At 46.1% G+C, this 72,089-nt stretch overlaps 1 protein-coding gene and 1 long non-coding RNA gene across 5 annotated transcripts in view; one reads left to right on the top strand and one right to left on the bottom strand.

Annotated features, from left to right (window-relative positions):
- The first annotated feature begins 7,782 nt into the window (after window positions 1–7,782).
- Window positions 7,783–13,723, top strand: LOC123119271 (protein IQ-DOMAIN 5). Of its 4 annotated transcripts, none has more exons than XM_044538998.1 (7): window positions 7,783–7,995; window positions 8,985–9,125; window positions 10,159–10,359; window positions 11,282–11,509; window positions 12,157–12,270; window positions 12,465–12,969; window positions 13,241–13,723. In XM_044538998.1, the coding sequence occupies exons 2-7, from the start codon at window positions 9,030–9,032 to the stop codon at window positions 13,387–13,389; spliced, it is 1,293 nt and encodes a 430-aa protein (XP_044394933.1). In that variant the 5' UTR covers window positions 7,783–7,995; window positions 8,985–9,029; the 3' UTR covers window positions 13,390–13,723. The 4 variants fall into 4 exon arrangements, with proteins under 4 accessions (XP_044394933.1, XP_044394934.1, XP_044394935.1 ...); XM_044538999.1 differs by having other exon boundaries at window positions 13,244–13,723; XM_044539000.1 differs by having other exon boundaries at window positions 8,985–9,113.
- A 54,366-nt stretch (window positions 13,724–68,089) lies between these two features.
- LOC123124201 (uncharacterized) overlaps window positions 68,090–72,089 on the bottom strand; it is an 8,572-nt gene continuing 4,572 nt past the window's right edge. Inside the window, exon 3 of the long non-coding RNA XR_006461015.1 lies at window positions 68,090–68,387. This is a non-coding gene — a long non-coding RNA (uncharacterized lncRNA). The remainder of the gene's footprint in view (window positions 68,388–72,089) is intronic.

Consider the following 72,089-nt stretch of genomic DNA (forward strand, 5'->3'; position numbering starts at 1 on the left):
TCTTTTTTTTTCTTTTCTCTGACTGTGTTCTGTTTTCTATTCTTTTTTTATTTGTTTATTTTCTGATTTATTTCATTTAAAAGTATTTAGGTGTTTTATAAAAATGTGTTTTCTCCACCATAATTACTAGTGTAATATTTGGCACCCACTGAACATTTTTGTTTGAGTTTTTGAAAACTTTTATTTTTCACTTTAATTATATTTGAAGTTTGAACTAGGAGTTTGAAAAGGAAGGTGATTCAAATGTGATCAAGCCCTGTTTAGCAACATGATTAGCTTAATCACAGGGAGTTACTGTAGCATGATTCCCAGGGTGTTACAATACATGATCATACCTAGATATTCTCATAACTATGCTCAATTCTATCAATTGCTCAAGAGTAATTTGTTCACCCACCGTAATACCTATGCTCTTGAGAGAAGCCACTAGTGAAACCTATGGCCCCCAGGTCTATTTTCCATCATATTAATCTCCCGTCAACAAGTTATTTCTAGCGTCATCTTTATTTTGCTTTCTTTACTTTGCATCTTTATCATAAAAATACCAAAAATATTATCTTATCATATCTATCAGATCTCACTCTCGTAAGTGACCGTGAAGGGATTGACAACCCCTTTATTGCGTTGGTTGCGAGGATTTATTTGTTTGTGTCGGTGCGAGGGACTCGTGCGTGGCCTCCTACTGGATTGATACCTTGGTTCTCAAAAACTGAGGGAAATACTTACACTACTTTGCTGCATCACCCTTTCCTCTTCAAGGGAAAACCAACGCAGTGCTCAAGAGGTAGCAAGAAGGATTTCTGGCGCCGTTGCCGGGGAGTCTACGCAAAAGTCAACATACCAAGTACCCATCACAAACCCTTATCTCCCGCATTACATTATTTGCCATTTGCCTCTCGTTTTCCTCTCCCCACTTCACCCTTGCCGTTTTATTCGCCCTCTCTTTTCCGTTCGCCTCTTTTACGCTTGCTTGTCATTATGGCTAGTCCTCTATCTTCTCCATTGTCTCCCGAGAATGAAGTTCTTAATTTTAAGCAAAGGGAGGGAGAAAATCTAAAAGACGCTTGGTATAGAATTTGCAATGCTCAAAATAGATCTATCAGGAAGCAATCTACTTTCGTTCTTCTCCGCAATTTTTATGTAGGCGCTACTCCTTGGTACAGATATATCCTTGATACCATTACCGGAGGGAATTTCTTGGGTAGCCATACTTTTGATTCTTATAATGCTATGATAGATTTGTTTGGCTCACCACCTCTTTTGGTTAATGGAACTATGTTAACTTTGGAGCATGTAATGCAAAGACTTGAAATTATTGAAAATAAAGTTGCTACCATAGAGTTAATTGAAAATTTGGATAAAAAGATCCACAACCAAATTACCCAATATGGATCTAAGGTAGGAGTCACTTTGAAAAATATTAAGGAGAAGGAACCCATAGTCAATGAAAGAATAAATCAGGATTCCACTAGAATTGATAAACTAGAGGGTATCATTACCAACTTGGGAACCGCTTTTTCTTCCGTAAAGAATACTCCAAGTCCTCCAGCTAAAATTTCCAAGCTTATGTATGTTCCTAAAAATAAGGGTGAACCTCTATCAAGGAAACTGCGGATCTCAAATCTATAAGTATTCATCCCAATCTTTTTGCTATCATTAAGGAACCATTTGCTACAAATGAATTTTTTGATTTTGTACCTAAAGGTTTTTTAATCAATAAAAAGAAATAAACCCCTAAGGGTGATAGATTCCTCATTAAAGAATTGCCTACCAAAGATGGCAATACCTAGATCTATCCTTGCTTTTATGCCTAGCTAGGGGCGTTAAACGATAGCGCTTGTTGGGAGGCAACCCAATTTTATTTTTAGTTTTTTTGCCTTTTGCTTCTATTTAGGAATAAATCTTTGATCTAGCCTCTGGTTAGATGTGTTTTTATGTGTTAATTAGTGTTTGTGCCAAGTTAAACCTATAGGATCTTCTTGGATGATAGTTATTTGATCTTGCTGAAAATTGCAGAAACTTTCTGTTCACGAAAATAATTGTTAAAAATCACGAGAACGTGATAAAATATTAATTCCAATGCTGCTGATCAATAAAAAAATTGTCTAGGTCGTCCTATTTTAGCTGAATTTTTGGAGTTCCAGAAGTTTGCGTTAGTTACAGATTACTACAGACTGTTCTGTTTTTGACAGATTCTGTTTTTTGTGTGTTGTTTGCTTATTTTGATGAATCTATGGCTAGTAAAATAGTTTATAAACCATAGAGAAGTTGGAATACATTAGGTTTAACACCAATATAAATAAAGAATGAGTTCATTACAGTACCTTGAAGTGGTGTTTTGTTTTCTTTCGCTAACGGAGCTCACGAGATTTTCTATTAAGTTTTGTGTTGTGAAGTTTTCAAGTTTTGGGTGAAAGATTTGATGGATTATGGAACAAGGAGTGGCAAGAGCCTAAGCTTGGGGATGCCCGTGGCATCCCAAGATAATCTAAGGACACCAAAAATCCAAAGCTTGGGGATGCCCCGGAAGGCATCCCCTCTTTCGTCTACTTCCATCGGTAACTTTACTTGGAGCTATATTTTTATTCACCACATGATATGTGTTTTGCTTGGAGCGTCTTGTATTATTTGAGTCTTTTCTTTTTAGTTTACCACAATAATCTTTGCTGTACACACCTTTTGAGAGAGACACACTTGATTCGGAAATTATTAGAATACTCTATGTGCTTCACTTATATCTTTTGAATTATATAGTTTTTGCTCTAGTGCTTCACTTATATCTTTTAGAGCACGGTGGTGATTTTGTTTTATCGAAACTATTGTTCTCTCAAGCTTCACTTAGATTATTTTGAGAGTCCTACAAAACAGCATGGTAGTTTGCTTTGACAATGATAGGCATTCAAGATTAGTAAAAAAAGGAAATGTTTTCTTATGAGTGTGTTGAATATTATGAGAAGTTTGATACTAGATAATTTTGAGATATGAAGATGGTGATATTAGAGTCATGCTAGTTGAGTAGTTTTGAATTTGAGAAATACTTGTGTTAAAGTTTGTGATTCCTGTAGCATGCATGTATGGTGAACCGTTATGTGATGAAGTCGGAGCATGATTTATTTATTGATTGTCTTCCTTATGAGCGGCGGTCGGGGACGAGCGATGGTCTTTTCCTACCAATCTATCCCCCTAGGAGCATGCGCGTAATACTTTGCTTTGATAAATTGTAGATTTTTGCAATAAGTATATGAGTTCTTTATGACTAATGTTGAGTCCATGGATTATACGCACTTTTTCTCTTTCCACCATTGCTAGCCTCTCTAATACCGTGCACGTTTCGCCGGTATCATACACCCACCACATACCTTCCTCAAAACAGCCACCATACCTACCTATCATGGCATTTCCATAGCCATTCCGAGATATATTGCCATGCAACTTACCACCGTTCCGTTTATTATGACACGCTCCATCATTGTCATATTGCTTCGCATGATCATGTAGTTGACATCATATTTGTGGCAAAGCCACCGTTCATAATTCTTTCATACATGTCACTCTTGATTCATTGCATATCCCGGTACACCGCCGGAGGCATTCACATAGAGTCATATTTTGTTCTAAGTATTGAGTTGTAATTGTTGAGTTGTAAGTAAATAAAAGTGTGATGAGCATCATCTTTTAGAGCATTGTCCCAAGTGAGGAAAGGATGATGGAGACTATGATTCCCCCACAAGTCGGGATGAGACTCCGGACGAAAAAAAAGAGGCCATAAAAAAAGAGAAGAAAAGGCCCAAATAAAAAAATGAGAGAAAAAGAGAGAAGGGACAATGTTACTATCCTTTTACCACACTTGTGCTTCAAAGTAGCACCATGATCTTCATGATAGAGAGTCTCCTATGATATCACTTTCATATACTAGTGGGAAATTTTTCATTATAGAACTTGGCTTGTATATTCCAATGATGGGCTTCCTCAAAATGCCCTAGGTCTTCGTGAGCAAGCGAGATGGATGCACACCCACTTAGTTCCTTTTGTTGAGCTTTCATATACTTATAGCTCTAGTGCATCCGTTGCATGGAAATCCCTACTCACTCACATTGATATCTATTAATGGGCATCTCCATAGCCCGTTGATACGCCTAGTTGATGTGAGACTATCTTCTCCCTTTTTGTCTTCTCCACAACCACCATTCTATTCCACATATAGTGCTATGTCCATGGCTCACGCTTATGTATTGCGTGAAGATTGAAAAAGTTTGAGAACACTAAAAGTATGAAACAATTGCTTGGCTTGTCATCGGGGTTGTGCATGATTTAAATATTTTGTGTGGTGAAGATAGAGCATACCCAGACTATATGATTTTGTAGGGATAACTTTCTTTAGCCATGTTATTTTGAGAAGACATAATTGCTTAGTTAGTATGCTTGAAGTATTATTATTTTTATGTCAATATTAAACTTTTGTCTTGAATCTTTCGGATCTAAATATTCATACCACAATTAAGAGAATTACATTGAAATTATGCCAAGTAGCATTCCACATCAAAAATTATGTTTTTATCATTTACCTACTCGAGGAAGAGCAGGAATTAAGCTTGGGGATGCTTGATACGTCTCCAACATATATATAATTTTTGATTGTTCCATGCTATATTATATTCTGTTTTGGACATTAATGGGCTTTATTATACACTTTTATATTATTTTTGGGACTAACCTATTAACCGGAGGCCCAGCCCAGAATTGTTGTTTTTGCCTATTTCAGAGTTTCGCAGAAAAAGAATATCAAACGGAGTCCAAACGGAATGAAACCTTCGGGAACGTGATTTTCGGAACGAACGTGATCCAGAGGACTTGGACCCTACATCAAGACATCAACCAGGAGGGCACGAGGTAGGGGGCGCGCCCTCCACCCTCGTGGGCCCCATGTTGCTCCACCGACGTACTTCTTCCTCCTATATATACCTACGTACCCCCAAACTACCAGATACGGAGCCAAAAACCTAATTCCACCGCCGCAACCTTCTGTACCCGTGAGATCCTATCTTGGGGCCTTTTCCGGAGCTCCGCCGGAGGGGGCATCGATCACGGAGGGCTTCTACATCAACACCATAGCCTCTCCGATGATGTGTGAGTAGTTTACTTCAGACCTTCGGGTCCATAGTTATTAGCTAGATGGCTTCTTCTCTCTTTTTGGATCTCAATACAATGTTCTCCCCCTCTCTTGTGGAGATCTATTCGATGTAATCTTCTTTTGCGGTGTGTTTGTTGAGACCGATGAATTGTGGGTTTATGATCAAGTTTATCTATGAACAATATTTGAATCTCCTCTGAATTCTTTTATGTATGATTGATTATCTTTGCAAGTCTCTTCGAATTATCAGTTTGGTTTGGCCTACTAGATTGATCTTTCTTGCAATGGGAGAAGTGCTTAGCTTTGGGTTCAACCTTGCGGTGTCCTTTCCCAGTGACAGTAGGGGCAGCAAGGCACGTATTGTATTGTTGCCATCGAGGATAACAAGATGGGGTTTATATCATATTGCATGAGTTTATCCCTCTACATCATGTCATCTTGCTTAAAGCGTTACTCTGTTCTTATGAACTTAATACTCTAGATGCATGCTGGATAGCGGTCGATGTGTGGAGTAATAGTAGTAGATGCAGGCAGGAGTCGGTCTACTTGTCTCGGACGTGATGTCTATATACATGATCATACCTAGATATTCTCATAACTATGCTCAATTCTGTCAATTGGTCAACAGTAATTTGTTCACCCACCGTAATACGTATGCTCTTGAGAGAAGCCACTAGTGAAACCTATGGCCCCCGGGTCTATTTTCCATCATATTAATCTCCCGTAAACAAGTTATTTCTAGCGTCGTCTTTATTTTGCTTTCTTTACTTTGCATCTTTATCATAAAAATACCAAAAATATTATCTTATCATATCTATCAGATCTCACTCTCGTAAGTGACGGTGAAGGGATTAACAACCCCTTTATTGCGTTGGTTGCGAGGATTTATTTGTTTGTGTAGGTGCGAGGGACTCGTGCGTGGCCTCCTACTGGATTGATACCTTGGTTCTCAAAAACTGAGGGAAATACTTACGCTACTTTGCTGCATCACCCTTTCCTCTTCAAGGGAAAACCAACGCAGTGCTCTAAGAGGTAGCATGAGTTTATGTGTTTTGATGTACCGAAGGTTGTTCGGAGTCCCGGATTTGATCACGGACATGACAAGGAGTCTCGAAATGGTCGAGACGTAAAGATCGATATATTGGAAGCCTATGTTTGGACATCGGAATGGTTCCGGATGAAATCGGGCATTTACCGGAGTATCGGGAGGTTACCGGAACCCCCGGGAGGTATATGGGCCTTATTGGGCCATAGTGGGAGAGAGAAGAAGGGAGCATAGGAGGGGGCGCCCCCCCCCCCAGCCCAATCCGAATTGGGTGCCCCCCTTTCCTTCCTCCTTGCTCCCCCTTCCTCCCACTCCTAGTCCAACTAGGGAAGGGGGGAATCCTACTCCCGGTGGGAGTAGGACTCCCCTTGGGGTGCGCCTAGGAGGCCGGCCCTCTCCCCCTCCTCCACTCCTTTATATACGGGGGAGGGGGGCACCCCATAGACACAAGTTAATCATTGATCTCTTAGCCGCGTGCGGTGCCCCCCTCCACCATAATCCACCTCGGTCATATCGTTGCAGTGCTTAGGTGAAGCCCTGGCCGGTAGCTTCATCATCACGCCGTCGTGCTGACGAAGCTCTCCCTCGACACTCTGTTGGATCATGAGTTCGTGGGACGTCACCGAGCCGAACGTGTGCAGATCGCAGAGGTGTCGTAACTTCGGTGCTAGGATCGGTCGATCGTGAAGACGTACGACTACATCAACCGCGTTGTCATAACGCTTCCGCTTACGGTCTACGAGGGTACGTAGACAACACTCTCCCCTCTCGTTGCTATGCATCACCATGATCTTGCGTGTGCGTAGGATTTTTTTGAAATTACTACATTCCCCAACAATAATAGCATGAAACAATAGAAAATAATAGATACATTTGAGGCGTATCAATGCCTTTTCTAGTAGTCTCCTGGTTTTGTTTGGACATGTCCAGCACATCGAGGTCCTATTTCTAATAGTGTGAGCACCAATTTCAGTATGTCCTAATTTGAATGTCATGGGATGAATTGTGATGTTCTAGTAACTTAGATGTCGACCCTATTCGTTAAGTGATTGAATGTTTTGATGAAGTATGCTTCTTTTTTATTTAGGTGGCAATGGAAAACTGCCGATATAGTCATCTATCTGTCCATTGGTATATCAAATCTATGACTTAGTGCCTTTTTCATGCACATTCCGTGTTCTGATATGGAGTTGGCCTCCTATCTTATTTTGGTCACGCTCCAGCACTCGGTGTGGCTACTCCTGTCACCATGTGTTTATCTTTAACATGCTTTGTAAAAGGAATCCCTTGATATGCTTAGAGTATATAAGCATGATAATATTAGTCTTTTTCGTCAACCTACATTGATTCGGCCGTTTGACTTTATTTACAAACCGGGCGAGAGCCTGTTTTCAAAGAGTATTTTCTTCCATCTCTTGTTTGGTTTGGTTTGTATGCAAATGCAAACAAAGGTAGTACCTCCCACGCAAAAATGAAGAATCACAAGGACCTACGCAAAAATGAAGAATCACAAGGACCTACGCAAAAAAGGAATGCACATACTGCCAACCGCCAAGTGGCAACCGCAACAACTTTGGACTGTACCCATCCAAAAGAAATTCTCGGGAACAATAATCCAAACCAAAGGAAGCGAATAGAATAGGAAACGCACAGCAGACAAGATAGCAAGAAAAAAAAAGGTTCGGAAAAGGGGAAGTTGGCACAGAGAAATCCTACCCCGAGCGGAGAGAGCGGAGGGCGACCGGAGGACTGCTCGCTCGCTCGCTCGTCGGTGGTGGTTCCGCCCTCTCTCCTTCCCTCCCTCCTCCGCGCTGCCCAGGTCGAGCTCCTCTTCTCCCTCCCTCCCTCCCTCCTCTCGATAATGGATGCTGTCTCTAGGTCTCTGCTGCTTGGCGTGCATAGGATTTTGTAGGACCTTTTGGGGAGCCAGTTCGATTTTTGCTGGGACGGTTGCTGCTGCGGTTCTGGCAACGCCGCCCTGTGACCCAATCCGTGTGCTTTGCTCGCATTTCGGCCGGGATTTTTTGGTGTCTTTGGGGTTGGGCTGCTGTAGAATTCAACTCCCCCCCTGCTAGGGTTCCTTCCGTGGGATTTCTGCTCACATTCTGCGCAGTGAGCGCCTAGAGTTGCTCCCGTGGGAATTTGCTCGCATTCTGTAGGCGTTCTTCACGGGAGGCCCCCGGGTGCGGTTTTCTGTGTTTAGTGCTGAAGTTTTACAGTAACTCTAGGTGTCGGCCGCAACTTTATCCTCCTTTTTCCTGTTCGTCGTGTCGGCTGCTGATTCCTGTGCACTTTCTACAGTTTTACTTGCTTGCGTAGTGCCATGGGGTTATGCTGTTTTCCAATCTACTCGTAAGCTATTGGGTATGGCAAAATGTGGAATTTTGGACCTAATCGATGCTTATGTTCAGCAAAGTTGCTTTCTTCAGCACGAGCCTGCGAGGAGTGTCACCGAAACTGTTCTTGCTGCATGACTTTTACTTCATCTGTTTATATGTTCAGGGGGGAATGCGTGGAATTCTGTAGCGATTAAATAGTTCAAATGTGCATTACATTACTACTAGATGCCCCTGTTTGCTGGGTGACAGATCAGTTTGTTTGTTAGTTTAGCTGTAAATAGCCAACAAATTTGACAAGTCAGTGTTGTTGTTACTTCTTTTTCTTTTCTTTCATAATGACATTTTCAACACTAGTGTTGCCTTAAGTTGCTCTAATTATTCATATGGGTGATGTACTTTCTCCACAACTGTCGCTGTATTGCTCAATTAGGTGGGACTTATCATTTGACAATGATGTTATGATGTGCAGGTGTTAGCTGATCACTACTTCACTAGGAGGGAAAAAGGAGCTACCATGGGCATTTCATCCAAGTGGATCAAATCACTTGTTGGGATAAAAAAGCATGGAAAAGCTCAAAATGGCGAAAGCAGCAGAGAAGTAAGTCAAAGGGTATTCACAGTTTTCTTTCGAGCCAGCTTCCCCTCTTTCCATTACTCGACCTCAACGCACTAGTAGGAAATTTGCTGCTCATCCTCGATCTCGAAAGATGAACTAAATGGCACAAACATACTAGCACTTGATCCCAACTTCTTATAAATTGACAACCACAGCTAGGTAAATCACCAACTCCTGCAAAAGACACCAAAGCAAAGCGACAGCCTCATTATCCAGCATCCCAGTAAGAAAATGGGGGTATTCGTTATGGTTGGATATTGTGATAGTGAATGGTTTGGGTCTATTTGCTCATGTTGTTTCCTGCTTGTCTTCCATTTGGATTTTTCTTGTCCTGTCCAAACATGTGGAATCTTTCAAGAATGATGGAAAGTAGATGGTTTACCAAAACTCACTGAAAGTGGTGTTATTGTTGACATGTCTTTATCATCTGATGTCCTTTAAGGCCTAACGGGTTATTCCTCCACTATTCCTTTTCATTGTCAGAACTCAGAAGTGTCATATGCAGGAGAAATTTGAAACAAGTAGATTACAGCATTGCTTAGAAGTTATGCATTGTGTAACTAATGTTAGCACTCATTTTGTTGTCCAAAGACGTTGCTGAAGTCCTTTTGTTGTTAGTTGCTGCTGTCAAGGACCATAATGCTTCCATCGTCCTCACATCCACCATTTGGTGGACAACTGAAATGTTAACACATGGTACAACAAGCTCTGGGCCAACCAACTAATAAGTTCCATAATATAATTTAAATTTGACTGTTCTAGTTTGTGTCCTTTTTTAGTTCATGAGTATTGTTAACCTCAATTCACTGCCACTGATTTTTTTCCCCCTTTCTAGTAAAGTTTTGATGGAAGCCTTTTGGTTTACTTTGATTGTAAACTGACTGTATAGGTGCAATGCCACATCTAAGCATGTGGTGCTTATTAACAGAATTGCATTATCATCTACTTTCACGACATCCTCCTAACTTTGGTTATTGTCTTTAAATTATGGAAATATTGCTTCAAGACTATGCTTTGTATACTGTAGAGGAGCTCTGCTGCTCAGGTGCTACACAAACGGAAACATTCCGTGGATACTGAAGGCGCCCTTGCAGTTGCAGAACACAGAGTGCAAACTGAACCATTGGCTAGTGACACCAATACACAGACAATTTCATCTGAGACTGAACTAAATACAAAGGAGCATCAGGCTGCAACAATTATTCAATCAGCCTTTCGAGCATTCTTGGTATTATATTCTCTCTTTGATTACCTTGTTATTACTGACAATTTAAAACAAAATCAAGCAAAATATTGCATTTTGTAACGTGGATAAATCTACTGTCCCAACTCTGGATTCTGCTTTATGCCTCCAACATGGAAAATGCCACAAAATGTTGAGTGCTAATTTAAAAATCATAATGGATGAAAATAAATGGAAAATGGGATTCATGTGAACTCTATCCCTTTTGTTATGTATGATAAAGTCCTGGTATATTCTTCTTAAAGAAGACCAAAACTACTACTGGGTGCTGGTCAATCATGTAATGCCACAACTCACTGGATACACCTAAGAAGTTCTTGGATTTTACTGTGGTCTTGAACTGAAATTATCCAGATGTACTGTTATTTGCTAGGTGTAAATGATTGTTGTTTACTGACTCGCCTATGGGGCATATCTAGTTGGAGCAACTATTAGAATAGGAAAACTAGAACTGCTGCAGATTCATGAAGTGGTCATCAGAAATTCTTCTAAGGATAGCGAGGACAAAGAACCAATTGCCAACTCGTAATCCCTTTGTGGGAGAAAGAAACTGATGAGTATAGATTAAAATTGAATTAAAGGATAGATATTGTTCATTAGAAACTCATCATTTGGGGCTTTGCCTTTTCCATTAGGGACTAAACTTTGTAGGTTGTTTGATCACTCTTGTCCCTATACTCACTATATTTTGTTTATTTTCTGATGATCCAGGCCTAAGTGCCCAACGCCTATAATAGTAACTCATAATGCATTTTATAAGAGCTGGACCAATCAGATATAAACCTAAGTGAAGAATATGCAAAATAAGCAGTAACTTGAAAACAATTTTGCTAATATTTCTCACTTCTAGGCAGTCTTTTGATGATATGTGGTGTGAAGCACTTTGATTTTCTGCTTGCACTATCAGGCTAGGCGAGCTTTACGGGCATTAAAAGGATTAGTTAGACTCCAGGCTCTCGTTAGGGGCCATGCTGTACGAAAGCAAGCAGCAGAAACACTTCAGTGTATGCAATCACTAGTAAAGGCTCAAGCTCGTGTCAGAGCAAGACAGGTTCGTATTGGTTTGGAAGGTCAGGTACCCCAGAAGAAGGCTCCTGAACAAAATGCTCAGGAGGATCAAGCTCGAGAAATTGAGGTATGAAACTGCCCAGAAGTCGGTGGTGTTATGTAGGCTATTCAATTCATGATTTCCTTACAGTATATATGCAAATGCAAGCCAAACATATTCTTTCGAACAGGGGTTCGTGAATGCTGTAACCTTTGAGTTCCCTAAGTTATCTTCCACCCTTCTCTTGCATCTGAGTAATCCATGTATGTTAAGAACTAAGAAGTATGCCTGGTGGGGTAAACGAAACTACTTTTTTCACACAAACCGGCAGCTTTATATAGCTCTGTTCGCTGGATTTCTGTTAATTTACCTAGCAGAGTTATTTGCCAAGATTTGTATATTATTGGAGTTGTCAAATAATCTGTTGGCTTTTCTTGTTCTTTACAATCTTCCATACAGCAAAGTAAATTATCTTTTGTAGTTCAGGAAATTGAGAAGCTTTAGCTGTGACTGAAAATACAATCACAGCAGAACTTTGTTTACAGATGTAGAGTTAGAATATCCAGATCACAAATGCAAGAATTCAAGTTTTCCTGTGGGAAAACTGTTCAGGTTTCTCTGTAGAGCTCATTAATAACAGAAAGTACGAACTGTCCACCAGCTGGCATAAATGACTGAAATGTCTGTTTTTAATCACATATTCGCTTGTATCGTTACTGAACTATGGGATGCAGGAACGCTGGTGTGGCGGTATTGGCTCGGCGGAAGAAATGCAAGCTAAAGTACTGAAAAAGCAAGAAGCTGCCGCTAAGCGGGAAAGAGCAATGGCATATGCTTTAACGCACCAGGTAACTTTAAAGTGATAATATTCTACCATAAATGATAAATGTATGAGCAGCCGTAGAAGCCTTGGTGCTCAAGTGGTTCAGCAGGTGCTGGCTGGGTTTTAGGGAACTTTGTATTTTTTTCAGTAAAGCAGAAGAACAAATGATGTAATAGTAAGTTGGCAATGCAGGCTGCTAATTGCGCTTTCCTTTGGCAGCGGCAAGCAGGTTCGAGGAAACAGAAAGCTGCAGATGTCCAAGGGCCAGAGGCGGATGAGAACCAGTGGGGGCGGAACTGGGTGGAGAGGTGGGTGGCTGTACGCCCGTGGGAGAACAGGTTACTGGACAGTAATGCCAAAGAGAATGTACCAATTGGTGATGATAAGGAGGCTGAGGAAAATGGGGACAGGGATGTAAACAAGCCAAAAGGAAAAGTTGCAGTTTCGGGCATTCAGTTAAATGGTTCAAGCCAGACGAAAGATGCAAAACACAAGAAGTCACATTCTGATGCAAGTGGTTCTTCATCAGGGCAATCTGCGGCTGCGCCACCCGCCGCTTCTTTGGGATCATCTAAGCTGAAACCGAAGCCATCGGATCAAACCTCCGAGGAAGTCAGCCCTCAACCTACAGATCCGGCTCCACGGTCCACAAGTAATCCGAAGGAAAGGCCAGCAGCACAAGTCAATGCACCAACCAAGAAGCGGCTATCCCTTCCTAACAACGGTAAATATATGCATTCTTTTGCCAGTTAACCTCCCGAGTCGCGAACGCTATTACTTCAGATATTTAAGCTATCCAAAACTGTATCTGTCACAAGCTATGTGTCTTTTCAAGAGCTCATTTGTCACTAGCCAAGCATTTCATTTGTAGTTGGCATGCATTCTGCAAAGTATTAACAGTTCATGCCGCAGCAGTATCTGATATCCATTTGCTACTTAGCTAAGTATTTCAGTTCATGCAGCTGCAGTTTCTGATGTCCATTACATGTATGCAGCAGCTGCCGGTGGCGCGGCAAGAAAAGGCCAGGCGAACAGCAGCGAGAAAGCTCAGCCCGTCGGTTCCAAGAACAAGGCGAAAGGAGCATCCAAGTCTGAATCGAAGCAGCGACCGAGCCCTGGTAGCACAAGCGCGAAGCGGGTTTAGGCAGAGGCCTGATGATCAACCAACTCAGTTCCATTTCATCCAGAAACTTAGTCATGGCAATGATGTCGCTGCATCATCTGTGTACATAAAACCAAGAAATAAACAACCCTGCATCTAGATCGCCGCCACGCTCCATGCCCCGTCGGTAGGCGTTGCTGTAACCATTACCTCATGCTTCCGTAGCATTCTGTGTGTATGTTTTCTTCTTCGACCCACTCTTCCGAAAGAACCGAAGAGGCAAGCACCATGTTATCTGCAAGTTGTGTCTATCTATCCTTCAGTGTAAGAAAAACCATGCTTTAATGTTCCAACATTGCATGTTCTGCAGCATCAATGGTGGTGGTTGGGACCAGCCATGCATATACCCCATGTATGTCTCTCACTGCTTTCTTCCTGCTTCCTTCACCCAGATTCTTCTGGAGGAATTGTATAAGCACAACGTGTTCCATCTTGCATGCTTGACCATTTTTTGTAGTATGATGAAAGTGGTGGCCTTTTGCAAAGCCAAAGCAGGATGGTGTGATTATGATGGGTCTCCAGTCCAGGTGCAATCATGCATGCAGATGCAGTGGCTCCAAAGCAGCCCCCTTTGGAGGTCTCTTTAGGACCCAACTGAAAGCCACCTGCCTGCCTTTGACTAATGGGATGTCTGAGCTGTGTGATAATCTGATGTGCTGTTTGCTCCTGGTTTTGTCTGAAAGCATGTGTTCAGGGGATTAGGATAATGCTGTATGTGGCGGTCTGGTGATGACGATTATCTTGTTGAGATACGACGCGATTAGAATGTGATGTGTCAGAATTGATTGATTTGTTTCTTGTTGGTTCGTTGGAAGGTCAGTGTACAAAGATGGCAATCGGAAATTGATCCAACGACCTGTTGTCTTTGTTCAGCAGACAGGTGGGCCCGGATCATACTGATGGCGCATGGAGCGACCAGATTTGGCTCTCTTTCTCCCTCTCACCATTGCATACCTTGTGTGCGTGTGCTTTGCTACTACATTTGTAATGTTGAATAACATATAGGGAATCTTTTTTCTTTTATGACAACAATAGGGAATCTGATGTGTTCTTTTGCATGGGCCGTAGAGCGTCTACAACCACATATGACAAATATGGCCCATCAAAAGCCCACAGACGCGCGTGCACGCTTTAAATTTCACTTGTTACAACATCCGGACATCTCATACTAGATTCTTATATCCATACAAAGACATGCAAAAGAAAGTAGAACCTACGCAATACGTCGATCCTAGCTACTTCTCGTCGGAGATCACGGCGGTCTTCGTGCCCGGCTCCGCCGGCATGGCTGGCAGCTGCAGCTCCGGCTGCTCCGCTCTGGCCTCCTCCTCCTCTATCTCCGCGTCGAGCTCGGCGAAGAGCGCGTCGGACTCCGCCTGCTCTCGCCGGAGGAACGCCCGGTTGGCCTCCACATAGGCCTCATCCTGGATGGACTCCAGGATGGCCTGCTGCTCCGCCATCTCGTCGGACTGAGCGACGGCGAACTCCGCCACCGCCTGCTCCATGTTGAAGGCCGACACCTGCTGGTACGGCTCCTCCGACTCCTCCACCTTCATTGGAGCCATCTCCTCCTCCTCCTCCTCCTCTTCCCCGACTACTCCTCTTCTTGCAGCTCCCGCGAGTCCGGAGGCAGCCCGGCAGCGATGCGGGCTGCGCGCACGGCTTGCCTCATCCAGATCTCCTGCTGGATCTCGTAGCGGCGCTCCGGCATCAGCATGGCGTAGTAGGTGATCTTGCTCTGGACCATGGCGAAGTGCCGGAGCGTGGCCGAAGCGTCGGACCGTGGGCAGAGCGCTGGAGCGGGAGAGGGAGGAGATGGATGGGCTCAGACTGGCGGCACAGGGAGGGGGATGGGCTAGGGTTGCGGGACGTCGACCGGCTTAAATAGCCGGATTTGGTCTTGTGCGGCGAGCCGGAGCGGCGCCATGCGGCGTTCACACCGCGGCGACGGACATGGCGTCTGTCGGACCGCCGAGTTTCCGGGCGTTTCCGCGTGGGACCCCGCCGTCAGACCGACATGGCGGGCGTGCCGGACGCCCCATATCCACTCCATATTTGGGCTGGATATGGAGTGTCCCGGTTAGCCCGGACGTTTGAGCTCCGTTTGAGACGTCCATCTGGGTTAAAAAAAATGATCGGTCAGTGACCAGGCTGCCCGGCCGGACGTATGAGACGGGTTTAAGAGGTCCGGCTGTAGATGCTTTAGACCGTTGACTGGCGTGCATGTCTTTTGTTTTTCCTGACGAAAAACGATAGCGAAATTCCACACTGCAGCTTTGATATCAAAGAAAATTGTAGAGGGCTATGTATCTATAGTCCTATACTGTTGTGGATGTACGCATGCAATGCAACCCCGATCCATGTTGATCGTCGTGGAGTCTGCGGCGCTGTGGAGTTAATTACTGCTCATCATCATGGTCCATTACATGCTGCCTCAATGCATGAAAAGCTAGTGCAGGGCCATGGAGACGACGCGTCCGCATCTTTCTTGGTTTGGTAGTCAAAATACTGATTCGAATGAGAAGATTATTTTGGTGAGATATGCATTGTGAAATTAAAGTGACATCAAAGCTATACCACCTGTTCCTTCTTGGTCGTTGGAAGGTCGGTGTACGTATAGAGATGACATATTTAGTCAAACTTGTCTTGTCTATATTTAATTAAGTCTAGAAAAAGTGTGCTATATCGATGATATCAAATATATTTTTACGGCGAACGAATATGTGGTTAGATGGTTATAGGGACTGTGATATCCCTAGCCCACCCAGTGGGAGGAGACGTTCCCGTCGATAACGAGGTGCCTACGGTGACTTCGTAAATTTCAATACGAATATGCCGGCTCAGTCTTTTGGAGGTGCTCATAGGGATAGGGTGTGGGTGTGTGTGTTCATAGGGGTGAGGGTATGCGCGTGTGTATGAGCGTTTGCGTCTATACTGTGTTAAAAAAATATTTTTACGAAGATCTAATAAAATTAATTTCGTGATGTACTAGATCGTAATATATATGTTTCTATAAATTATAAAACTTCAAGTAATTTGAAAATAAGAGAGTACCATTAACTGGACATCGTCGTGATCCAAGTTCAACATGTGAAAAGGGCTCATGAAGGCGACATATCAACATCTTTTTGGTTCCGTGATCACAGCCATTTTTTATGAGAGAGATATGGTGCAGTTAGAGGGAAGCGGATTAGGAGCACTCGGGTGCTCCACCCCCCTATATTCAAAAATAAATTAATAATTCAGAAAAAAGTCGAAAAAATTCTGGATATAACTTTTAACCAAATATGACTAGGTATTGTACTCATATAAAAAGTTTGGCCAAGGAATAATTCTCGTTGACTCCAAGGCAAAAAAGATAAATTTATGACGACAATATAGCATGAATAGTACTTGTATCTAGTATTTTTTTTGGGAAATCTTTAACCCTGGATACAAAAAAAGTCATTCCAGGTTTAATCTTTTTATACGGATGCAATACTTGATCATGTTTGATTCCATAAAAAGTTCCTGGATTTTTTGACTTTTTTGAATTAATAAATTATTTTTTAATATAGGGGGGCGTAGCACCCGAGAGCTCCTATGCATTTTCGGCAGTTAGAGCGACATCATAGCTATCCTAATTTCTTCATGGCCGTTGGAAGGTCAGTGTACAGAGATGATATAGATAAATCGATTGGTTGATTTATACTGGTATTTTCGTGGAGCTGAAAACTAGCTAGTTTGGACACACTTGCTCGTCACAATACTATTCTCAGCATGATCCAAACCTAAATTTGTGGCCGTTGACTTGTTGCTATCGCTGTTCAGCATGCAGCAGTCAGGTGGGCCCATGCCATACGAGAGCCACACCAAACAGCCAAATTCTTCCTTCTTCTCCTCTTGTATATCTAAATTTTACTTCGGATAGCAAAACGTTTTTTGTCCGTGGCTTGCATGAGAGGGAGGAGGAAAACTAATGCTGTCAGCTTCGGATTTCTAAGGCTCGGATGCTGAAAGCACACCACGTATTCCCACACCACGTACGTATTATACTCCATCATGTGAACTGCAGTTATCTCGAAGCACAACATGGTTATTTCGAATCTTTGCAAGTTTTTTTTCTTCTTTTAGAATGAATCTTTGCAAGATAGAACCTCTGGTGAGTTTTGGCATGGACGTTGACTGTTGACCGACAGCCTGGATGAACAGAACAAAGGAAAATGGGGCTGGTCTGAAACTCTCGTCTGGACAGATAACCTTCTTTTCTCCTGAGAATGTTGCTGTCGCCTGCGTGCGTCGGTGCGTCCATGTTCATCACGACACGAGCCCATTTTCTTTCTCACCTACTTGTTCATGCACGGCTGGGGGAAGAAAAGAACTCTTGCATGCATACATGATCCAAGCTCCAGGTGTGAAGAAAAAGCACGGCGCCACGGAAGACGGGACGGCACGTATGAGTGCCACGCGCAATAAATGCTGAGGTGGAAGGGTGAGAAATTATAAGAAAATACTTGCCTTCTCTTATTTAAGATAAGAGATGTTCTCTTAGCACAATATGTCTCATCATGTTTTAGAAATAGCTAGTTATTAAAAATAAGACTAAGATATACCCATTGTACACATACTTTTTTGTTATCTCTAAATTAGATGCAAGACTTAAGATAAGATTATTTTATCAATCATTGTACATGGCCTCATATCCACTTCTCTCACGTCGGAAACAAGTCAGAAATTGGTTATACCTCGCAGAAAGCAACCTTCTTAGTTTTTTTTTTCTCAAAAAAAAGAATACCTATAAATAAAGTTTTATAAATGTTGAAGAAAATGTAGTGGCATTACAATAGCACAAACAGTGGCGTGTTGTATATTTCTAGTGCCGTGATGCTGAAAGCATAACATAGATGACGTGGAGTAGGGATTTGGCTTCTAGAGGTAGCTGCTTCTGCTAGCTGAGTTTTCCTTTTCCCAGTGATATCGTTCGAATCTGTGAATTGTCTTGACTTCACAAGTGGAAAACTAGACTTGACACGATCTTATCCGAGTAGGTGTTTTCACCGGCTTGTGCATGCGAGGATCGTCTGTGGTGTGTGCACACAAGTTTACTTATGCCTCGACTGATTTGTCCACCCCCCGTCTGAGTGGTATTTTCGTGGAGCTACCTGCAAACTACAGCTCAGTTTGGACATACTTACTCAACACAATACTATTTTCAAATTCTCATGGTGATCCAAACTTAATTTCTGGCAGTCTATTGACTTGCTATCCGTGTTTGGCAACACAAGTGGGGCCAGAGCACATTTTAGTCGCATCAAAAAACCAAATTTGCCTCTTTTTTCTGTCCATGTTGTCTAATTAATTTCTGATGCTCTGACGATATGAACGGCATATTGAATCCTGTTTTGCAAAACATATGCACTGGGATTTCAAACATGTGTAAAACAGAATATGATGCGGTTGGGTGTTGACCGTTGACTGGCTGCATAAACGAAGGAAGGAATGAATGAATGAATGAAGGGCAAATTAAAAACAGCAACGCCCGGAAAAGTTGGATCGCTCGAGGCGATCAAGGAGGCGACTAGGGATCCCTTGCGCGCCGCCGGTGACGCCGCCGGTTCCCTCTCTCCGTCGGCCGCTCCAGCGGCGGGAGGGAGGGGGAACCTCGGGTCTGTTCACTAGGTGGGTGTGTGGTAGGGTTAGGGTTGAGGGAGACGATGCCGAGGCCGTTGCGGTGGTGTCGCGTCGGAATAAGTTTCTCCGGGCTCCGTTCACGGTCAGGCGAGGCTTTTGCTTTCGTCTAGGAGCCAACGGTGTTGGGGATCCCCGGATCTCGTCGAGGTCGCGGGCTATGGTGGTTGGAGGTCCATCGGCACTGGCCGTTTGGATCCTCAGATGGGCGATGGAGGCAGGGAGACGAAGACCTTTCTTCTTCCTTGTTGGTATGATTTGCTGCTGCTGTTCTTCTCCTTCCTCTGCGCTGATGCTGGTGGGAGATCCTGCTTTGTCCGGGCGGATGGCCCGGCCGCGGTGCTGGACCGGCCGGATGACTCGAGTTCTCTTCCTTCTGGAAGGGACACTTTTCGCGGTACTCAAAGCCAAAGATGGCGACGACTGTTGCAGGTGTGTTGGATTGATGTCCATGCCCTCTCAGCGCTGGTGTCAAGAAAGGAGGAAGCAGCGTGGCGGCAATTGTATCGTGGTCGAAGATGATGACCTGTTTGCGACTGGTTGCAGATCCTTCTGCTGCAGGGGTCTTCTCTAAAGATTCAGGGATGATGACACAGGGCTCCGGAGATCTTCTTGTGTTTTGGTTGTCTTAGGGTACTCTAAGTGTTCATGGTCCTTTGTGTTTGCGTTTCAGTGTGCTTGTAAAGGTCACCTACTTTGTACTGATTCGTGATTTGAATGAAAAATTTCTAAAAAAAGGGCAAATTAAAATTGGGATTGGCCTGAACTCGGATCTGATCGAGCAGATAAGCTGACATGATCTGCTTCTTTGGCTGCATGCATTGCTGGTTTGTCACGAGCCATTTTTTGTTCTCACCACCCACTTGTGCGTGCATGCATGCATGCATGCGTGTAGAAGGCACATGTGATACGATTGCCACGTCAGCAGTGTATGTGTGTATTCCAGGATCGGAAAAGATTTTGGTGTTTCGACCCTTTTACGAAAGTTAAGTCAAATCTGACCCTAGTTCGAAAAGATTTCGGGATTTGACTTTTTTTTAACGCCGGGGTCGATGACGGTAGGGTATAACTGCCTACCGCCGAGACTCTTGACGGTATGGTCGCACGTCCTACCGTAAAAACATTATAAGTATCAAATATAGTGCTTGTACATCCTACCGCCGGGCACCTTGACGGTAGGGTTGCACAGGCTATTGGCAGCCTGTTTCGCAGTAGGCCTGCACTACACTAACGTGGATAAGTTGCCTACCGTCAGGACCTTGGCGATAGGTTGGTATACTCTACCCGTCGACCTCGACGGTAAAAAAAAGTCAGATCTGGCTTAATTTTCGTAAAAGGTCAGAACACCAAATTTGTCCGGCCATGGACACGGCACGTAAGCATCCTCTCTCTGCTGTCACTCATGTCCGATTATATCCACTTCTAGGAACCAATAAACTAACTCAAGTGGTCGAGCAGAAAAATGGTCATATCAACCAGGAAGCAAGCGAGAAAACTACTAGTACCTTCTTAAAATTTTAAAATATAGTTTTGCTCGAAAGCGTGCTGCCTGCCACATACGACGTCTACAGATTGATTTTCAGATAGATGCGTGTGGATGCACGAAGATTTGTTTTTGGGGGTCGGTGGTCTCGTCGGAATTTTGTTGGGACAGAATCGTTTACAGTTAACCGAAAGTTCTAGGAGAAAGATAAAGAATCAGCTCTGCTTCTTCCTTTTATGCACGTCTAGATCTCTGATTGGCATCAAACCAATTAGCCTTCGAGATCTCTGTTTTTATTCTTCTTTGTTTCTACTCCTAGCTAAAACGGAACAAAGCAGCAGCATCTTGTACTTGTACGCAGCCGAAAGCTCAAGAAAAAGAAGAGAAACTATTAATTTTGTCAACAGATGACAATTTTTTTTTCGTAAATACGCAAAGCTTGCGTCTCATGCACGATACGAATGCGTACAGAAGACGGGACGGCACGTCATGCCCGATCATATCCGCTTCTCTCAAGTCGGAAACAAGTCAGAACCTCGCACAAAGCAAGCGAGAAAGCAACATTCTTAGTTTGTTTGCTTTTTCTCAAAAGAATACCTATAAAGTTTTATAAAATTGTGAAGAAAACGTAGTGGTAGTACAATAGCACAAACAGTGGCGTGTTGTATATTTCTAGTGCCGTGATGTTGAAAGCATAACATAGATGACGTGGAGTAGAGATTGGCTAGCTGCTTCTGCTAGCTGAGCTTTCCTTTTCTCAGTGATACCGTTCGAATCTAACCTTCACAAATCACAGGTGGAAAACTAGAGTGACAGTACATAGATAACCTGTCATGATCTTATCTGAGTAGGTGTTTTCACCGGCTTGTGCATGTGAGGATCGTCGGTGGTGTGTGCACAACAGTTTAAAATATACTTATGCCCTCGGTGCCATGCTTCTCGACTGATCAGTCGGATCACCATCCCCTGTCTGAGTGGTATTTTCGTGGAGCTACCTGACAACTACAGCTTTGTTTGCACATATCTAAGGCATCTCCAACTAGGACCCGTAACCTTCTCGCATATGTCCGCACAACGGAAGTCATTCAACTTGGGCTTGTATCGGTCTGCGACGCGATTTGGACGTGATTTTTCCCGTAAACCAGAGACAAATGTGAAGAGGACTTTGCGGGAGTCCGGATCGATACCACGCCCGCTTCTAACCAACCTGGCCCACCAAAACCCCTTCTCCCTCGTCCGCGCGTGTTCCCGCCCGACGCCAGCTACCCACATTCATGCCGTTGTACAGCGCGCCGCTCAACATTGAAGACGGCTCAAGGCGGACACAACCTTTCACTGCCTCCGGCATTGAAGTGGCGCGCCGGCCGAGGACGCCGCCCAGGACATGTCTCCGGTGCTCGCGTCTGTTCAATGTCGAAGATGCGTGACTGGACGGGACGGAATAGATATCTACCATGCCCATTCAATGCCAATGCCCGTCCGTACCGCCATTAAGCAGGCTCGCCGGCTGAGAAACCTGCTCCGACGCCGCGCATTGACGCACCCGGACGCCTTGCCTCACCGGAATCCACTATTTAAAGGCGACCACACCCGACTAACTTCACACCACGACACAAGCCCCTCCCCATCCTCCTCCCTTGCACTACATCCGCCATGACTACAGGCGGCGAAGCTTTGTGGGAGAGCCTTTCCACGAAGATGAAGCACGCCGTGGCCACCCTTGCCGTTGCTTGGCAGAGCCGCCGAGCCAGACGGATCGAGGCCGGCTTCCCGTCCAGCTCGCCCGAGGTCTCTGACGACGAGAACGAGACCACGATGGACTCCGATGACACCGCCCCGGCTCCCGCGCCTCCTGTGCATGTTGGCTTCACCATGGAGCAGGTGCAGGCGCACTACAACGCCGCCATGGCAGAGGTTGCTGCCTGCGCCGGCGGCATTGTCCCAATAGGCGAAGGAGTAACAACGATACAACATGTTCCTCCTGGAGCACCGCCGGCTGGCGGAGGGCCTGATCTACGGCGAGCGCGCGAGCGAGGAGGCCGTGGCGAACCACAACTTCGTCGCAGAGCAGCGTGCCATCTACGATGTCGTCCGCGCTCAAGCCGCCGCTTGCCAGGAAGCGGGAGGAGAACAACGCCAGCTGCGCCTCCTACGCGCCGCCGACGTACCATCAAGCGCTCTTGTGGGACGACGACAACGCCGGCGCCACCATTTCAATCGTGGACCTGACGTCCACCAGCGACGGACAGGTCGCGGACTCCTCCGAGGATGAGCATGGCACGGGAGGCGGGATCCGTCTCCCGTGTTCTACTCTTGCTCGCCGGAGAACGCACCTTCACTTCACGGGTCTTATCGCCGGTGCTCATGGAGACGGTGGATTTAGGAATACACCGGCTTGGACGCCGAGCGCCGCCGCCGTAGGATAGGTTTAGGGTCAGGTCGGTTTTTTTGTTATAAATGTTCGAAATTTAATGAAAATTCGCCGTGTTTGTATGAAATCCGTCATGTTTATATGAAATCCGGTCGTGTTTGCACTAATTTCATCCGGTTTGTCGAAAAAGAGTTTGAATGGGTACGGTTGGATGGCGGCCTCCCGCATCCATGTCCGCGGACGAAGGCGGGATGAAATTTGCGGGTTGCCGTCGGAGATGCCTTACTCATCACAATACTATTCTCAAATTCTCGTTGTGATTCAAACTTAATTTCTGGCTATTGACTTTGCTATCCCTATCTGGCAGACAAGTGGGGCCGGAGCACATTTTAGTCGCATCAAACAACCAAATTTGCCACTCTTTTTCTGTCTCTCCCTCTGTATGCTTTTTCCCCTGTAGCTTCTGTGAGAGGGAAGAACTGGTGTTGTCTAATTAGTTTTACGATGTTCTGACGCAGAAAGCACACCACGTCATACGATGTGAACTACATATTGATTCTTTTTTGCAAAACATATTATGCAATAAGATTTCAAGCATTTGTAAAACAGAATCTGATGTGGTTGTGCGTTGACCGTTGATTGGCTGCATGAACCAAGGAATGAACGGAGAGAGTAGAGTACAGGGCCACTGGGACGACGCATCAGCATCTTCTTTCTGCTGTCACCCATGTCCGATCATATCCCACTTCTAGGAACCAATAAACTAACTCAGGTGGTCGAGCAGAAAAATGGTTATATCAAGCAGGAAGCAAGCGAGAAAACTACCTACCTTCTTAAAATTTTAAAATATAATAATATACTAGTATAGTTGATGTACACGAAACACAATAGAAAAGCGTGCTGTCTGCCACATACGACCTCTACGGATTGATTTTCAGATAGATGCTTCGGTCAGATGGATGCGCAAAGCTTTTCTTAGGGGGAGTCGGTGGTCTCGTTCGAAGAGTTAAAAGCATCAGGAGTCTTAGAACTTGCTCTCAATGTGATGCTTTAGTTCTACAACTTGAAATTTGACCCTACCCAATCCCTCAACTTGCATAAGATGTGCAAATTTGGTCCTGACGAATCAATGAGCGCCATGTGGACGTGTGGGTGCATACCCGGTCAGCGCGTGCTCTTTTGCAAAGAGGCCCCTGGCGTTGCTGTGAATCAACCCGCATAGATGAGCACTTCTCTGAATCAACCCACGAAGACACCAACTTACACAACCAAACCATCAACTCAAACGAAAAAACCAAAACGCAAGCACACGTCCGTTCGGCCTAAACGCAACCATGCATGCATGCACGCGTGCCACAGATATAGGTAATGGAAAACAATACGTTAGCGGTTGCAGGTTGAATGGAAAATGTCGTGGTTTTGTCAAGGCAGATGTCCTAGAGAAAGGACTTAGTCGTGGAGCCATCGCTACGGGTTAGCTTAAATGGGTTAAAGCGGACAACGGACGCAAGAGAGTTTTATACTAATTTGGCCCCTTACGATGAAGGTAAAAACCTACGTCTAGTTGTGATGGAATTGATGGGGTTTTGATGACCAGGGATCGAATACGCTTTGTCTGAGTCTCGAGTTGTTGTTTGTTGTCTCTGAACCGTCGCCGGGTCGTCCCCTTATATACATGGGTTGACGCCCGGTGGTTTACATAATCCCCAGGCCGGCTCATAATCGTGTCCGGCTCGGTCTCTGCTACCTCTATCTTACAACACAAGTTTACATATCAATACCGGTTTGTGTCTACAGGCCTTAAACCGGCTTTGGACCCTGGGCCTTCATGAGGCGTCACCGCCTGTCTTCATGGGCTTCAGATACAGATGAACTACTTATGGGGTTAACCCGGCCTCTCCTGTCCGGTTTACACCCAGTGGTAATATCCCCAACATTAGGCCCCAGATTGATTTGAACTGGTTCATGTCAATCCTCAATACTTTAGAAAATTTCTTCTTCAACATCTACATACAATCTTGTAAACCACCGTGACATCATCTTCTAGGATCATGGTAAACCGCCGTGACGTCACCTGTCATTAACGAGCCTCCGACCATCGAGGCGACAGCTCCGCTTCATATCCAAAAATTCGGCTCCTCGATTTTCGCGCCTGTCGGTTATCTCCCTTATAAATAGGGCCAGGGGGTCTTTCCATTTTCCCCCTCGCGCCTCTTCGCGTCATCGTCATCCTCGCGACGCCCGAGCCATCGACCTCAGCCACCGCCGTCAACCTTCGACTGCTGCACCAACCTTGGCCGCTGCATCGACCTGAACGTACCAGAGCTCCTCCGCACGCCGCTGCTGCTCGACAGCCTCCGTAAGTCTCCCCTTTCTCTTACCATAGATCTGCACTTAGGGTTTCTGTCGTTCGTCAGTGTTCTTCGCCGCCCTTCTTTATCCTTACTTATATCCATGGATTAGATCCAAAAACCACATAGATCTCGCGCGGTAGTAGTTTTAGCACCTGTTTGATATCCAACTCATCTCGTTTAAGTAGAAAATCCCATCTGAACCTTCATCAACTGCTTCGGTACCAATATTTAGGTCTGAATATATTTTCATTTTCTGACATGCGGTAGATCCAAAATTACGATGCCAACTTGTGAAACCTGTTTTCCCCTTCACTTATACATCTTTAATACCAGATTGGGCGGTTTAACTTCACATACAAAATGATGACCCAGTAGATACCACTAGTCCCCTGTTGAACTGCCAATGCTTTCATCATTGTACTGTTTCCATTGTCAGACTCCGGTTTACGAATAACCAATTCCGGTTTATCAATATGCTTGTATCCTTATACTGTTGTATAGTTGTCCACTGTAAATCTTAAACCGGCAATAATCTTGTTTCAGACTTCCATTGCCATGGCCAAGCAAGTGTATGAATGCAATTGGGCTCCTTCTCGAGTAACTGAGGAACAATTAAACAATCTTGTTAAAACGACCGCTTTAGCCAAGAAAGATGTCATTCACTGGAGGGTCCCTGGCCCGGAAAATCCTCCTACACCCAAGGACGGAGAGGTGGTCGTGTTTGCTGATCATCTCGGACGAGGTTTTAGCCCTCCCGGTTCAAAAAAATTCCGGGATGTACTGGCCAATTTTCAGCTGCGCCCTCAAGACATCGGTCCCAATTCTGTGACCAACATCTGCCACTTCCAAGTCTTTTGTGAGGTTTATCTTCAAGAGGAACCTTCAGTCGAACCGTTTAGGGATTTCTTTCACTTAAACTGTCGCACAGAGTTCTCAGACGGACCCAATACGGAGCTGGGCGGAATGGCGGTTTAGAAAAGGAAGGAAGTCACCTTCCCTCACCCCAAACTCCACAGTCACCCCAAAGAGTGGAACCAGACTTGGTTTTACTGCATTGATACATCTCCATCTGATGAAAATCCTTTGCCGGGTTACCGCCCTGAACGTCTTAGCAACACACATCCTTTTCCTCAGAGGTTGACAGCAAGAGAAAGGGCCAACTATGCTCCCCAATTATCAAAGCTTAGAGCCTTCATGGCGAATGGTTTAACAGGAGTTGATCTTGCTCGTTGCTGGGTAAGCTGGAGTATTCTGCCCTTAAGCCGGTGCCCCGGTTTGATGTGTGAGTACACGGGGAGTTTGAAGGATGCTCAGCGGCACATTGACATTCAGCTTACAGATGCAGAAGTCACTGAAGCTGTAAAGAAGATACTGAACGAACCGGAGGCTGTCTGTGCCCAAACTGGACTACTCCCTTTCTGCACCTTCAACAAACCGCCAGCTGTAAGAATCATATAATCTTTTTAACTGAAGTTGCTTCTGTCCAAATATTCTCTGAAAGTGTGATTATTTTCTGACAGGGTGATGATCCATTCTGGAACAATAAACCATCCCAAGACAAACCGGCGAAGCCGCAAGATAAACCGGTAAAACCGGTTCATCCAAAGACCAAGGTTGTTAAAAAACCTGCCAAGAGAAGGACCACTGCATCCTCCGATCCACCAGCTGATGACGATGTGGGTAACCCGGAACCAGAGGTAGAACTTGACTCTCTTGGTTCATTTTTCGTACATCTCATTGACAATGATTATTATCAGGAGGACGCTGAAGGAAGTCATGCTGAGGACGTAGAGGTAACTATTCTTTCCTCCGATTCAGATCCTCTGCCAACATCAAAAATCCGTCAAGCAAACTGGAAAGTAAAATTTTCTCACCCTCTTGCTTACTTGGACCCAAACTTTCTTTTGAAGACGCAGCAATACGAAGCTCGCCGTACAACCCGGCACAGTGGCCAGGTAGTTACCTCCGCCGGTTTACCGAACAGTCCGGTTCGGAAACGCCGATCAGAGGTCTCTTATCCCATTGATACTTCATGCCCAAAAGCAGGTTGTTTCCGCCAGCCTCTTAACCCATCTGATTCAAATTATCAGGGTACTTCTCACTCATCCTCTGGCGAGTCATCGGCCACGCAGCTTCTGTTGGAAATATGCCCTAGAGGCAATAATAAATAGGTTATTATTATATTTCCTTGTTCATGATAATCGTTTATTATCCATGCTAGAATTGTATTGATAGGAAACTCAGATACATGTGTGGATACATAGACAACACCATGTCCCTAGTAAGCCTCTAGGAGACTAGCTCGTTGATCAAGAGATGGTTACGGTTTCCTGACCATGGACATTGGATGTCGTTGATAACGGGATCACATCATTAGGAGAATGATGTGATGGACAAGACCCAATCCTAAGCCTAGCACAAGATCGTGTAGTTCGTTTGCTCAGAGCTTTTCTAATGTCAAGTATCATTTCCTTAGACCATGAGATGGTGCAACTCCCGGATACCGTAGGAATGCTTTGGGTGTACCAAACATCACAACGTAACTGGGTGGCTATAAAGGTGCACTACAGGTATCTCCGAAAGTGTCTGTTGGGTTGGCACTAATCGAGACTGGGATTTGTCACTCCGTGTAAACGGAGAGGTATCTCTGGGCCCACTCGGTAGGACATCATCATAATGTGCACAATGTGACCAAGGAGTTGATCACGGGATGATGTGTTACGGAACGAGTAAAGAGACTTGCCGGTAACGAGATTGAACAAGGTATCGGGATACCGACGATCGAATCTCGGGCAAGTAACATACCGATAGACAAAGGGAATTGTATACGGGATTGATCGAATCCTCGACATCGTGGTTCATCCGATGAGATCATCGAGGAGCATGTGGGAGCCAACATGGGTATCCAGATCCCGCTGTTGGTTATTGACCGGAGAGTCGTCTCGGTCATGTCTGCATGTCTCCCGAACCCGTAGGGTCTACACACTTAAGGTTCGGTGACGCTAGGGTTATAGAGATATTAGTATGCGGTAACCCGAAAGTTGTTCGGAGTCCCGGATGAGATCCCGGACGTCACGAGGAGTTCCGGAATGGTCCGGAGGTAAAGATTTATATATGGGAAGTCTTATTTTGGTCGCCGGAAAAGTTTCGCACTTTATCGGTATTGTACCGGGAGTGCCGAAAGGGGTCCGGGGGTCAACCAAGGGGGTCCACCAGCCCCGGGGGGGCACATGGGCTGTAGGGGGTGCGCCTTGGCCTATATGGGCCAAGGGCACCAGCCCCAAGAGGCCCATGCGCCAAGAGATAAGCAAAAGGGAGAGTCCTAAAGGGGGAAGGCACCTCCGAGGTGCCTTGGGGGGGAAGGACTCCTCCCTGGCCGCACCCTTCCTTGGAGGAAGGGGCAAGGCTGCGCCCCCCCTCTCCCTTGGCCCTATATATAGTGGGGGGGAGGGAGGGCAGCAATATCCTAAGCCCTGGCGCCTCCCTCTCCCTCCCGTGACACCTCTTCCTCCCCGCTTGCGCTTGGCGAAGCCCTGCCGGGATCCCGCTACTTCCACCACCACGCCGTCGTGCTGCTGGATCTCCATCAACCTCTCCTCCCCCCTTGCTGGATCAAGAAGGAGGAGACGTCGCTGCTCCGTACGTGTGTTGAACGCGGAGGTGCCGTCCGTTCGGCGCTAGGATCATCGGTGATTTGGATCACGACGAGTACGACTCCATCAACCCCGTTCTCTTGAACGCTTCCGCTCGCGATCTACAAGGGTATGTAGATGCACTCCCCTTGCCCTCGTTGCTAGATTCCTCCATAGATTGATCTTGGTGATGCGTAGAAAATTTTGAATTTCTGCTACGTTCCCCAACAGTGGCATCATGAGCCAGGTCTATGCGTAGTTTCTATGCACGAGTAGAACACAAAGTAGTTGTGGGCGTCGATTTTGTCAATTTACTTGCCGTTACTAGTCTTATCTTGATTCGGCGGCATCGTGGGATGAAGCGGCCCGGACCGACCTTACACGTACTCTTACGTGAGACAGGTTCCACCGACTGACATGCACTAGTTGCATAAGGTGGCTAGCGGGTGTCTGTCTCTCCCACTTTAGTCGGATCGGATTTGATGAAAAGGGTCCTTATGAAGGGTAAATAGAAATTGGCATATCACGTTGTGGCTTTTGCGTAGGTAAGAAACGTTCTTGCTAGAATCCCATAGCAGCCACGTAAAACATGCAACAACAATTAGAGGACGTCTAACTTGTTTTTGCAGGGTATGCTATGTGATGTGATATGGCCAAAAGGATGTGATGAATGATATATGTGATGTATGAGATTGATCATGTTCTTGTAATAGGAATCACGACTTGCATGTCGATGAGTATGACAACCAGCAGGAGCCATAGGAGTTGTCTTAATTTATTGTATGACCTGCGTGTCAATGAAAACGCCATGTAATTACTTTACTTTATTGCTAACCGTTAGCCATAGTAGTAGAAGTAATAGTTGGCGAGACAACTTCATGAAGACACAATGATGGAGATCATGATGATGGAGATCATGGTGTCATGCCGGTGACAAAGATGATCATGGTGCCCCGAAGATGGAGATCAAAGGAGAAAAATGATATTGGCCATATCATGTCACTATTTGATTGCATGTGATGTTTATCATGTTATGCATCTTATTTGCTTAGAACGACGGTAGCATAAATAAGATGATCCCTCACTAAAATTTCAAGAGACGTGTTCCCCCTAACTGTGCACCGTTGCGAAGGTTCGTTGTTTCGAAGCACCACGTGATGATCGGGTGTGATAGATTCTAACGTTCGAATACAACGGGTGTTGACGAGCCTAGCATGTACAGACATGGCCTCGGAACACAAGAGACCGAAAGGTCGAACATGAGTCGTATAGTAGATGCGATCAACATGGAGATGTTCACCGATGATGACTAGTCCGTCTCACGTGATGATCGGACACGGCCTAGTTTGACTCGGATCATGTATCACTTAGATGACTAGAGGGATGTCTATCTGAGTGGGAGTTCTATAATCAGATGAACTTCATTATCATGAACATAGTCAAAAGTCTTTGCAAATTATGTCATATCTTGCGCTTTAGTTCTACTGTTTAAGATATGTTCCTAGAGAAAATTTAGTTGAAAGTTGGTAGTAGCAATTATGCGGTCTGGGTCCGTAAACTGAGGACTGTCCTCATTGCTGCACAGAAGGCTTATGTCCTTAATGCACCGCTCGGTGTGCTGAACCTCAGCGTCATCTGTAGATGTTGCGGAACATCTGACATACACGTTTTGATAACTACGTGATAGTTCAGTGCGTAATGCTAACGGTTTAGAATTGTGGCACCAAAGACGGTTTTTGAAACATCGCAGAACATATGAGATGTTCCGAAGACTGAAATTGGGATTTTAGACTAGTGCCCGCGTCAAGAGGTATGAGACCTCTGACAAGTTTCTTAAGCCTGAAGACTAAGGGAGAAAAGCTCAATCGTTGAGCATGTACTCAGATTGTCTGAGTACTACAATCGCTTGAATCGAGTGGGAGTTAATCTTCCAGATGAGATAGTGATGATTCTCCATAATCACTGCCACCAAGCTATTAGAGCTTCGTGATGAACTATAAATATCAAGGATAGATGATGATCCTTGAGCAACTCGCGATGTTTGACACCGCGAAAGTAGAAATCAAGAAGGAGCATCAATTGTTGATGGTTAGTAAAACCACTAGTTTCTAGAAGGGCAAGGGCAAAAGGGATACTTCATGAAACAGCAAATCATTTGCTGCTCTAGTAAAGAATCCCAAGGTTGAACCCAAACCCGAGACTAAGTGCTTCTGTAATGAGGGGAACAGCCACTGAAGCAGTACTACCCTAGATACTTGGTAGATGAGAAGGCAGGCAAGGTCGACAGAAGTATATTGGATATACATTATATGAATGTGTACTTTACTAGTACTCCTAGCAGCACCAGGGTATTAGATACCGATTCGGTTGCTAAGTGTTAGTAACTCAAAATAAAAGCTGCGGAATAAACGGAGACTAGCTAAAGGTGAGATGACGATATGTGTTGGAAGTGTTTCCAAGGTTGATGTGATCAAGCATCGCATGCTCCCTCTACCATCGAGATTTGGTGTTTGCATTGAGCATGATTGGATTATGTTTATCGCAATACGGTTATTCATTTAAGGAGAATAATGGTTACTCTGTTTATTTGAATAATACCTTCAATGGTCTTGCACCTAAAATGAATCTCGATCGCAGTGATACACATGTTCGTGCCAAAAGATATAAAATAGTAATGATAGTACCACATACTTGTGGCACTGCCATTTGAGTCATATTGGTGTAGAACGCATGAAGAAGCTCCATGTAGATGGATCTTTGGACTCACTCGTTTTTGAAAAGATTGAGACATGCGAACCATGTCTACTGGTATGAAGAAACTCCATGCAGATGGATCGCTTGGACTCACTTGATTTTGAATCACTTGAGACATGCAAATCATACCACATGGGCAAGATGACTGAAAGACCTCGTTTTCAGTAAGATGGAACAAGAGAGCAACTTGTTGGAAGTAATACATTTTGATGTATGCAGTCCAATGAGTGCTGAGGCATGCAGTGGATATCATTATGTTCTTACTTCACAGATGATTTGAGTAGATGCTGAGTGTATTTACTTGATAAAACACAAGTCTGAATTATTGAAAGGTTCAAGTAATTTCAGAGTGAAGTTGAAGATCGTCGTGACAAGAGGATAAAATGTCTGTGATATGATCATAGAGATGAGTATCTGAGTTACGAGTTTGGCACACAATTGAGACAATGTGGAAAGTGTTTCACAATTAATACCGCCTGGAACACCATAGTGTGATGGTGTGTCCGGACATCATAGCTGCACCCTATTGGATATGGTGCATACCATGATGTCTCTTATCGAATTACAACTATCGTTTATGGGTTAGGCATTAGAGACAACCGCATTCACTTTAAATAGGGCACCACGCAATTCCGTTGAGACGACACCGTTTAGAGAAACCTAAGTTGTTGTTTCTTAAAAGTTTGGGGCAGCGACGCTTATGTGAAAAATGTTTCAGGCTGATAAGCTCGAACCCAAAGCGGATAAATGCATCTTCATAGAAAACCCAAAACAGTTGGGTATACCTCCTATTTCAGATCTGGAAGCAAAAGTAATTGCTTCTAGAAATGAGTCCTTTCTCGAGGAAAAGTTTCTCTCAAAAGAATTGAGTGGGAGGATGGTGGAGACTTGATAAGGTTATTGAACCGTCACTTCAACTAGTGTGTAGCAGGGCACAGGAAGTTGTTCCTGTGGCACCTATACCAATTGAAGTGGAAGCTTATGATAATGATCATGAAACTTCGGATCAAGTCACCACCAAACCTCGTAGGACGACGAGGATGCGTGCTACTTCAGAGTGGTACGTGATCCTGTCTGAGATATCATGTTGTTGGACAACAATGAACCTACGAGCTATGGAGAAGCGATGGTGGGCCCATATTCCGACAAATGGTTGGAAGCCATGAAATCCGAGATAAATGGAACTTTGAGAAGAAGACGGACGTGGACGGTAATGTTACTGTCTATGAAGCTCGACTTGTGGCAAAGAGTATTTCCACAAGTTCAAGGAGTTGACTACGATGAGATTTTCCCATCCGTAGCGATGCTTAATTCCGTCGGAATCATGCTAGCATTAGCTGCATTTATGAAATCTGGCAGATGGATGTCAAAACAAGTTTCCTTACCAGTTTTCGTAAGGAAAGGTTGTATGTGATACAATCAGAAAGGTTTTGTCGATCCTAAGGATGCTAAAAGGTATGCTAGCTCCAGCGATCCTTCTAAGGACTGGAGTAAGCATCTCGGAGTTGGAATGTACACTTTGATGAGATGATCAAAGATTTTGGATTTATACAAAGTTTATGAGAAACTTGTATTTCCAATAAAGTAAGTGGGAGCGCTACAACATTTCTGATAAGTATATGTGAATGACATATTGTTGATCCGAAATGATGTAAAATTTCTGGAAAGCATAAAGGGTTGTTTGAAAGGAGTTTTTAAAGGAAGACCTGGATAAAGCTGCTTACATATTGGGCATCAAGATCTACAGAGATAGATCAAGACGCCTGATGATACTTTTAAAGAACGCACACCTTGACATGATTTTGAAAGAGTTCAAAATAGATCAGCAAAGAAGGAGTTCTTGGCTGTGTTACAAGGTGTGAGTATTGAGTAAGACTCAAGACCTGACCACAACAGAAGAGAGAGAAAGGACGAAGGTCGTCCCCTATGATTTAGACGTAGGCTCTACAGTATGCTATGCTGTGTACCGCACATGAAGTGTGCCTTGCCATGAGTTGGTCAAGGGGTACAATAGTGATCCGGGAATGGATCACGTGACAGCGGTCGAACTTATCCTTAGTATCTAGTGGACTAAGGAATTTTCTCGATTATGGAGGTGAAAAGGGGTTCGTCGTAAAGGGTTACGTCGATGCGAACTTTGACACTAATCCGGATGACCCTGAGTAGTAAACCGGATTCGTATAGTAGAGCAGTTATTTGAAATGGCTCCAAATAGCGCGTGGTAGCATCCACAAGATGACATAGATATTCGTAAAGCACACACGGATCTGAAAGGTTCAGACCCGTTGACTAAATAACCTCTCTCACAAGCATAACATGATCAAACCAGAACTCATTGAGTGTTAATCACATAGAGATGTGAACTAAATTGTTGACTCTAGTAAACTCTTTGGATGTTGGTCACATGGTGATGTGACCTATGAGTGTTAATCACATGGTGATGTGGACTAGATTATTGACTCTAGTGCAAGTGGGAGACTGTTGGAAATATGCCCTAGAGGCAATAATAAATAGGTTATTATTATATTTCCTTGTTCATGATAATCGTTTATTATCCATGCTAGAATTGTATTGATAGGAAACTCAGATACATGTGTGGATACATAGACAACACCATGTCCCTAGTAAGCCTCTAGGAGACTAGCTCGTTGATCAAGAGATGGTTACGGTTTCCTGACCATGGACATTGGATGTCGTTGATAACGGGATCACATCATTAGGAGAATGATGTGATGGACAAGACCCAATCCTAAGCCTAGCACAAGATCGTGTAGTTCGTTTGCTCAGAGCTTTTCTAATGTCAAGTATCATTTCCTTAGACCATGAGATGGTGCAACTCCCGGATACCGTAGGAATGCTTTGGGTGTACCAAACATCACAACGTAACTGGGTGGCTATAAAGGTGCACTACAGGTATCTCCGAAAGTGTCTGTTGGGTTGGCACTAATCGAGACTGGGATTTGTCACTCCGTGTAAACGGAGAGGTATCTCTGGGCCCACTCGGTAGGACATCATCATAATGTGCACAATGTGACCAAGGAGTTGATCACGGGATGATGTGTTACGGAACGAGTAAAGAGACTTGCCGGTAACGAGATTGAACAAGGTATCGGGATACCGACGATCGAATCTCGGGCAAGTAACATACCGATAGACAAAGGGAATTGTATACGGGATTGATCGAATCCTCGACATCGTGGTTCATCCGATGAGATCATCGAGGAGCATGTGGGAGCCAACATGGGTATCCAGATCCCGCTGTTGGTTATTGACCGGAGAGTCGTCTCGGTCATGTCTGCATGTCTCCCGAACCCGTAGGGTCTACACACTTAAGGTTCGGTGACGCTAGGGTTATAGAGATATTAGTATGCGGTAACCCGAAAGTTGTTCGGAGTCCCGGATGAGATCCCGGACGTCACGAGGAGTTCCGGAATGGTCCGGAGGTAAAGATTTATATATGGGAAGTCTTATTTTGGTCGCCAGAAAAGTTTCGCACTTTATCGGTATTGTACCGGGAGTGCCGAAAGGGGTCCGGGGGTCAACCAAGGGGGTCCACCAGCCCCGGGGGGCCACATGGGCTGTAGGGGGTGCGCCTTGGCCTATATGGGCCAAGGGCACCAGCCCCAAGAGGCCCATGCGCCAAGAGATAAGCAAAAGGGAGAGTCCTAAAGGGGGAAGGCACCTCCGAGGTGCCTTGGGGGGGAAGGACTCCTCCCTGGCCGCACCCTTCCTTGGAGGAAGGGGCAAGGCTACGCCCCCCTCTCCCTTGGCCCTATATATAGTGGGGGGAGGGAGGGCAGCAATATCCTAAGCCCTGGCGCCTCCCTCTCCCTCCCGTGACACCTCTTCCTCCCCGCTTGCGCTTGGCGAAGCCCTGCCGGGATCCCGCTACTTCCACCACCACGCCGTCGTGCTGCTGGATCTCCATCAACCTCTCCTCCCCCCTTGCTGGATCAAGAAGGAGGAGACTTCGCTGCTCCGTACGTGTGTTGAACGCGGAGGTGCCGTCCGTTCGGCGCTAGGATCATCGGTGATTTGGATCACGACAAGTACGACTCCATCAACCCCGTTGTCTTGAACGCTTCCGCTCGCGATCTACAAGGGTATGTAGATGCACTCCCCTTCCCCTCGTTGCTAGATTACTCCATAGATTGATCTTGGTGATGCGTAGAAAATTTTGAATTTCTGCTACGTTCCCCAACAGCTTCCACCTCTCAAAACAGTTCCTGGGTGAGCTATGCACGTGTCTTTATTCTTGATGTGTTATCTTTACATACTGTACTGATCCTTATGTCTTATCTTTTCTCAGCGCCAAGCCAAGACCCAGCAAGAAGGCTCGGTTAAGCAAACCGGCTGATGATAATGTAGCTGCTGAACCGGAGACAACTCCAAATCCGGAAGAAACCGACGCTGACGACATGCTTAACGATCCGCCGCCTCAAGACCATGACTTCCTTGCTGAACAAGTGCAAGTTGACATTACAAGCCATGCAGACCGGCCAACCAGCCCTGTCTAAACTGATGACAAACCGGCGAGTCCGCTTAAGGATACTGACAAACCGCCAACTCCAGCGAAGGCTGCTGATGATCAAGATGATGACGTTATGATTACTGGCACTGGCCACACCACTCCTGGCAACCCTGTCGCTTTGTCAAAGCATACTACCAAGGACGAGCTCTTTGCTATCGGCAAAGGCAAATGGAATGCCGATTTATCAAGCTATGCCAATCTCAATGCTCAAGACATTCACTCTGGCTTCTTGAACCGTCTGTATACCAGCCGTGACTATGAAGCTAGTTTGGTAAACTTGATGAAGGAGCAATATGAGGTAACTACTATTTTTCTCTTTTGTCCAATTGCAGTTTATCAACTCCTAGTAGCCTCCAAGTGACAGTTTATGATACCAATCTAAACCGGGACTTTTGTGATAACTTAACTTTGCATATTTAGCCTCCAGGGACCGGATTACCTTTTTAAGATGAACCGGTTCCTTAAAATTTGCCATACTGCTCTTTCACCGGTATAGCCCCGAAGGGCCGGGTTAACTTTATAAAGATGAACCGGGACTATAGAAGAATTCCCATACCAACAGTTTTTGAGCAAACACACATTAGCCCCCAAGTGCCAAGATTAATACTTGTATTGTGCTTGGGACTTGTAGGAATTTCTGATAAGGAGCAAATATGCATTAGCCCCCAAGTATCAAGGGGATAACTTGTTATGTGCTTGGTACTTCAAATATGTCATGTCAACTCATTGTGTATCTGTCTCTTTATAGGCTGAACTGAGCAAGAAGGAAAGCCAAACCGCTGATCTGCAAGAGAACATCAAGTCCCAACAGGCCGAAACTTCAAAAGCAAAAGATGAGCTGACGAGCGCTTTAGCCGCTATGGAAAAGCTAAAGGAGAGCTTTGCCAATGAGCGGGCGGATTGGAACACAGAGAAATCCGCTTTGTGGAAAAGAGCTGAAGACGCAGAAGCAGCTCTCAAACCGGTGGTAGACGAGCTGACTGGTGTAAAGCGGCAAGTACATGCGATGACCGCTGCTGTGTTTGGTAAGCATCTTTTCCTTAATACTTTCAACATATCTTCCCATGCGTTGCCGGTTTACTGATGTTTGCAATGATGCAGGAACTCGCATTAATCATCTGGGCTCTGATGTTCAGAAGAAGCTGAAGGCTGTCTACACGCTGATAGAACAACTGTATACCGGCGCTCAACGAATTATCTGCACCGCTTCTCACAATAAGCCGCCCCGACATTAATCAAGGATACCTTAGACAGGCTATCTATGCTGCCTGCCCGGGTAGAAGAGCTAAAGAGGTCTGCTGCAAGGGCTGGCGCTCTGACCTCTCTAACCCGGGCAAAGGCGTGGGTGCCTGATATTGATCCAGTGGACGTGGCTAAAGGCTTCCCAAGCTTAAAAGAAGACGGATCAGAATTTGGCCAGGAGGATCTTTGCGCCATAAACCGGGAAGTACGTCCACTGGCTTGTCAATTGGCTGAAGAAGTTGATCTCTCACACTATCAGGCAAGTTATGATGATAAGAACAGACGGGTTGCGGCGCCAGTTCCAGAAGCGCAAAATCTGATCCCTCCAATACGTAAGCACACTTATGCCCCTGATATTGAACCGTCAACCCTTATAAGCGACGAAGATGTGTTCCAAGCTTTAACTGGAATCGACTGGACAACTGTTGACTTCCAGCCGCTGGATAGAGACGAAGAAGATGATCCGGTGCAAGATGATCCGCAACCGTCAGGTCAAGCTGATAAGCAATCATAATCCGGGGCCGGTTTAGTCTTCCACTTGCTGCAATGCTTATTGAGAAACAATTATCCCTTTGGGCACTGAAACGCCTTGTAATAGGCTAGTTAAAACACTTGGTCTGTTATGCCTTCGTGCATATTTATCTGCGACTGATGCATGTTAATCCGCCATGCTTAAGATATGATGTTCATAATCCATAGCTATTTATTCAAGCTGTTCCTGCAGATAAGAAGTTAAAAGCGCCCTGGCAGTTTACCACCGGGCGGGTCATGATACCCAAATATATATATGACCAAGGTTTATAACCAAGGTTGTAAAAGATAACCAAATATGGAAATACATGATACCTGTTACCTTTAGGCATAGTGTTGGCTGACCAACCTTGTAATGAGGGTAATAACCCTAATCCGGAGTAAAAGTAACTCCTATTATATGATGCCGGTTTACAATAAAACCGTTCCGGGTTGTGATAAACACCGGTTTACTCCATACTGGTGACTATGAGTCAAAACCAGACCGGGCTGATAGTCTCCGGATTATAACTTGACCATGTACTGACAACTTGTAGTTGACAGTCTAACCGGGTTGATAAACACCGGTTTGAAAACGTCACAAATCTTATGAAAACAAAGAAAACTCAGCAAAAGGCAAATAAAAACCGTTGTAGTCGAGGCTTTTCACGGGCTGCCAGGCCCCAAATTTGATCAAGAGGTGTAGCTACGGTTCGGGTTCGACCAAGCCCCCAAGTGATGCTGTGGCATTACGCCGATCAAGAGGTGTGGCTATGGTTCGGATACGACCAAGCCCCAAGTGATGCTGTGGCATTACGCCGACCAAGAGGTGTAGCTATGGTTCGGGTTCGACCAAGCCCCCAAGTGATGCTGTGGCATTGCGCCGATCAAGAGGTGTAGCTATGGTTCGGATACGACCAAGCCCCCAAGTGATCTAATATCAAGCTTTGAGAAGCTAAATCAAGGGGTAAACCGGACGCCGCTTTGTAAGCTCCATGTAACCACACATGATGTAAGAAAACAACAGATACCCCGCTTTAGCTGAGGTTCCGGTTTATTATATTGATCATAATATATACAATGTCACAATATGTACATAAGCAGAGCCTATAGCTCAAGTATAGTAGGGCCAAAGATGAGCAATATTCCACGGCCGGTTGGTCTCCTCCTCCGATTTACGTGAGTCTTTGCCCTCTCGAACATCGATTAGGTAGTATGACTCGTTGTGCAGATTCTTGCTGACCACAAAAGGTCCTTCCCAAGGGGGCGATAGCTTGAGCATATCCGTCTGATCCTGGATGAGTCGAAGCACCAAATCTCCTTCTTGAAAGGTTCTGGTTCTAACCCGGCGGCTATGATAACGACGCAGATCTTGCTGATAAATCGCTGAACGGGCTACCGCCATGTCACGCTCCTCATCTAACAGGTCAAGAGCTTCCTACCGTGCCTTCTCGTTGTCAGCTTCAACGTATGCCGCTACACCCGGTGAGTCATGACGGATGTCACTAGGAAGAACCGCTTCCGCTCCATAAACCATGAAGAACAGTGTATATCCTGTCGATCTGTTAGGTGTGGTATTGATGCTCCATAACACTGAAGGTAGCTCCTCAACCCAACAACCCGGCGTCCGTTGCAAAGGAACCATAAGCCGGGGTTTGATGCCTCTCAGGATCTCTTGATTGGCCCTCTCCGCTTGACCATTGGACTGGGAGTGAGCCACTGCTGACACGTCAAGCCGGATGTGCTCACGTTGACAGAACTCCTTCATGGCACCCTTTGACAGATTGGTACCATTGTCTGTTATAATGCTGTGTGGAAAGCCAAACCGGAAGATCACCTTTTTGATGAATTGAACCGCCGTGGCTGCGTCACACTTACTAACTGGCTCTGCCTCTACCCACTTTGTGAACTTATCAACCGCCACCAAAAGGTGGGTCTTCTTGTCCTTGGACCTCTTGAAAGGCCCAACCATGTCCAGCCCCCAAGTTGCAAACGGCCAGGTGATTGGAATCATCCTCAATTCTTGAGCCGGTACATGAGCGCGCCTTGAGAATTTCTGACAGCCATCTTTTGACCAAGTCCTCGGCATCAGCATGAGCTGTCAACCAATAGAAACCATGACGAAACGCCTTGGCCACCAAAGATTTTGAACCGGCGTGGTGACCACAATCTCCTTCATGGATCTCTCGCAAAATTTCACGGCCTTCCTCAGGAGACACACAGCGTTGATACACCCCTGTTACACTGCAATGATGCAACTCTCCATTGATAATAGTCATGGACTTGGACCGCCGGGTTATCTGCCTGGCCAAAGTTTCATCCTCTGGTAACTCGCCCCGGTTTATATACGCCAGATATGGAACCGTCCAATCCGGGATAACATGAAGAGCCGCCACCAACTGGGCCTCCGGATCAGGAACAACCAAATCCTCTTCACCAGGGAGCTTGACGGACGGATTATGCAAAACATCCAGGAAGACATTAGGTGGAACCGGTTTATGTTGGGAACCCAGGCAGCTTAAAGCGCCCGCCGCTTCATTCTTCCGCCGGTCCACGTGATCCACCTGATAACCTTTAAAGTGACCTGCAACAATATCCACCTCACGACGATATGCTGCCATTAGTGGGTCCTTGGAATCCCAAGTGCCGGACACTTGTTGAGCCACCAGATCCGAGTTACCGAAGCACTTAACTCGGCTTAGGTTCATCTCCTTAGCCATCCGAAGACCATGGAGTAAAGCCTCATATTCAGTTGCATTGTTAGTGCAAGGGAACATTAAACGGAGAACATAACAAAACTTATCACCTCGCGGGGAAGTTAATACGACTCCAGCCCCCGAGCCCTCCAATTGCCTGGACCCATCAAAATGAATAGTCCAATAAGTGTGATCCGGCTTCTCCTCTAGTGCTTGTAATTCTGTCCAATCATTGATGAAATCCACAAGTGCCTGAGATTTGATCGCCGTTCAGGGTATGTATTTCAACTCGTGAGGCCCGAGCTCGATAGCCCACTTAGCAATCTGACCAGTTGCTTCCCTATTCTGGATTATATTCCCCAAAGGAGCAGAGCTTACCACCGTGATGGGGTGACCTTGGAAATACTGCTTAAGCTTCCGGCTTGCCATGAAAACCCCATATACCAATTTTTGCCAATGCGGGTACCGCTGCTTAGACTCAATAAGTACCTCACTGATATAGTAAACCGGCCGCTGAACCGGATATTCCTTTCCTGCCTCCTTGCGCTCCACCACAATAGCCACACTAACAGCCCGAGCATTAGCTGCCACATATAGCAACAATGGTTCTTTGTCCACTGGAGCAGCGAGAATCGGCGGGTTAGCCAGCTGCCGCTTTAAGTCCTCAAATGCTTCATTAGCAGCGTCACTCCAGATGAAGTTATCCATTTTTTTCAGCATCTGATATAAAGGGATGGCCTTCTCGCCAAGGCGACTGACAAACCGGCTCAATGCGGCAATCCGGCCTGCCAGGCGTTGAACATCATTGATACACTTCGGTTTAGCCAAGGAGGTGATGGCTTTGATTTTTTCTGGATTAGCTTCAATTCCCCTGTTAGACACCAAAAAGCCCAAGAGCTTGCCTGCAGGTACACCAAAGACACACTTGACCGGATTAAGCATCATTTTATAAACCCGCAGGTTATCAAAGGTTTCCTTCAAGTCATCAATCAATGTCTCCTTCTTCCTTGATTTTACCACAATATCATCCACATAGGCGTGAACATTGCGGCCGATCTGTTTGTGCAGACAATTCTGTACACACCTTTAATAAGTCGCCTGGGCACTCTTGAGCCCAAAGGGCATGGACACATAGCAGAAGGCTCCAAAGGGAGTTATGAAGGCTGTCTTCTCCTGGTCCTTAACTACCATTTTGATCTGATGATAACCAGAATATGCATCCAAAAAACTTAAACGCTCACAACCCGCCGTAGCATCAATAATTTGATCAATACAGGGAAGGGCAAAAGGATCTGCTGGACAAGCTTTGTTGAGATCTGTGTACTCCACACACATACGCCAAGTGCCATTCTTCTTGAGGACCAGCACTGGATTAGCCAAACACTCAGGATGGAATACTTCAACAATAAATCCAGCCGCCAAGAGCCTGGCTACTTCTTCTCCAATAGCTTTGCGTCTTTCTTCATTGAACCGGCGGAGAAACTGCTTGACCGGTTTATACTTGGGATCAACATTGAGAGTGTGCTCAGCGAGTTCTCTCAGTACACCTGGCATGTCAGAAGGCTTCCATGCAAAGATGTCCCGATTCTCACGGATGAACTCGATGAGCGCGCTTTCCTATTTCGGATCCAAGTTAGCGCTGATGCTGAACTGCTTGGATGAATCGCCAGGCACGAAGTCAACAAGCTTAGTTTCATCAGCCGATTTAAACTTCAGGGCCGGATCATGCTCTGTAGTTGGTTTCTTCAACGAAGTCATATCTGCTGGATCAACATTGTCCTTGTAAAACTTCAACTCTTCTGTTGCACAAACCGACTCAGCATAAGCCGCATCACCTTCTTCACACTCCAGAGCAATCTTGCGGCTCCCGTGCATGGTTATAGTTCCCTTGTGACCCGGCATCTTGAGCTGCAGATAGACATAACAAGGCCATGCCATAAACTTATCATAAGATGGCCGTCCAAATAGGGCATGATACGGGCTTCTGATTTTCACTGCTTCAAAGGTCAAGGTCTTTGATCTGGAATCATGCTCATCTCCAAAAGCCACCTCCAGAGCTATCTTACCAACAGGATATGCCGACTTACCAGGCACCACACCATGGAACACTGTATTGGACGGTTTAAGATTTTTATCTGTTAACCCCATGCGACGGAAAGTTTCATAATAAAGGATATTGATACTACTCCCTCCATCCATGAGTACCTTAGTGAACTTATAACCTCCCACCTGAGGTGCCACCACCAGAGCCAGATGACCCGGATTGTCAACCCGGGGCGGATGATCTTCTCTACTCCACACAATTGGCTGCTCGGACCAGCGCAAATAATGGGGCACCGCCGGTTCAACGGCATTCACCGCCCTTTTATGGAGCTTCTGATCACGCTTGTCCAAGCTAGTGGTGAAGACATGATACTGTCCGCTATTCAACTACTTCGGGTTGCTCTGGTAACCCGACTGCTGTTGATTGCCCTGATGATTATAGCCGCCTTGGTTACCCTGATTATCTTGATTGTTATGCCCACCCTGATTACCGTGGAAGCCTGAACCGGAATTTCCTCCACCATAACCCGGACCATGAGACCCGGGGCCCGAACCGCCTCCTGGTCCATGATCATACCGGAAAGAATCAGAATTTTTGAACTCTTGCATGATGTAACAATCTTTCCAGAGGTGCGTGGACGGTTCCTCCTTCGTCCCATGCTTTGGATAGGGCTGATTCAATAGATAAGACAAACGGTCCGGATTAGGACCTAGCCTTCCACCACGCAGGGGCGGTTTACCCTTACGCCGCTGGCCCTTGTCCTGTGTATTAGTGTTAGCCACAAAGTCTAAACCGTGGTCCGCTTTACACTTGCCGCTGTTTCCATGGCCCGCCGGGTTGTGGTGCTGCCCCTTGGCGTTGCCGCTCTTCTTTCACTTCCCTGTCTTATCATCGTCAGACTCGGGATCCTTGGTACTATCAGAGTCGGCATACTTCACCAGTGCAGCCATGAGGGTTCCCATGTCATTACAATGACGTTTGAGTCGTCCCAACTTCAACTTCAGGGGTTCAAACCGGCGATTGCCTTCCAATGTTAAAACTGCGGTGTCGGCGTTGATGCGGTCTGATGAATGCAAAAGCTCCGAAACCCGGCGCACCCAATGGGTTGTTGACTCTCCTTCCTCCTGGACACAGGCAGCTAATTCCACAATTGACATGGGCTGCTTGCACGTATCCTTGAAGTTCTGAATAAACCGGGCTCTCAACTCGGCCCATGACCTGATAGAATTAGCCGGTAAGCTCTTTAGCCAAGTGTGGGCCGTCCCTTCTAGCATCATGGTGAAGTACTTCGCACATGCCGCATCATCCACGTCCAGCATTTCCATGGCCATCTCATAGCTTTCGACCCATGTTTCCGGGGATAAATCGGCGGTGTAATTCGGCACCTTACGCGGGCCCTTGAAATCCTTGGGCAGGCGCACATTGCGTAACACTGGGACAAGACATGGCACTCCCAAAGAACTAGAGGTAACTCCTGGCTCCACCGATGTGGTAGGACGAACTGGAGTAAGCTGACGGGCTTCATGTTGCGCTGCTACCTCGGCCTCTCTGCGTGCCCGAGCCCGGTCCAGCACCTCCTGAGCATCACCAGTACCACCGGCCAGGTTATTGCCACGGGGCGGATCACGGTTCCGTGCATTGCTTGACACTGCCGGTTCATCCATACGCCTGCTATAACTCCGGCTTGGACGGGGAGTGGAATGAACCCGATCGCGACTATATGAATAAGCCTCCTATTGAATCAAGGCTGTTTGAAGAAGCTCCTTAACCCGACGCGCCTCGATCGCCGCTGGAGAATCGCCTTCGATCGGGATGGCCGCCAGCCGTGAAGCGGCAGCGACAATGTTGTCCATTGGGTTAGAATAGTGACCCGGTGGTGTGGGGACGTGCGGTGCCACAATGTTGTTCTGACGAGGCGGATCCACCAAACGTGGTTGAACTGGTGCCCCTGCTCCAGGTGCCTCCGCCCGGTTTACCACCGGCGGATTACTGGTCCCTGCTCCTGGGGTGTTAAAGAGATTTCTAGCGTCATAAACCGGCGGCAGGTGAGATCGGTGCCTCCTCTTCAGGACTTCGTTCGACGCACTCTGATCCAGCATAATCCGGTAAGCTTGTGCATCCAAAGCGGCCCGCTCCGCGACTATCCTGGTATCCTCCAGGGAGCCCGGGAGCTCAACGTCAACATTGCCCTCGGGCGACCGTGCTGTTTTTCTGGACAGCGAACTTGTATCCGCCGTCACCGCCTGCTCGAGTGTCGTTTTAACGATTGCTTCGGTGGAATTGTGCGGAATTGAGTCTACAACAACCCTGGAAAATTTCGTCGAGTTTCGATGGAGGAATCTTTGGCAATCCGTGATATACCGAAGCCCTGTCAAATCCGGACAAGAATCTGGACGAGTTTAGGGCGTGGTATCCAGCTTCTAGCTCGGATGTCCTTTGGAAGATCCAATCGTTGATCGGCTGCGGAATTCCTATATCTACCACCCCTCAAAATTTCAGCTCGATCCGACCGCCCAAACTTCGGGAACCTTCCGATTAGTGCATCCTTTTCGGATCTGTTTTCTGCGCGAAAACGAATCCGACCCGAGTTCGTCTTTTTTATGAACGGGATTTCGGACATCCTTTTTGACCGAAGTTTTGTATGGGGTATTGTGTTTTGTTCCCGAACACATCCCACTAACTTTAAAATCTTTTGAACATGATCTTCACCATCACGCTGGTGTCAAACCAGTCCGGCAGTATTGCTCCACGGCTGCCGACCTGCGCTAGACACGTCGCCGCTTTATTGAGCCGAGCTCAACTTCTTCGATCATCATCTCGGTAAGCCGAACAAGAGTTCGGCATCGCGAAGGATAAATCATCATCAACATCGCTGCCCAACGGATTACACGGAGTGGGCACACCGGCATCGCCACGCGGTAGCTTCATCAAGCTAGCGTCGATCGCGTCACAAGTCTTGACCTGCGTCGGCATCACCATGCTGCCTCTTCTTCAAATCATCATCAAACATGCCGACCTGCTTCGACACATCGGCTGACATGTAGACTCCGACATCTCTTCACCGAGCTGCTCCAACACCTCGGCCAGACCGGGGGCTTCATCATCTCTTCATCAACCTACTCCGATGACTTTGGCGTCACCAGCCGACCAGCTTCGTCACGATTAGCTGGACCAAGGGCTTTGTCTCGGCAAGCCAACCTTTGCCAGCATCGCCATGCCGGCGCTTTATCACCCATCAGGCAATGGGTGTGCGGATCGAGTCCCAATTTTGGGAGTCACCTTTCTTCAGATTGCTACAATAAATAAATCAGGTGCTATTTATCCCAGTAATTTTTGCTTGTTTGGGTCTATTCTCCCCAAATAATTATTACTCTGGTCTGTTCCATCATCTCTACGCAGGCCTATCAAATGGCGGCCGCATTATCGACGGTCACGCGGTGGTACGGTCAATTTCCGTATATAGTCCGGCAAACGCCGAATCCGAAACTTGGACCGGCATGTGAATTCGGGCTTTTGCCACGCCTTCATCGCGTCACGCCGACGCTCTGCATCAACATTGACTTCGGCGCCAGGCCACATCTCTTTAAATAAATTATTTTTGCGAAAAGCAATTATGCAAGGATTTTATATATATTTATATTATTCTTTTTGGACCGCACTATTTTATGCGTGTAGGTGATCGACTTCGACTGCGTTACGCGGTCGCTTCGGCAAGCCAACGCCGCTGTCTCAAATTGACATAAATCGGCTTGCGTGATCACCTTGTTTGTCGTGTTCCCATACCGACGTGTTCGGTTGCCTCGGGGACTTCGGCATCACCGAGAGAGCTCTACCTCACCGAGTGTTCGGCGCATAGGCCATACTTCTTTTATTACTGACTTTGCATAAATTATTTAATATGCAACAATTTTATTCATCATTATTACCATTATCTCCGGTTTGCACTATTTTTTGTGCACAGGTAAATGAATCGAGTTGGGCAGTGCTATCTCCTCGGTTGGACGGGAGGCTTTGTCAACACTTCATTAACCCGCACCGGGGGCTTCGGCGTCACTTTGCCGGCCCGCTTTGGCCGTGCTATGCCACCACTTCGGAGTGCCGAGCTCTTCGCTCCGCCACCTTGGGACCGGCTAGGGGGATGGAATCTTGTCCCGCATCAAGCTCGGACCGCGTTATCAATGCTGAACACATTAACCAGCTAAGTCGCTTTCATGCTCAAAGTTTTACAATTTTTAACTTGTGTTCGGTTCGACCAAGCATTATACTTTTTTGACAAAAAGTTGTTTGTGAAAAAATTCCTTGCCATAACTTTGTTTGTGACACACAAATTCAAATACCCAGTTCACTTGGGGGCTTCCTTCATGAAGCCTTTCCTCTTGCATATGATTATACTTGTACGGCTTCGTTCCTTGTTCGTGTATTACGCCACAATATGCACCATATTGACTTAAGCGATTTGCAAGCTGGGTTGCCTCGCTCCTGTGCTTACCCCTACGTTCTCGATTGTTCGGCTAGGGAGTAAAGGGAGCACCTCTGCGATTGTCACGACCGGGTCATCCGAGCTCTGACCTCAGACTGGGTGAAGCCGAAAGCTAGCGCTCTTACTGTTTTCAATCATGGTCGGCACACAACGGAACTCATGAGTACAAAAAATCTATTGCACAAGTCTCATAGTAATAATGAGCACCGAAGAAAGGTATTGGTGGGGGTACTATTTTCTTCGAAGATGCTTCTTACACTTCGTCTGTAATATAGCATAAGTTCCATGAGCGCGCTTTGTCTGTTACAGCCTTATGACCTGGTTGCTGATAACCCACAATTATAGGGGATCGCAACAATTTTCGAGGGTAGAGTATTCAACCCAAATTTATTGATTCGACACAAGGGGAGCCAAAGAATATTCTCAAGTATTAGCAGTTGAGTTGTCAATTCAACCACACCTAGATAACTTAATATCTGCAGCAAAGTATTTAGTAGCAAAGTAATATGATAGTAGTGGTAACGGTAACAAAATTAACGGTAGCAAAAGTAATATTTTTGGTATTTTGTAGTGACTGTAACAGTAGCAACGGAAAAGTAAATAAGCGGAGAACAATATGTGAAAAGCTCGTAGGCATTGGATCGGTGATGGAGAATTATGCCGGATGCGGTTCATCATGTAACAGTCATAACATAGGGTGACACAGAACTAGCTCCAATTCATCAATGTAATGTAGGCATGTATTCCGAATATAGTCATACGTGCTTATGGAAAAGAACTTGCATGACATCTTTTGTCCTACCCTCCCGTGGCAACGGGGTCCTAATGGAAACCAAGGGATATTAAGGCCTCCTTTTAATAGAGTACCGGAACAAAGCATTAACACATAGTGAATACATGAACTCCTCAAACTATGGTCATCACCGGGAGTGGTCCCGATTATTGTCACTTTGGGGTTGCCGGATCATAACACATAGTAGGTGACTATAGACTTGCAAGATAGGATCAAGAACTCACATATACTCATGAAAACATAATAGGTTCAGATCTGAAATCATGGCACTCGGGCCCTAGTGACAAGCATTAAGCATAGCAAAGTCATAGCAACATCAATCTCAGAACATAGTGGATACTAGGGATCAAACCCTAACAAAACTAACTCGATTACATGATAGATCTCAGCCAACCCATCACCGTCACGGCGGTGAGCATCATGAAATTGGTGATGGAGGATGGTTGATGATGACGACGGCGTCGGATTCCCCTCTCCGGAGCCCCGAACGGACTCCAGATCAGCCCTCTTGAGAGGTTTTAGGGCTTGGCGGCAGCTCCGTATCGTACAATGCGATGAATCCTTCTCTCTGTTTTTCTCTCCCCGAAAGTGAATATATGGAGTTGGAGTTGAGGTCGGTGGAGCGTCAGGGGGGGCATGAGGTAGGGGGCGCGCCCAGGGGGCAGGCGCGCCCCCCATCCTCGTGGACAGGGTGTGGGCCCCCTGACGTGGATTTTTCTTCCAACATTTTTCTTATTTTCCAAATAGATGTCCCGTGGAGTTTCAGGTCATTCCGAGAACTTTTGTTTCTGCACATAAATAACACCATGGAAAGTCTGCTGAAAACAGCGTCAGGCCGGGTTAGTTCCATTCAAATCATGCAAGTTAGAGTCCAAAATAAGGGCAAAAGTGTTTGGAAAAGTAGATACAACGGAGACGTATCAACTCCCCCAAGCTTAAACCTTTGCTTGTCCTCAAGCAGTTCAGTTGATAAACTGAAAGTGATAAAGAAAAACTTTTACAAACTCAGTTTGCTCTTGTTGTTGTAAATATGTAAATCCAGCATTCAAGTTTTCAGCAAAGATTATGACTAACCACATTCACAATAACTCTTAGGTCTCATGTTTACTCATATCAATGGCATAATCAACTAGCAAGCAATAATAATAAATCTCGGATGACAACACTTTCTCAAAATAATCATGATATGATATAACAGGATGGTATCTCGCTAGCCCTTTCTGAGACCGCAAAACATAAATGCAGAGCACCTTTAAAGATCAAGGACTGACTAGACATTGTAATTCATGGTAAAAGAGATCCAATCATAGTCATACCCAATATAACATAATAGTAATGGATGCAAATGACAGATGTGCTCTCCAGCTAGTGCTTTTTAATAAGAGGGTGATGACTCAACATAAAAGTAAATAGATAGGCCCTTCGCAGAGGGAAGCAAGAATTTGTAGAGGTGCCATAGCTCGGTTTTGAAACAGAGATAAATAATATTTTGAGCGGTATACTTTCATTGTCAACATAACAACCAAGAGATGGCGATATCTTTCATGCTACACACATTATAGGCGGTTCCCAAACAGAATGGTAAAGTTTATACTCCCCCTCCACCAACAAGCATCAATCCATGGCTTGCTCGAAACAACGAGTGCCTCCAACTAGCAACAGTCCCAGGGGGAGTTTTGTTTGCAATTATTTTGATTTAGTTTGCATAAAGCATGGGACTGGGCATCCCGCTGACCAGCCATTTTCTCGTGAGTGAGGAGCGGAGTCCACTCCTCTTGAGAATAACCCGCCTAGCATGGAAGATACGGACAACCCTAGTTGATACATGAGCTATTCGAGCATACAAAACAGAATTTCATTTGAAGGTTTAGAGTTTGGCACATACAAATTTACTTGGAACAGCATGTAGATACCGCATATAGGAAGGTATAGCGGACTCATATGGAATAACTTTGGGGTTTAAGGGATTGGATGCACAAGCAGTATTCCCGCTTAGTACAAGTGAAGGCTAGCAAAAGACTGGGAAGCGACCAACTAGAGAGCGACAACAGTCATGAACATGCATTAAAATTAATGAACATTGAGTGCAAGCATGAGTAGGATATAATCCACCATGAACATAAATATCGTGAAGGCTATGTTGATTTGTTTCAACTACATGTGTGAACATGTCCCAAGTCGAGTCACTTAAATCATTCAAAGGAGGATACCACCCCACTATACCACATCACAACCATTTTAATAGCATGTTGGCACGCAAGCTAAACCATTATAACTCATAGCTAATCAAGCATGGCACGAGCAACTATGATCTCTAATTGTCATTGCAAACATGTTTATTCATAATAGGCTGAATCAGGAACGATGAACTCATCATATTTACAAAACAAGAGAGGTCGAGTTCATACCAGCTTCTCTCCTCTCAGTCAGTCCATCATATATCGTCATAATTGCCTTTCACTTGCATGACCGAACGATGTGAAAATAATAAGAGTGCACGTGCAATGGACTAAGCTAGAATCTGCGAGCATTCAATAAACAGGAGAAGACAAGGCAATATGGGCTCTTGGTTAAATCAACAATAATGCATATAAGAGCCACTTCAACAATTTAATTATGATCTTCTCCTATCGACCCCCAAAGAAAAGAAATAAAACTATTTACACGGAAAAGCTCCCAACAAGCAAAAAGAAGAACAGGAAATCTTTTTGGGTTTTCTTTTTAATTATTACTACTATAGCGAGAAAAGTAAACTAGATAAAAGCTACACTAATTTTTTGGTTTTTTTCTTAAGGTTTATGAAACATACAAGAAGAAAGCAAGAAAAAGAAAATAAACTAGCATGGATATTACAGTGAAAAAGTATGAGCACCGACAACTAGCAATGAGTGTGTGTAAACATAAATGTAATGTCGGTGGGAAAATGTACTCCCCCAAGCTTAGGCTTTTGGCCTAAGTTGGTTTATTGCCACGGATGGCCTGGCGGATATCCAAAGTTATAACCGGGGTCATACTGAGATGCAGCGGTCACTGCATCGTGTGTTGCAGCTTGGAGGTGAGCTATCTCAGCCCTCCTCCTATACTCCCCCGCCTCCTCTCTGGTAATGTAATGTCTCCCTTTTTCCTGAAAGTCAAAGAGAGTAGGGGCAGGAAGAACATTATTGACGGCGTGACGCCTGTCAAAGATTAGTCTATACTGGAGAGGTGGTTCATTCCTCTCAACAAACTGGTGGTGAACCATAGCATTAAAGTCTAGGTAAGCAGGAGGCAATTCAATATCATCCTCACGTATGTCCACACCAAGAAAATCAGCAAAGCAGGTTGCATAAATTCCACCAAAGAAATCTCCATTCAATCTATTATGATGCAACCTACGTGCAACAATGGCTCCCAAATTATAAGATTTGTCTCCTAACACAGCACTCCTAAGAATAACGAGGTCAGGGACACACATATGACATGCTTCATCTTTACCATTTATGCACCTACCTATGAAGAGAGCAAAATAATGTATAGCAGGAAAATGGATGCTCCCTATGGTAGCTTGTGCTATATCTCTAGATTCCCCCACAGTTATACTAGTAAGAAAATTTCTAAATTCAGATTTGCGGGGTTCACTAGCACTACCCCATTGTGGAATTTTGCAATCAGTGGTAAAATCCTCTAAGTCCATAGTATAAGATTTTTCATAAAGATCAAACAGGACAGTTGGAGAATTACGTGAAGATGAAAATTCAAACCTCCTCACAAAGGAACTAGTGAGATAGTGGTATTGGCGGCACTTTTCTTCCTCGAAGCTCACAAGATCAGCGTTACGCAAATATGCATTAAATTCTTCCTTGATTCCTGCTCGATCCATAAAGTTTTCTGAAGGCCATTCACAAGGCCGCACTAGAGCGTCCCTTGGTAGCTCATCATCGGCATCACACATTGCAAGCCTGGGTCCTTGCTTCCTTGAAGAACCACCTTGGAACATTTTCCTAAGCATATTTCTTCCTCTGAAAAATTTCCGAAATTTTTAGTAACTTCAAATAAAAGTAAACCAAGCTCAACAAAATTGATAGCAACTACTCCTACAAGTGCCTAGAGCCTATATCATGCATTAGAACTACTTGGAACCATATAAATTTGACATGCAAGCTCAAGAACATGGTCACCTAGGCAGCACAAATTTGCAATGAATAGAGCACTAGAACAAAAACTAATTGGACCAATGGAGGAGTCACATACCAAGGAACAATCTCCCCAAGCAGTTTTGTGAGAGGTGCTTTGAGCAAGGAGATCAAAAATTGCAACAAAATGAGCTAGAACTCGTGCTTGAGCTGGATGGTGATTTTTTTGGTAGGAAGAAGAAGTGTGTGGGTGCAGGAATAAGTGGAGGGGAGCCACCATGGGCCCACGAGGCAGGGGGGTAGGGCGCGCCCTCCACCCTCGTGGCCAGGTGCTTGCCCCTCCTGCCGTGTTCTCAGTGCTAGATATTCTCAAATATTCCAGAAAAAAATCATATTTCATTTTCAGGGCATTTGGAGAACTTTTATTTTAGGGGTATTTTTATATTGCATGGATAATTCAGAAAACAGACAGAAAAATACTATTTTTACTTTATTTCAACTAAATAACAGAAAGTAGAAAGAGGGTACAGATGGTTGTGCCTTCTAGTTTCATCCATCTCATGCTCATCAAAAGGAATCCACTAACAAGGTTGATCAAGTCTTGTTAACAAACTCATTCCGAATAACATGGAACTGGAGAAATTTTGAATAACACTATGTTACCTCAACGGGGATATGCACATCCCCAATAATAAGAATATCATATTTCTTCTTGACAGTAGGAAGAGGAATTTCAAAACCTCCAAAAATAATCAATGGAATTTTTCCAATAGAATTGATACTGTGGACTTGAGGTTGTTTCCTCGGAAAGTGTACCGTATGCTCATTACCATTAACATGAAAAGTGACATTGCCTTTGTTGCAATCAATAACAGCCCCTGCAGTATTCAAAAAGGGTCTTCCAAGAATAACAGACATACTATCGTCCTCGGGAATATCAAGAATAACAAAGTCCGTTAAAATAGTAACGTTTGCAACCACAACAGGCACATCCTCACAAATACCGACAGGTATAGCAGTTGATTTATCAGCCATTTGCAAAGATATTTCAGTAGGTGTCAACTTATTCAAATCAAGTCTACGATATAAAGAGAGAGGCATAACACTAACACCGGCTCCAAGATCACATAAAGCAGTTTTAACATAGTTTCTTTTAATGGAGCATGGTATAGTGGGTACTCCTGGATCTCCAAGTTTCTTAGGTATTCCACCCTTAAAAGTATAATTAGCAAGCATGGTGGAAATTTCAGCTTCCGGTATCTTTCTTTTATTAGTAACAATATCTTTCATGTACTTAGCATAAGGATTCATTTTGAGCATATCAGTTAATCGCATACGCAAAAAGATAGGTCTAATCATTTCGGCAAAGCGCTCAAAATCCTCATCATCCTTTTTCTTGGATGGTTTAGGAGGAAAAGGCATGGGTTTCTGAACCCATGGTTCTCTTTCTTTACCATGTTTCCTAGCAACAAAGTCTCTCTTATCATAACGTTGATTCTTTGATTGTGGGTTATCAAGATCAACAACAGGTTCAATTTCTACATCATTATCATTACTAGGTTGAGCATCATCATGAACATCATCATTAACATTTTCACTAGGTTCATGTTCATTACCAGATTGTTTTTCAGCATCAGAGATAGAAATATCGTTTGGATTCTCAGGTGTTTCAGCAATAGGTTCACTAGAAGCATGCAAAGTCCTATCATTTTTCTTTTTCTTCTTTTTAGAAGGACTAGGTGCATCTATATTATTTCTCTGAGAATCCTGCTCAATTCTCTTAGGGTGGCCTTCAGGATACAAAGGTTCCTGAGTCATTTTACCAGTTCTAGTAGCCACTCTAACAGCATAATCATTTTTCTTACTATTCAATTCATTGAGCAAATCATTTTGAGCTTTAAGTACTTGTTCTACTTGAGTGGTAACCATAGAAGCATGTTTACTAATGAGTTTAAGTTCACCCTTAACATTAGCCATGTAATTACTCAAGTGTTCAAGCATATCGGAATTGTATTTCAATTGTCTACCAAAATAAGCATTGAAATCTTCTTGCTTAACCATAAAGTTATCAAACTCATCTAAGCATTGGCTAGCAATTTTAGTAGGAGGGATTTCAGCTTTATCATATCTATAGAGAGAATTTACCTTTACTACCTGCGTCGGGTTATCAAGACCATGAGTTTCTTCAATAGGCGGAGGATTAAGAGCATATGTTTCTTCAACAGGTGGTAAATCAAGACCATGTATTTCTTCAATAGGAGGTAAATTCTTAACATCTTCAACTTTAATACCTTTTTCTTTCATAGATTTCTTTGCCTCTTCCATATCTTCAGGACTGAGAAATAGAACACCTCTCTTCTTCGGAGTTGGTTTAGGAATTGGCTCAGGAGCTGGCTCCGGAAGTGTCCAATTATTTTCATTTGTCAACATATTATTCAATAGAATTTCAGCTTCATCCGGTGTTCTTTCCCTGAAAACAGAACCAGCACAACTATCCAGGTAATCTCTGGAAGCATCAGTTAGTCCATTATAAAAGATATCAAGTATTTCATTTTTCTTAAGAGGATGATCAGGCAAAGCATTAAGTAATTGGAGAAGCCTCTGTGGGAGTCCTGGATTAGGGGGTCCTCGGACAGCCAGACTATATACTTCTGCCAAACTGTTGGACTATGAAGATACAAGACTCAAGACTTCGTCCCGTCTCCGGATGGGAATCTCCTTGGCATGGAAGGCAAGCTTGGATTTACGAATATGTAGATCTCCTCCCTTGTAACCGACTCTGTGTAACCCTAGCCCCCTCCGGTGTCTATATAAACCGGAGGGTTTAGTCCGTAGGACAAGAACAATCATACCATAGGCTAGCTTCTAGGGTTTAGCCTCTACGATCTCGTGGTAGATCAACTCTTGTAATACTCATATCATCAAGATCAATCAAGCAGGAAGTAGGGTATTACCTCCATCGAGAGGGCCCGAACCTGGGTAAACATCGTGTCCCCCGCCTCCTGTTACCATCCGCCTTAGACGCACAGTTCGGGACCCCCTACCCGAGATCCGCCGGTTTTGACACCGACATTGGTGCTTTCATTGAGAGTTCCACTGTGCCGTCACCATAAGGTTTGATGGCTCCTTCGATCATCGGCAACGATGCGATCCAGGGTGAGGTTTTCCTCCCCGGACAAATCTTCGTATTCGGTAGCTTCGTACTGCGGGCCAACTCGCTTGGCCCTCTAGAACAGATCGAGAGCTATGCCCCTGGCCATCAGGTCAGGTTTGGAAACTTGAACTATACTGCCGACATCCGCGGAGACTTGATCTTCGACGGATTCGAGCCTATGTCAGGTGCGCCACACAATCACGACGAGCATGATTTAGCTTTGCCGTCGGATAGTGTTCGGGAGATCACACCTGCAACTACTCCGTCCTTCAATCCGGAACGAATTGCGCCATCTGAGGACGGGTGGATGGACCCCGCCACGGAGGCCGAACACTCAGCGGCGATAGAGCCGAATACTGACTTCACCTCCTACGAGACCCGTGTTGCCGAACCATTGGATTCGTCCCCGGCCATGGGTTCCGAGCCGCCTGCGTCCGTGCCTATCGAATCCGATTGGGCACCGATCATGGGGTTTACCTCCGCGGATATCTTTCAGCACTCGCCCTTCGGCGACGTGCTAAACTCGTTGAAGTCTCTCTCCCTGTCAGGAGACCCTTGGACGCACTATGTCCGGCTAGAATGGGGTGCGGACGATGAAGAAATTCGCTGCCCACCCACCACCCATTTAGTAGCCACTGTCGACGATTTAACCGACATGCTCGACTTCGGCTCCGAAGATATCGACGGTATGGACGACAATGCAGGAGACGAACAAGAACCATCGCCCACAGGGCACTGGACTGCCACCTCATCATATGACATATACATGGTGGACACCCCCAAAGAGGGGGATGACGATAAGACAACGGAAGATAACTCCAAGAAGCAATCCAAGCACCGACGTCAGCGGCGCCGCTCTAAGTCCCGCCATAGCAAAAGCAGCGACACTGGCACAAGAGACAATAACGCTCCGGATAGTGCCGAGGACGATGACAATCCCCTCCAGCCAGACCTAGAGCGGGAGGATGAACAAGCTAGCCCTCCGGAACAGGTAGCAGACGGAGAATCGGAGGATGACAATTACATGCCTCTCTCCGAAGATGAGGTGAGCCTCGGCGACGAAGAATTTATCGTGCCTGAGGACCCCGTCGAACAGGAGCGCTTCAAGCGCCGGCTTATGGCCATAGCAAACAACCTGAAGAAAAAGCAACAACAGCTTCGAGCTGATCAGGATCTGCTAGCGGATAGATGGACTAAAGTCCTGGCGGCCGAGGAATACGAACTCGAGCGCCCAACCAAGAGTTACCCAAAGCGGAGGTTGCTACCCCAACTCGAGGAGGAAGCATTGAAACCTACATCACCAGCGCATGATTCGGCTGATCGGCCACCTCGTGGCCGAGACAGAGGGACATATCAGCCCGAATTCCAGCCCGCACCCCGCCGCCAGACAAACAAAAACACTAAGGCCCGGGGCAACACGCTGGACCTGCGAGACGTATTGGAAAACAAAGCAGGACATACAAGATCGATCTACGGATCACGGGGGCGCGTCCCAACGCAGGACGATGACCGTCACGCCGGATATACTAAAAGCACATCCGGCCGGGCCGAATACAGCAGACAAAACTCGTATGAACTGCGTCATGACATAGCCCGGCACAGAGGCGCCGCACAACCCCTATGCTTCACTGATGAAGTAATGGATCACGAATTCCCAGAGGGTTTTAAACCCGTAAACATTGAATCATATGATGGTACAACAGATCCCGCAGTATGGATCGAGGATTTCCTTCTCCACATCCACATGGCTCGCGGTGATGATCTACATGCCATCAAATACCTCACACTAAAACTCAAAGGACCAGCTCGGCATTGGTTGAATAGCTTGCCAGCAGACTCCATTGGCAGTTGGGAGGATTTGGAAGATGCATTCCTTGACAACTTCCAGGGCACTTATGTTCGACCACCGGATGCTGATGACTTGAGCCATATAATTCTGCAGCCAGGGGAATCGGCCAGGAAATTCTGGACCAGGTTCCTAACTAAGAAAAACCAAATTGTCGACTATCCAGATGCAGAGGCCTTAGCGGCATTTAAGCATAACATCTGTGACGAGTGGCTCGCCCGGCACCTCAGCCAGGAGAAGCCGAAGTCTATGGCAGCCCTCACGACACTCATGACCCGCTTTTGCATGGGCGAGGATAGCTAGCTGGCTCGCAGCAACAACACATCAAGAAGTCATGGCAATTCAGATGCCAAAGATAATAACGGCAGACCACGTCGCAACAGACACAAGCGCCGCAACAACGATGATAACGCTGAAGACACGGCAGTCAATGCCGGATTCAGTGGCTCTAAATTCGGTCAGCGGAAGAAGTCGTTCAAAAGAAGCAATCCGGGCCCGTCCAGTCTGGACCGCATACTCGATCGCTCGTGTCAAATTCAAGGCACCCCCGATAAGCCAGCCAATCACACCAACAGAGAATGCTGGGTGTTCAAGCAGGCCGGCAAGCTAAATGCCGAAAACAAGGACAAGGGGCTGCATAGCGACGACGAGGAAGAGCCTCGGCCGCCGAACACAGGAGGACAGAAGAGGTTCCCTCCACAAGTGAAAACGGTGAACATGATATACGCAACCCACATTCCCAAGAAGGAATAGAAGCGTGCACTAAGGGACGTCTATGCGATGGAGCCAGTCGTCCCAAAGTTCAACACATGGTCCTCTTGTCCGATCACCTTCGATCGCAGGGACCACCCCACTAGTATCCGTCATGGCGGATCTGCCGCATTGGTCCTTGACCCAATCATCGACGGATTTCACCTCACTCAAGTCCTTATGGACGGCGGCAGCAGCCTGAACCTTCTCTATCAAGATACAGTGCGCAAAATGGGTATAGACCCCTCGAGGATCAAACCCACTAAAACCACCTTTAAAGGTGTCATCCCAGGTGTAGAGGCCCATTGCACGGGCTCAATCACACTGGAAGTGGTCTTCGGATCTCCGGACAACTTCCGAAGCGAGGAGTTAATCTTTGATATCGTCCCATTCCGCAGTGGCTATCACGCACTGCTCGGGCGAACCGCATTTGCCAGATTCAATGCGGTACCACATTATGCATACCTCAAGCTCAAAATGCCAGGACCTCGTGGGGTAATAACAGTCAATGGAAACACAGAACGCTCGCTCCGCACGGAGGAGCACACTGCGGCCCTAGCAGCAGAAGCACAAAGCAGCCTTTTAAGGCAAACCGCCAATTCGGCGATAAAACCCCCGGACACCTTCAAGCGAGTCCGGAGTAACCTGCAACAGGATTGCCTGGCACGTTCAGAGCTCGCCTAGCAATTCGGCCCCTGTCCTAGTCCCAGTCAAGCGATGAAATTCATGCCACGCGTACATAATTACGCACTCAAAATACCATGGCCATGGGTGGAGGCACCACTACGGCACGTCTCACAATGCGGATCAACCGCCCCAGGGGTTGTATAAATTCATCATTTTCTCTTTCAGGACCTTACTCTCTGGAACCCCTTTTCGGCAGTCTGATTGCTGGACGCATTACGGAAAGGAAATACCAAGGAAGCAAGAAGCTCGGACGTACAAGGGAATCCCCAGGTGGTCTCTGATAACGATCGAAATACCTGTTTTAAACATCCATACACAGCTTGCCCTTGGATAGGACATGTCAAATAGTCCTATTTTTTGCTTATTGCACTACTTGTATCCGTACGCTTCGACGTATTATTTAGTAACAATGCATATCGTTAGTCTATTATCGCATTACCCTTTCTTTTTTTCTTGTCTGCTTATTTACGACAGATAGCACCCGTACATTCTGGTACGACCAGTACGCCAAGGGCTTCAGTATACCCCATAAATACGGCGTCAGAAGTCCGAACACTTTCGACAGTGCGGCACCCCGAACTTATAGCACTATATGCATCAGCTCCGAATCATGTCTTGGGTCAATAGTTGGGTTTGCCCGGCTCCCATGTTTTGGTACCTTACGTTCCGCAATATCGGCTAAGGTAGCGTTGGGAGAACTACTGCGATTGTGTCCCGGTTCTTCCGGACGAGCACCTCAGTAGAGAAAGCCGAAAACTGACTGTCATGATAAGGCGAGAGTTGGTCGCTGTTCGAGAGGTCTCAAGTCCTTAAAGACTTTTTCTGCTTCGGGCGAGGAGTCGGCCTTGCCCGACTTAGGCGTATATAGCGCCCCAAATTCGTCCTTCCGAATACTAGGGGCTTCGCCAAAATTTAAAACTGTAGACTTCTTTGGCTAAGTGAGAGTGATAAAGCTTTATAGTCTGATTGCCTGGTTCGCTGTGCTGAACACCTCCTTCGAAGGACCCAAAATTGGGATAAAGAGTGCTCAGGTTTATCCCGAACACCCCAGTACTAGTTACATGGGGGCAGAAGCCGACGACTGGCCAACTCTCAGATTTCATAAACAGTCGCACAGAAAGTAATATTTTAAATTAACAAGCGTTGCATAGCGCACATGAACTCGTTTCATATTACAGGATCACATGAGTACATTTATTAGAATATTACATCCTTAGCACATTCCTCCGCCACAAGGCGAGAACCCTTCAGGACACTATTATAATACATTTCGGGGTGGCGATGCTCCTTGCCTTCCGGCGGCCCCTCCTTCACCAGCTTCTCGGCGTCCAGCTTCGCCCAGTGCACCTTTGCCCAGGCAAAGGCCCTGCGCGCACCCTCGATGCAGACGGACCGCTTTATGACTTCAAGCCATGGGCAGGCATTCACAAGCCGCCTCACCAGACCGAAGTAGCTGTCAGGCAGGGGATCGCCAGGCCACATCCGGACTATAAGACCCTTCATGGCCTGTTCGGCCGCCTTATGGAGCTCGACCAGTTGCTTCAGCTGGTCGCTCAAGGGCATTGGGTGTTCGGTCCCAGTATACTGAGACCAGAACAACTTCTCCGTCGAGCTCCCCTCCTCAGCCCGGTAGAATTCCGCGGCATCCGACACACTGCAGGGTAGATCTGCGAACGCTCCTGGAGAGCTCCGAACTCGGGTAAGTAAAAGCGAAGTTTCCTTCACATGCTTGCTTTGCATAATGAATGCCTTACCCGCTGCTATCTTCTTAACCGCCTCAATTTCCTGGAGGGCCTTGTGGGCTTCAGCCTTGGCGTTTTGTGCGCTTTCGAGGGCCTTCGCAAGCTCGGACTCTCACGTCTTAGAGTCAAGCTCCAAGGACTCGTGTTTTTTGGCGAGAGCCTGGAGCTCTTGCTGCACCTCGCCTACCCGGGCTTCTTGCTTTTCTCGCTCGATGCACTCCTCTGCCGCTTTGTCTTCGGCCTCGGATAGCGCCTTCTTCAGGGTCACCACTTAGGTCGTGGCCCCTAACAAATTCATGATGATCCTATTATTTTACAACCAAATTTTTTTTAATATACAGACGGGGTATCGCTTACTTTGTTCTCTTCGAGCTGCCTCTTGGTAAGGCCGAGCTCTTCCTTGGACCGCTCAAGGTCCTGCTTCAGTGCAGCGACCTCCGCGGTACATGCGGCAGCGGCCAGCAGTGAAGCCTGCATACGCACATAGACATATTCTGATTAGACTCCTGTGGTTATTATTTGATCCTCTGCTCGGCCTTTCTTTGCAAACACCAAACAGAGCATCAGGGGCTACTATCTATGCCGTAACATTTTCTCATAGTTTGATCACTTACCTCAAAGCCTGTTAGGAGGCTGGCACAGGCTTCAGTCAGTCCGCTTTTGGCGGACTGAACCTTCTCGATCACCGCACTCATGATAGTGCGGTGCTCTTCATCGATGGAAGCACCGCGAAGCGCTTCCAGCAAGTTGCCCGATGCCTCTGGATGGATAGAGGTCATCGGCACAGGCGGCTTCCCCTCTTAGCAAGGGGTCGCCCGACTGAGTCCGGAATCACTGGAGGTTCCGGCGTAGTATTCGGCCGGGGGCCGAATTTGCTGCCCCCGTCATCGGAACCCATGGGAGTCCTGCTCCCCTTGCGCCGAGTGTCCGGAATGTCGCCTTGAGGCGCCTCCAGGACAACCTCCCCTTGGTTCGGTGCCCTTTGAGACAACACCTCGACATTGTCCGTAGGGCGAGGGGAGGAGGCGGTCGGAAGTGAATCGCTGTTGAGATCCGACGGGCCCAAAGAATCATCCGACGAAGATACGTCGATGCGGGCTCGGGAGGGGCTGTATAAATCATGTTCGGCATGATAAGAAGCAAAAAACGAAACATACCAGAATTACCACGGTATCCGGATACTTACGACTTCGCCAGGGGCTTATCCCTGGGAAGCCACTCGTCGTCGCTGTAGGCGGTGGTTGTGGAGTTGTCTGGAAGGAGGGTCCTTCCCTTCTTGGACCCTTCGGCCGCCCCAGTCGGGGCGGCCTTCCTTTTCTTGCCCCCCCAGCTGGGGGGGGGAGAACTTTCCTCTTCTTCCTCCTTGTTTTCGTGGGAGGAGTGCGCGTCAGTGTTTTCGGACGATGAGTCCGATATAACTTTGCGCCGGAGACCCTTCCTGGTCCCCATGGCCTTCTTCTTGGCCTTCTTCTCCGGCACCTCATAAGGCGCCGGAACCAGCATCTCCGTCAGGAGAGCATCTGCCGGATCTTCGGGCAGGGGAGCCGGACAATCGATTTGCTCCGCTATCGCCACCCAGTCCTGTTAAATGGCGTGAAGGCTTATATCCCGCGTGCGGTTATACTGGGGAAAGGAACATCTTATGAAATATAAAAGACTTACCGGATTGGCAGGGCGCTTTGCGCTGAGTCCGCGGTCCTCGGTGAGGCGAGGAGGTGCCTCGGCGTCCTTGAATAGCACCTTCCAACCGTCCTTGTGCATCGTGTCGAAGAGCTCTCGCAGCGTCGGGTGCTCGACCGGGTCGAACTCCAATAAATTGAATGCCCGTCTTTGACACGGGAGGATCCGGCGGAAGAGCATGACTTGGACCATGTTGACGAGCTTGATTTTCTTGCTCATCATGTTTTTGATGCAAGTCTGGAGTCCGGTCAGCTCTACCGAGCAACCCCAGGATAGGCCCTTCTCTTTCCAGGAGGTGAGTCGCATGGGGATTCCGGGTCGAAATTTGGGGGCCGCCACCCAGTTGGTGTCGCGCGGCTCGATGATGTAGAACCACCCCGACTGCCACCCCTTTATGGTCTCCACATAGGAGCCTTCGAGCCAGGTGACGTTGGGCATTTTGCCCACCATGGCGCCTCCGCACTCCGCTTGCTGGCCGACCACCACCTTCGGTTTAACATTGAAGGTCTTTAGCCACAGGCCGAAGTGGGGCTTGATGCAGAGGAAGGTCTCGCACACGACGATAAATGCCGAGATGTTGAGGATGAAATTGGGGGCCAGATCGTGAAAATACAGCCCGTAATGGAACATGAGCCCGCGGACAAATGGGTGGAGGGGAAATCCCAGTCCGCGAACGAAGTGGGTGAGAAAAACCACCCTCTCATGTGGTTCTGGAGTAGGGACGATCTGCCCCGCATCTGGCAGCCGGTGTGCGATATCCATGGCCAGATATCCGGCTCCTCGTAGCTTTGTGATGTTCTCCTCCGTGACGGAGGAGACCATCCACTTGCCTCCCGCTCCGGACATGCTTGGAGTGGTTTGAGAGGAAAAACGCGAGCTTAGGGCGCTGGAGCTCGAGTGCGCAAGAATGGATGAGCAAGGGGGAAGAAGGCATGGGTAAAAAGGGTGAATCCTTGTCCCTTTATAAGGGCGGAAGAGGCTATGCGCCTCCCCACCTACCTGGTAAACTCGCTTATTCCCCAAGTGCCGTAATTGATGGCACGGTTGGGTTACCCACACCCGTATTGATGAGAATCCCGTGATAAGGGGACACGATCTCTGCTTCGACAAGACGTGCCAAGGAAACCGCCTCGCGTTATGTGCAGTGGCTGGTTGTGAAAAACGGTTCGAATAATGACCAGGCCGTGGTGTGATGTCATGCTGCAAAATGCGCCAGCAGATTAGATTTGTGGAAATATTATTCTCTCTACGGTGGAATGTGGAATTTGTTTTACAGAGCCGGACATTATCCTTGTGTTCAAAATCTTCTATGGAGTATTCGGAAGAGGAACCCACCTTGCAATGCCGAAGACAATCTGCGCGCCGGACTCATCGTCATTGAAGCCTGGTTCAGGGGCTACTGAGGGAGTCCTGGATTAGGGGATCCTCGGACAGCCGGACTATATACTTCTGCCGGACTGTTGGACTATGAAGATACAAGACTCAAGACTTCATCCCGTGTCCGGATGGGACTCTCCTTGGCGTGGAAGGCAAGCTTGGCAATACGGATATGTAGATATCCTCCCTTGTAACCGACTCTGTGTAACCCTAGCCCCCTCCGGTGTCTATATAAACCGGAGGGTTTAGTCCGTAGGACAAGAACAATCGTACCATAGGCTAGCTTATAGGGTTTAGCCTCTATGATCTCGTGGTAGATCAACTCTTGTAATACTCATATCATCAAGATCAATCAAGCAGGAAGTAGGGTACTTCCTCCATTGAGAGGGCCCGAACCTGGGTAAACATCGTGTCCCCCGCCTCCTGTTACCATCCGCCTTAGACGCACAGTTCGGGACCCCCTACCCGAGATCCGCCGGTTTTGACACCGACAGCCTCCCCCAAGCTTGTGGGAGACTCTCTTCTTCAATTTTCACAAAATTATATATATCCCTCAAAGCAGCTTGTTTCTTATGAGCAGGGAAATATTTAGCAGAGAAGTAGTAAATTATATCCTGGGGACTACGCACACAACCAGGATCAAGAGAATTAAACCATATCTTAGCATCACCCTTTAATGAGAACGGAAATATTTTAAGGATATATAGGTAGCGAGATTTCTCATCATTAGTGAACAGGGTGGCTATATCATTTAATTTAGTAAGATGTGCCACAACAGTTTCAGATTCATAGCCATGAAAAGGATCAGATTCAACCAAAGTAATTATATCAGGATCAACAGAGAATTCATAATCCTTATCAGTAACACAGATAGGTGAAGTAGCAAAAGCAGGGTCAGGTTTCATTATAGCATTAAGAGATCGCTGCTTCCATTTAGCTAATAATTTCTTAAGATCACTTCCACCATTGTAAGCAAGAATGGCTCTAGCAGATTCTTCATCCAAAACATAACCCTCAGGAACAGCAGGTAATTCATATTTATTAGGGGGAGAGTCTTCATCATCACTATCTTCAATATAATCAGTTTCAATAATTTCATTCTCTCTAGCCCTAGCAAGTTGTTCATCAAGAAATTCACCAAGTGGCACAGTAGTATCAAGCATAGAAGTAGTTTCATCATAAGTATCATGCATAGCAGAAGTGGCATCATCAATAACATGCGACATATCAGAACGAATAGAAGAAGCAGGTTTAGGTGTCGCAAGCTTACTCAAAACAGAAGGTGAATCAAGTGCAGAGCTAGATGGCAGTTCCTTACCTCCCCTCGTAGTTGAGGGATAAATTTTGACTTAGCGTCTTTCAAGTTCTTCATAGTGACCAGCAGATATAAATCCCAAGTGACTCAAAGAATAGAGCTATGCTCCCCGGCAACGGCGCCAGAAAATAGTCTTGATAACCCACAAGTATAGGGGATCGCAACAGTTTTCGAGGGTAGAGTATTCAACCCAAATTTATTGATTCGACACAAGGGGAGCCAAAGAATATTCTCAAGTATTAGCAGTTGAGTTGTCAATTCAACCACACCTGGATAACTTAATATCTGCAGCAAAGTATTTAGTAGCAAAGTAATATGATAGTAGTGGCAACGGTAACAAAAGAAACGGTAGCAAAAGTAATATTTTTGGTATTTTGTAGTGACTGTAACAGTAGCAACGGAAAAGTAAATAAGCGGAGAACAATATGTGAAAAGCTCGTAGGCATTGGATCGGTGATGGAGAATTATGTCGGATGCGGTTCATCATGTAACAGTCATAACATAGGGTGACACAGAACTAGCTCCAATTCATCAATGTAATGTAGGCATGTATTCCGAATATAGTCATACTTGCTTATTGAAAAGAACTTGCATGACATCTTTTGTCCTACCCTCTCGTGGTAGCGGGGTCCTAGCGGAAACTAAGGGATATTAAGGCCTCCTTTTAATAGAGTACCGGACCAAAGCATTAACACATAGTGAATACATGAACTCCTCAATGGCACAGTCTCTTTGAGACGCCCGAGCAGCTGACATAACGCTCTCATAGTTCCTTATTGGCATTAATCTCCTTTCTTTTGAGCCCCTTGAGGCCTACCTTGGCGAGCTTAGCTTTCGTTAGCTCTAACTCCTTTATGAGATCTTTATTCTCTTTCCGAGAAGTTTGTGTTACACACAAGCAATTTTTTTTCTCAAATGGATATCGATCCTTAATTCGGCCACCCGTGCCCACATTAAGGTTCGGGGGCTGCTGGGCTTCGTGCTCATTACTTATAAATATTAAAAGGGGCACATCGATCCCCTGATCTGGTGTTGCCACCCGACCAGTGTCTCGGGGGCTACTGCATTGCCTATTTCAATGCAGAAAATTCCAATTGCCAAGTGTTCGGCTTGACCGAACTATGGGCAAACGTGTCTTCAGATAACAATAGGTACCATTTGGACCTATCCGGCGTCAAGCTAAATATATTACGGTAACTTTTCAAGACCCTCTCTCAAGGGCCCGTTCGCCGATCACTATTATCTCTAATATATTACACTGTGTTTCTATTCCTACGTGTGCTACCGAGCTAGGAGTTGATCCTCAGGCCGATTTCGCACATCGACCTGAGTCTTAGGGGCTACTAGGATCAGCGGTTTCATGTTTTCCTTCAGGTGCATCTCGGGTTTTAGACCGACACACACCTTTAGGGCTACTAGTTATACATGTTGACAGCGAATAAATTTACACGCATCAGAAATAAAATCCGTAAACAATCAGTCCAAGCCCGAGGTGGTGCACCACCTTGGAGGTAGTCCGGCATAAAGCTCGGATTTGAATGGCTGGCTCCATAGAAGGCATTTCCGGCATTAAGCTCGGCTAAACTCCTTCAACTTTTTTGAACCGGGGTGTTCTATGACACCTCGGATATAGTCCGGCGTTGGAGCTCGGATACGGTCCGGCGTTGGAGCTTGGACATAGTCCGGCGTGGGGGCTTGGATACAATCCGGCGTTGGAGCTCGGAAGCAGTCCGGCGTGTGTGCTCGGCTGCGAAAGATACCTCGAATACAGTCTGGTGTTCGAGCTCGGATGTGAGAAGACACCGCCGCACGGGAAACACTTCAAACCTGAGGTGTGGCATAAAATATAACAAGGCATTAATAAAGGCCGAGAACTTAAAAGGGCTCCTCGGATACCCGACGTGTAAACTTTCCGGATTCACTTCGGCGATCCTCGTGATCGAAGATGAGAGGATTTGTTGAACCAGTTTCCAAGACCGATGACCGAAGATGAAGAACAGTTCGGAAGAATCGAGGAGCGTCCCCAACTTGAAGACCGGTTCAGGGGGCTACTGACGGTGTCCTGGACTAGGGGGTACTCACCACGTCGTCTCCCGATTAGTTGGATTGGGTCGAGGACCCCAGGGCCGAATACTTATGGGCCAGTTCGGACTGCCGATGACATGTTCAAGGAAGATTCCACAAGACTTGGTGATCAAGACAAGGACTCCTCTCCACCGGCGTATTCGGCTAGGACTCCTGTAACCCTAGGCCTCTGGTGCATTATATAAACCGAGGCCAGGCTAGTCGATACGTGGATGATATATGCTAGATCATTATGACATTACTCATCATACCTCTAGGGTTTAGACCACAACATATGATCTCGAGGTAGATCAACTCTTGTAATACTCATATCATTAAGATCAAACAAGCAGGAAGTAGGGTATTACCTCCATCGAGAGGGCCCGAACCGGGGTAAACATTGTGTCCCCCGCCTCCTGTTACCATCCGCCTTAGACACACAGCTTGGGACCCCCTACCCGAGATCTGCCGGTTTTGACACCGACACCCGTGACGCTTCACTTGTTTTTGCACGTAACTGCTGGAGGACGCACCCCATGCAGATTTGGTCGGCGCTGGGGAGCTGGCCGAGCTCGGTGAGCCACTTCTTCGGTGCCGCCGGTGGCGCGGTCGCCGGCGGCCCGAGCGTGAGCATCCAGGACGCGCTGGCGAACACGAGGACCGACGACGCCGGCGCGCTGCTGCGCGAGGGCACCGCAGCGCTGCTCAACTCCATGACCCGCCCGGGGTTCGGCTACACCACCCAGCTGGTGAGGGACGCATTCACGGCGGCCGCGGCTGGTGGCTCCGACAGTGCCGCGGCGGCGCAGGTGGCGGCGTTCAAGAAGGCCAACGAGGGGAAGAAGGCATAGATCGACTGGATTGCCATCGAGTGGGCTTTAGCTAGCTGCTTACCTATATCTTTGGCACGCGTGCATGCATGCATGGTTGCGTTTAGGTTTTTTCGTTTGAGTTGATGGTTTGGTTGTGTAAGTTGGTGTCTTCGTGGGTTGATTAAGAGAAGTGCTTATCTGTGCGGGTTGATTCACAGCAACGCCAGGGGCCTCTTTGCAAAAGAGCACGCGCTGACCGGGTATGCACCCACACGTCCACATGGCGCTCTCTGATTCGTCAGGACCAAATTTGCACATCTTATGCAAGTTGAGGGACTGGGTAGGGTCAAATTTCAAGTTGTAGGACTAAAGCATCACATTGAGAACAAGTTCTAGGACTCCTGGTGCTTTTAACTCTCGTTTGAATTTAGTTGGGAGAGAATCGTTGACAGTCAACCGAAAGTTGTAGGAAAAGCATAAAGAATCAGCTCCGCTTCTTCTTCCTTTTTATGCACCGGTTCTCTGTTTTTATTCTTCTTGTTGTTTTTTTCGAAAAGGGGGTTATCCCCGGTCTCTGCATTAGAACGATGCATACGGTCATAATTATTAATAAGCAACAGGTTCAACACAGGTCTTCATGTCTCGATCAAAGAACAAAAAAGGCTCACAAAGAGCTAAAAAGTAATAGAAAAGCCACAACCGGCTGGCATAAAAAGATAGGATCACTAATTGCCTATCTTATTACATGACCGCCATCCAAATAGGTTGAAAATAGTACGTGCTACCATCTCCCATCGGGTAGATCCAGTAACCATACGCTCCCTGTCCTCTGTCGGAGTGAGTAGCGACCACAAATGGATCAACGCAGTGGCTCGGAAGATAACCTGCAAAAAATGAATATTTGTTGTTCTGTTAAAGACCAAATCATTTCTGCAGTTCCAGACTGCCCATAATAAAGCACATACTCCTACATGAATGTGTCTCGCTGTTTCGGAGTCTATCCCATCTAGCCACGTCCCAAATAACGTGTTGATAGACTTCGGAGGAGTAATATTAAATGCTATGTGAACCGTCCGCCACAATATTTTTGCCAAAGGGCAGTCAAGAAAGAGGTGTTTGATGGATTCATCTTGGTCGCAGAAACTACATCTTGTAGATCCTGTCCAGTTGCGTTTTGCCAAATTATCCTTGGTTAAAATGACTTGTTTATGCACAAACCACATAAACACTTTTATTTTCAAAGGTACTTTGACTTTTCAAACATGTTTCGAACGAGGAATAGCGCTAGAGTTGATAACATCCAAATACATGGATTTAACCGAAAACTCTCCATTCTTAGTTAGTTTCCAGCAAAACTGATCGGACTGTTGAGACAGCTGAACATCCATCAATCTTCTCACAAGATGGAGCCAGGCTTCCCAACGGTTTCCCGCTAGCGTCCTCCTAAATTGAATATTGAGAGGAGTGGACTGCAGTACTGTTGCAACGTAAGCGTCTCTACGCTGAACAATGCTATAAAAAGAAGGATATTGGAGTGCGAGGGGCGTCTCCCCTAGCCATGTATCCTCCCAGAATCTCGTAGTGGTACTGTTTCCAACTATAAACTTTGTCCTGTTGAAAAAGAGTGATTTAACTCTCATCAGTCCTTTCCAAAAAGGCGAATCAGTCGACCTCACTGTCACCTGGGACAAGGTTTTAGAGTGAAGGTACTTCTTACGCAAAATCTGAGCCCCTGTGGCCTCCGTCTCTACAGATAGCTTATACAACCACTTGCTGAGAAGACATATGTTCTTCACCTCAAGATTTTCGATACCTAGACCCCCTTGGTCTTTCGGCCTACAAATGATATCCCATTTAGCGAGTCTGTACTTTCGTTTTAGTTCATCACTCTGCCAGAAAAAACGTGATCGATAGAAGTCCAGCCTTTTTCGAACTCCAACTGGTACCTCGAAAAAGGAGAGGAGAAACATGGGCATACTCGTGAGAACCGAATTAATGAGAATTAATCGGCCTCCGTATAACATCAGCTTGCCCTTCCAGCAGCTCAGTTTCTTCTCAAATCGATCCTCAATGCACTTCCATTCTCTGTTTGTCAGCTTACGATGGTGGATTGGTATACCTAAATACGTCAAAGGTAAAGCCCCCAATTCGTACCCGAACAATTGTTTGTACGCATCTTGGTCATCATAAGCTCTTCCAAAACAGAACAATTCGCTTTTGTGGAAGTTAATCTTTAACCCGGTCAATTGTTCGAATAAGCATAACACCAGCTCCATGTTTCGCGCTTTTGCCAAGTCATGCTCCATGAAGATGATAGTATCATCAGCGTACTGTAGGATGGACACACCTCCGTCAACTAAGTGCGGAACGAGGCCACCCACCTGACCCGCATCCTTAGCCCTTCCTATTAGAATTGTCAACATATCGACCACTATGTTGAATAGATAGGTGACATCGGATCGCCTTGCCTCAGACCTTTGTGTGTTTCGAAGTAGTGACCTATGTCATCATTCACTTTAATTACAACACTCCCTTTTTGTGTGAAAGAGTCTACCTGGTGTCTCCAGGCCTGATCAAAACCTTTCATACGCAAGGCCTGTTGAAGGAATGGCCATTTGGCCTTATTGTACGCTTTCTCAAAGTCCACTTTGAAAACAACTCCATCTAGTTTTTTCGTGTGGATTTCATGGAGCGTTTCATGTAGGACGACAACCCCTTCTAGGATGTTTCTGTCCAGCATGAAAGCAGTTTGGGACGGCTGCACCACAGAGTGCGCAATTTGCGTAAGCCTATTAGTCCCAACCTTGGTGAAAATTTTGAAACTTACATTAAGAAGACAGATAGGCCAGAACTGCTCAATTCGAACGGCCTCTGTTTTCTTAGGAAGTAAAGTTATCGTTCCAAAATTTAATTGAAACAATTGAAGTTTTCCAGAGAATAAATCATGGAACATCGGTAACAAATCCCTTTTGATAATATGCCAACACTTTTTATAAAAATCCGCCGGGAAACCATCCGGCCCTGGAGCCTTATTGTTCTTCATTTGTGAAATAGCTTCAAACACCTCTTTCTCCGTAAATGGGGCAGTCAAAATATCATTCTCGTCCGCAGCAAGTTGAGGGACATCCTCAACCCTGGACTCATCCAAGGATACGAGGTTATCCTCCGGAGGCCCAAACAACTGCTTATAGTAATTGGTTATATAAACTTAGGTTTTCCTGTCCTAAAATCGTCCCCTCATCCTGCTCCAGCTGAAATATCCTCTTCTTTCGGTGCTTTCCATTTGCAATCATATGAAAGAATTGAGTGTTGTCATCCCCTTGGATGATTTTGCGAACTTTAGCTCACAATGCCCACTTCAATTCCTCCTCTCGAAGAAGTTCTTTCAGTCTCAACTCCGCCTCCACTTCAGTTTCCAGCTCTCTGGTATCTAAAATAGTGGACTCGACTTTTAAATCTAGGGATTGAATAAGTACAAGGAGCCTTTCCTTTTCAACCTTATAAATCCCATTCATATGCGTAGCCCATCCATGAAGGAATTTTCGTAGATGCCTTATCTTATTCTGCCATCTTTCAACAGGAGACCTCCCTCCTGAATCTTTAGCCCATTCCCTTGCTATCAGATCCAGGAACCCTTCTCTTTCGAACTACGCTAATTCGAAAGAAAAAGTGTTTTTATTCCCCACATGGGTTGCCTCACCAGAGTCAATGAGCAACGGGGTGTGGTACGAGATCGTGCGCGATAACGCTTGGACTGTTACCAGGGGAAACTTCTGCTCCCATTCGACGCTAGCGAGGACACGATCCAGCTTCTCAAATGTCGGGTTTGGCAACGTATTGGCCCAAGTGAATTTCCTACCAGAAAGCTCTATCTCTCTAAAATCCAGGCTTTCGATTATGGTATTAAACATAAACGACCATCTGCCGTCAAAATTCTCATTATTTTTTCCTCCCTCCTTCGAATAATGTTAAAATCGCCCCCCAACCAGGATTGGGAGCTGCTTGTTGCCGCAAATATGGACAAGATCAGCCAAAAAGTCTGGTTTGAGTTCTGGCTGCGCAGCACCATACACCGCCACCAATGCCCAATTAAACCCATCGGCCTTTGGTTTGACCCGAAACTTGACCGCAAAATCTCCCATGACCACACTCCGAACTTCCAACGAATCGCATTTAACCCCAGGTAAGATCCCACCGGACCTTCCTCTTGGAGGTAGGAATTGCCAGTCGAAATCGACACCTCCCAATAAAGTGCTAAGGAACTGGGGGATGAAATTGTCCCTTCCAGTTTCGGAAAGGGCGATAAAACCAACTAGTGTTCAATGGACGCATCCGCTAGAAACCTTCTTTTAGCCAAGTCTTTAAGACCTCTGCTATTCCAAAAAATTCCTCTCATATTTCATCATGAAATTTTTAGAGGTACGGATCCTAGCACTTCTATGCACAGCCGAAGCTAGATAAACCTCTCGTTTCCACTTCCGCTTAGGCCTATTTTGATCCTCCGGCCGGTCCTCACAACCGGGCTCCGTGGACCTAATGTCCGGAACACCTACATGGGTAGAGTCCCTTGGGGAACTATATCCCTC

This window comes from Triticum aestivum, chromosome 5D (assembly GCF_018294505.1).
Source record: "Triticum aestivum cultivar Chinese Spring chromosome 5D, IWGSC CS RefSeq v2.1, whole genome shotgun sequence".
Lineage (NCBI taxonomy): Eukaryota > Viridiplantae > Streptophyta > Magnoliopsida > Poales > Poaceae > Triticum > Triticum aestivum.

What these genes read in the sequence shown, in the direction of transcription:
- LOC123119271 (XM_044538998.1), top strand. Translation starts at nt 9,030, where the DNA reads ATGGGCATTTCATCCAAGTGGATCAAATCACTTGTTGGGATAAAAAAG. An exon ending in CAGCCTTTCGAGCATTCTTG is followed by an intron (nt 10,360 to 11,281) that starts GTATTATATTCT and finishes TTGCACTATCAG; the next exon opens with GCTAGGCGAGCTTTACGGGC. An exon ending in ATCAAGCTCGAGAAATTGAG is followed by an intron (nt 11,510 to 12,156) that starts GTATGAAACTGC and finishes TATGGGATGCAG; the next exon opens with GAACGCTGGTGTGGCGGTAT.